This window comes from Adiantum capillus-veneris, chromosome 8 (genome assembly GCF_014529385.1).
Source record: "Adiantum capillus-veneris isolate H3 chromosome 8, ASM1452938v2, whole genome shotgun sequence".
NCBI classification, from domain to species: Eukaryota; Viridiplantae; Streptophyta; class Polypodiopsida; order Polypodiales; family Pteridaceae; genus Adiantum; species Adiantum capillus-veneris.
The window spans coordinates 53,279,815-53,351,903 of record NC_140938.1 but is presented as its reverse complement, the minus strand read 5'-3'; the positions used below and the strand labels follow the sequence as shown (position 1 = coordinate 53,351,903).

At 43.6% G+C, this 72,089-nt stretch overlaps 1 protein-coding gene across 1 annotated transcript; it reads right to left on the bottom strand.

Moving 5' to 3' along the window:
• Positions 1 to 20,229: 20,229 nt before the first annotated feature.
• LOC147452146 (uncharacterized) lies at positions 20,230 to 69,523 on the bottom strand. The gene is made up of 2 exons (XM_086517946.1): positions 68,476 to 69,523; positions 20,230 to 20,834 (listed from the first exon to the last, which is right to left on the bottom strand). Exons 1-2 carry the CDS (start codon positions 69,349 to 69,351, stop codon positions 20,619 to 20,621), a joined length of 1,092 nt encoding a protein of 363 aa, XP_086374072.1. The 5' UTR covers positions 69,352 to 69,523; the 3' UTR covers positions 20,230 to 20,618.
• Between the last annotated feature and the right edge of the window lie 2,566 nt (positions 69,524 to 72,089).

Sequence of the window (72,089 nt, the reverse complement as noted above, 5' to 3'; positions counted from 1 at the left end):
AAACTTAAAAATTTTAGGATAGTAGCTAATCGAATAATTATTAAGTACAGCATGGATTACAGTTGATGTTAGAAATAGGGTTTCAAGAAACACACACAACTTGGAGAAGATGAAGAAGCTCAAGGCACAACAAAACGTATATTGCTTAGTGCAAAATGGAAAGATTAGTTAGAGTGATGGGCATCTATATAATGCACGGGGAAAAACCTCCTAGTGAGGGAAAAATTGCCACATCACCACTATATATATCTATGGTAATAAATTCCCCCTCGGAGTGATGCAGTATACAAGAGCAGGCACATAGTGTACAAGTAAGTGCCAAGCCAAGTGCAATCCACAAACGGAAGCAAGCCCAAAACTTTGCAGAAAGCTTTGAGCTTCTCATGAGGCAATGCCTTTGTAAACAAATCTGCAACATTGTCGTGTGTTGGCACATGAGCCAAGTTGATCTCTCCTATTGAGAGTCTCTCTCTGACATAGTGATAACGCACCTCAATGTGCTTTGTGCGAGCATGAAAAACTAGGTTCCTCGTGCAACTGCCAACGCGCTCTAACTATCAATGTAGATGATGTTTGGCAGTGTCTTCTTGTCCAACACCAAAATCAGTCCCATAAGGCATCTAAGTCATATACACTCAACCGTAAGTTGCGAAGACTGCCATGTACTTAGCCTCACGATTAGAAGTGGCGCACCTCAATGTGCTTTGTGTGAGCATGAAAAACTGGGTTCCTCACAACTGCCAATGCGCTTTGACTAGCAATGTAGATGATGTTGGTAGTGTCTTGCCCAACACCCAAATCGGTTCCATAAGGCATCTAAGCCATATACACTCAGCCGTAGCTATGAAGGTTGCCATGTACTTAGCCTCACAACTATAAGTGGTCATAGTAGATTGCTTCTTGCTCAACCATGATATGCATGAACTGCCAAGCATGAAGCAAAAACCACTTGTGGACTTCACATGTCCTAATAACCATCCTAATCTGAGTCTAAAAAAGCATGTAAATCTAGCGGAAATGATTCCCCCTTGGGATAAAACAAGCCAAGATGTAAAGTGACACTTAAGTAGCCAAAAATCCTCTTGACAGCATGCCAATGCTTAGACCCTAGGCTATGCATAAATCTACTGCCCTGTGATATTGCAAACTAAATATCGGCCCTCATATTGCATACATAAATAAGGCATCCAAAAGCAGTCTGATAAAGTGTGATATTGGTAGGATCCCCAGTATCATGAAGACTCAATTTCAAACATGTTTCCATGGGAGTAACAATAGTTTTGTAGTCCTCATGTCCAAACTTACATAGTAATGTCTCTATGTAGCTTGTTTGACACAAGAAAATACCAAAATAATGATGCAAAAGCCCCAAGTCTTTCATCTTGAAAGTAACACTCAAATCGGCCTTAGATTCAGCAATGTGTGTCTCATTTGAGCTAGTAATCAGCAAATCATCGACATAAAGAACGACGATGAGAAATACACCGCCCTCACGCTTTACATACAAAGTGCTTTCTATTGGATTATTACGAAAGCCTCTTTTAACCAAATGAGGGTTAGCTTTCTCATACCAAGCACGAGGAGATTGCTTCAACCCATACAAAGCTTTCTTACATTTGCACACTTTATCTTCTTGTCCTTTCTTGACAAAACCGCGAGGTTGCGTTACATATATTTCCTCAAATATATCGCCATTCAAGAAAGCAGTAACAATGTATGATTGATGTACATCCCATCCAAAATGAGCTACCAATGCACACAAAAAACGCACAGGGGTGAAAGCATGTTAACCTGTCGCGCTTTTTGTGCTAGTTAGCAGTTTCAAGTTAGCACATCTTCGAAAAGTTGGGGGTCCGGTAAACTTTTTACAAATAATATCAAAATTTATCGGAGGTTGTACATTTGGATTCCTTGTTTCAAGTGCTTTCTATTGATATATCATATGTCATAGATCTTGGAGATGTAGCTCAAGTTATTGTACTAGTTAGCATATGTCAAAATTGTGCTAGTTAGCATTGTCCGGGACATGAAAAAGCATGACAGGTTAACATGCTTTCACCCACAGTAGTCATAGGACAAGTGGGAGCAAAAGTCTCTCCATAATCTATACCTTTCTGTTGTACAAAACCTTTTGCAACAAGTTGAGCCTTGTAGCACAATCAATATCACCATCCGTCTTACATTTCAACTTGTAAACCCGCTTCATACCAATGGTCTTAGGCAAATCACATAAAGTCCATGTGTCATTTTCTAGAAGTGCATCATATTCTGATTGCATGGCAGCCATCAAATTTTTTTAATTTTTTGTGCTTCATCAAAAGACAGAGCTTCCTCCACGTTACTAAACTAGAAACAGTCAAAGCATAAAAATCTAACACATAAGATGCATGGCAAGAAACTAAACTGGTATGACTAGACAAAGATGCATCCAATTTATGGTCACACAAAGTACACACTAGCTATTTTGGCAATACGTCTAGCCTCCCCATTCTTAGCCCTTTCCACATCAAGTACATCATGTACATAAACATCAGTAATAGGTTGATCCGTCGTGTTTTCTAAAACCCCCATAAGCTGTATATTTGTCTCATTGGAATTTACATTCAAATTTTCACCATTAAAATGAGGCAACAAAGTGTCATAAATGTCGTGTGAGGTTACATCATTGTCTCTTATACATTATAAAAAATCCTAAACAGAATCTTCCACAAACACGACATCTCGTGAAACTTTTTACATTTTATTTACGGGTGGTACAACCTGTAACTTTTGCTTTCAGTACTGTAACCAACAAAAATGCATTTAACAGCCTTATCATCGAATTTTATGAGTTGCGTTTGTGCCACCAAAGCATAATCTAAACAACTAAAAATACCCATGTGATCAATAGATGGCTTCTTACCATACCATGCTTCATAAGGAGTCATAGACTGCAAAGCATTTGAAGGACACCTGCTAAGTACATAAGGAACACGCATGATAGCCTCAACCCAAAACAAAAGTGGCAAAGCTTGACTCTTGACCATACATTGTGCCATCTCCATAAGCGACATATTTTTCCTTTCAACAACACCATTTTGATGAGGTGTATATGGCACTGCGCATTGGTGTTATATCCCATGACTAGCGAGAAATGTATCAAACTCATGAAACATATACGCCCCTTGATCTAAATGAAGGGTGCCCATAGTACATTTGGAGACATTTTCAGCCATAGCCAAAAATTTCTCGAAGCACATGAACACTTTGGACTTAGCTTTGAGCGGATACACCCATGCATGCATGGAGTAATCATCAATGAAAGTCATGTAGTATAGGTAATAGCTTAAGGGCGGAGTTTGCATAGGCCCAGAAACATCACTATGTACAAGTTGCAATCTACATGGAGCCCTTATTGAACCATCCTTTTGAAACTTCGAACGTTGCATCTTACCCAAAATATAGCCTTCACAAACATCCTTCAAAGGTGCTTCAAGAGGCATCAAAGAAGCAACCATATCATATTTCTGCAAACGCAGCAAATTGGCAAAATTCACATGCCCAAAACGTGCATGCCAAAGTTTTACATCTCAAACAACCTTTGAATCCACAATTGCATTTGCAAAAAATTTCTCACACTTGTCATACAAAGTGAGCTTATACAACCCACGGCACAAAATGCCAGATAACAATTTCATCACCAAAACTGAGATCATCCACAAATTTGACAACAAGACCAAGTCTAGCAAGTGCATATATAGAAAAAAGTTTCTTCTTGATCCCACGTACATAAAGTGCATCAACAAGTGTGAAAGAACTGTCATTCACAACAATCAACAATCTTTTCAACTCCCTTGACCAGATAAGAGGCATTGTTGGCACAAGTGACCGTATTCCCATGAGGGATAAACTCAAGAGAGATAAACAAGTCATGATGTGAGGTAATGTTCTTTGTAGCACCACTATCAAAGTACCATACATGTGAATTTGTAGTAACTGACATATATGCATCATGGACAAAAGGATCATAAGTGTATTTTGCACTAAATGCCCACTCTACATCTACATCAGCATCACAATCTCCTTTCACAGAAGGTTCTACAATAGCTCCACTTGTAGTGGAGCCAACCTCTTTCTTCTTGGCCTCTTTTGCCTTCAATTTAGAACAGTGCTTAATCAAGTGATCATTAGTCTTGCAATAATGGCAATGCATCTTCTTCTTGTCTTTTTCACTAGAATTCCCAGACGAGGTGCTTCCAGTAGAAACATCATGAGTAGGTGATTTGCCACTCATTGAAGGACCATCAGAAGTGGCTACATTGCTATTACCACCTTTTCTTTGAGCAACAATAAAATCATGTTCAATTGCACGTTGTTTAGCCCTGTTCTTTGTTGAAACTGACTCTTGTAATAGCAACGTGCATAATGCATCGAACTAGAAAACATTAGGATTTCCTTGGTTCATAAGTCTCCAAGTACTAGCAAAAGTCTAGTAAGAATCTAGCAATGCATCAAGAACAGTCTGCACAAGTAAATTGTCAAAAATGACTTTGCCTGCAGAAATGAGTTTCTCATTTATATCCTTGATACCAACAAGGAAAGTGTCCATGACATCTTTGTCATGCATAATCTTTGACTCCATCTCTTTACACAGCAATGCATTTTTAGCTTTATTACGACTTGCATAAAGACCAGTCACAATATCCCAAGCCTGTTCTGTTGATTTAGATGAGCGAATGTGAGGAGTAATATTGTGCTTCACACATAATGCAATCATTGCATGAGCATGCGCATCTCTAATTTCCCAACGAGACTGCTCATTCATAGGCAAAACAACTCTAGTAGCAATTGTCCTGCCACCAAAACCTGCAACATCCTCAACAGAGCATCCACACTAGGCAGACGTTCATCAATGCCCTGCACAACATTCCAAACGTCCTTTGACACAACAACATGTTGCATCATGTAAGCCCACATTGGGTGGTTGTCCCTATCGAGTTTATCCTCAGCGACAAACATTGTGTTGTTGTCAACCATGGCGACTATCCGAAAAAAGGTAAAATGAAGTAGGACCAACATGTGCTATATAGCACAACCCAAAAAAGACTGTAAGGGCCCTGTTCTGCCAAAAAATGCATTGACAGAAAATTTGCTTAAACGGACAAAATTGCCTCCGCACTATTGCATGTAGTGGAAATGAAGGTCAAAATGAGCCCAAATGGAAATTTTGAGCAGACCCAGCTCTAGGAGCTGACACGAAGTATTTTTTGACCTGTGAACCCTCACCAAAGCTGACCCAAATCAAAGAAAGGAAGTGGGTGGGTGATGGCGACTCTTGCCCGGAAGGACACAACCTACTCTAATACCAATTGTTGGAAATAGGGTTGCAAGAAAACACACACGGCTTGGAGAAGATGAAGAAGCTCAAGGCACACAACAAAGAGTATATTAGTTTAGTTCACAATGGAAAGATGAAGGCTTAATTCATCCATAGATTCATCTTTTGTTCTCATTTATAGATAACAGGAATGATTCCTCATTTTGATCATATTGTACAAAAAATTATTCGAATACAAAAAAGTTTTTGTACAAATATCTTCCTATTGTCTAAAGCAAGTTGTCTTTTGAGCACAGTGTTCTTTTGTGTATAAGTATTATCTTCAAAATAGCCACAATGCACACAAAGTTATTGATATTTATGAACCAAACTTAGGAGTTGTTTTTGTCACTATTGGAGCTTAGCATAGTGTTGCAATAGCTATGTCCACGACCAAATAACTCCACGATCGTTGCTGCAAGTACATCAAATTTTAAGTAAAGACCTATGAGGATGAAGCCCCTTCCACCATCTCCATATGGTTTAGAGAGTAGTAAATACCAAGAGGTTTCAGAAATCAGCATGACAACACACCCAAGTTCTCTTCCACTACTCTCTCACACACTTGGAAGATAAGAAAAAAGAAATCCAAAGGCTAATTGAGAGATAGAGATTCCTTACCTTTTATAGTAGTAGGGTCCTTATAAGAGTTGGCATCCACCTCCTTTCCATGCATAACATAAGCATGTCCAGCTATACTCCCAGCTACCATTAGGCGTAAAGAAAATTAAGCCACTAAAATAGTGCTAGTAGATAAGACCCTAAAATTTTGAGCCTTAAGTTTGTGCAAATAGTGTATTGGAGACAAAACAAGATAGCCATGCCACCATTAGAACAAGAGAGCAGATGTTCAAGGCATTACCATACCATCAATGCTCAGAAAAATCAATGTAGGATGAGGACAAGCCAGTGCTTAACACTAGGTTGGTAACCTAACAGGACATAAAAGGGTCCTTTCAGGGTTTTGAAAAAAACCTCCAAAACCAGAGTAGATCCACTCATTTTGTAAAATCCTTTCATGAGGTTATAGTTCAAGGCCTATTACACATGGAAAAAATAAGAAACTTGTAAAATTTCTCATCTTTTGGTCACACCAAGCCTCCAAATTTGATGGACCAGTGAATTTTCATCAAAACAATCATTTCTTACGTTTTGTTGCATAAAAATAATATTTGGGATTTTTGTAGGACTTGAGATAAATTCCCTAGTTAACTTCAATGGGTTGGCGATCAGAACATATGATTGCTTCTCACTCACTATTTTTTGTTTTTCCAAAATAAATAGGTACAAAACAGTTGAATTTTTACCATTCTACAAGCCTATCATCAAAGTTTCTATAGCCACGCTCAATACGAATAATATATGCATGTTTTCTTAGTTCCCTATTGTCCTTTATGTTCATAAGGAGCCATGGAGCATGTCAAAAGAATAATACATCTCTTACCAAGGGGAATCTTGGGGACAAAGATGAAGTGTTAAATACAGCAAACATGAAAAAACTGGGTTCAACATTATGAGTTGTAGAATCCCATAGAAACTATTCAATATCTAGTCAAATTTGATCCTTATGACTAGATATGGCTACTACCTACAAAATGCATGTAGTTGTCACAAGAAACTAACAATATTGAAAAAGCTATACTTGATATACTAGAATGTTTCATTTTCTTCTATAATTGAAAAAATCAACCATCGTTGTGTACTATGCAAAATAGGGTATTAGGTGCCCCAAAACTCAAGGAATATTAGCTTTATGTTACAATATGTGACATAGAAAATCAAAAATGCATTTGGATATCATGAAATCCACCAAAAAAATCATAGAAGAGCTAAAATTGGCTAAAAAACAGGATTTGACAATTTTTGTAATTTGGTCATAACTTACAACTTTACTATTTATTTCTCCCTAGAAGCATCAGGACATGTTGAGGACTACTAAAGATAGTTCTCTAGCATTATAGACCTCACAAACATGAATTCTAGAGTGGTACAGTTGCAAAAAGTTGAAAAAAGCCAAAAGTAGGACCCGTTTTTTCACACAGTTGAGGTTGTGAAATGTTGTGCAAGGACAATGTTAAAGATGGAATTGATATTCCAAAAATATGTCGAGTTTTTTTCAGCTCATGAGACAAATTTCTAGATAGATAGCACCTCAAAATCCATGTTGAAACTCTTGACATAATTCAAGGAAAATGATCACTTCCCAGGACATAAAAGTGTCCCAGGACATAAAAGTGTCCCATTACCAACCTAGTGTTAAGATGCTGAAAGCCATCAACAACACACAAAAAAATCATTCACCATACCTATTAGCCTTTAGGATTTCCATCATGGTGAGTAAGCAAATGAAGTTTATGTCAAATATGGTTTTGCAAGAGTATGTGACTTATGCAAACGGTGAGAAAAAATATGCCACAACCCTCTGGGTGAGAGCTTAATAAGAACATGCAGCAAAAATGAATTCACAAGAGAATAGGACCATACCATACATGCAAGCACAACCCTCCCTATAGGGAGTTGAAAAATTAGGGAATTACCCTCGACATAAAACATGAAGGGAATCCTAAGATAAGGAATAATCTTCATGGGGGCTTCCAAAGGGGGAAAGAGAAAGATTTAAAGCAACACCCAATCTAGGGTTATGATTTATCTATGTAATACGTAAAAGCCAATCCAAGGTTGGGATCCTTCATCATTAAAAAGCTACATAAGGATTTTACAATCATCCACCAAACTTTACAAAGCACACATGGTATCATTAGGAAAAGTTTGGACTCAAAAAAGGACTTTTTGGCGTTAAAGAGAGAATGTCGTTCGACCAATAGAGTTTGAGTCACCACAACGGTAGCTCCAATTTATTTGATTTTTATCTAAAATTTGTGCGTTTTCAAAAAAGATTTTTTTCTATTAAAAAGATATCAATAAGAAGATACGATGCGATTTGTGCAAAGGGCGACGAACACCGAATGTGCCATAACTCACATTCAATGAGGCACGCCTTTTGATGAACACTTTTCAAGCTACTACTTCTTGTGTAAACTAGTGAGCCTCTTTTCTTTTATCGTTTTTGCGTAGTGTCACTTTGCAGCTAATAGAAGCAGAGATGGAAGGAAGACGACCACGACGACCATCCGCCTCTGTTAAATCTGTGGAACTATTCAACAGCTTTGACTTAGACCATGGTCGTTGGATGTCTACCACAGTCACCATTGGTAGTTGGGTTCTGCTTCAAACAAGAAGAAGAAAACGGATGTCAAATGAATTCATCAACAGCTACAAAGGACGTGTGAAAGATTTTCGATTGTCTCAAACGGGAAAGACAATGAAAGAGGTGCTCATTGAGCATGCATATATGCACTCCGAACTACGACTACAACAGTCACCTTTGGGGTTTCCTGCTCATAGACCAAACTGTGTGACTACTATATTGCTAAAAAGTCTTTAAAGATCCTTCAAGTTATTTTATTGACTATTTCTTATGACCATTCTCTTATCTTTTGTTTTTGCAGATATTATCCTTCTAACAAAGAAGACTCGCAGCCAGTTGAGTGCATAATTGGTATTTTTGATGTTTTTCATGCTTCGGTGGGAGAACTTATGTACAGAACTAGTGCGAGAAGAGCTCTCGCAGAGAGGGGAGTTTTCTTTTACGACTACTTTTACAACGCCCCTTGCTCTGTCCATGGATTTGGCACTTTGAAACCTTTCCCTCTTCCCCAACAAGATTCCCCAAAGTGGCCAGTTCCAACTTCAGAAACCTTTGAGTGTTTTAAACTCGAGCTTCATCAAGAAATTTTGAAGTGTTTGCGACCAAACACTACAAGCAGGCAAGTACGAGTCAGTCTATTTATGCCATTACATGACTTTATAGATTTCTTCCACGATGAGGAGGTTAGAAAAACAGAAACCATGTTCATCTGCAAATCCCAAACTTGCCTTGATTTTTTGGATGATAATTGGGATGTCAGTGATTCTGAAGGCATTTTGTGCAAAGTTGACAAGCGCTCGGTTGTGTGCAAGTGTATGATAGCGTCACAGAATTTTATAGTTTCTTTCTACTACATGAGGTGGCATCGAGTGAATGGTCAGTTGGTAGCTATGGATCAAGATTTAAGTGACGATGCTTTTAATCCCTTGATGTCCACCATCGATATATGGTTTTCAAATTATTTGCTTACAGTTGTTGTGGTTAGATCAAATGTCACTTTAAGACAGATTCGAGAGGATCTGTTAAATGAGTCCGATCTCAATTTGCCTTCAAAATTTGTTTTCAAGTGTAACATGCGAAAGGTACTAAGCTACATGTATTACTTTTATACGTTGATGTCTCTATCGTGCTCATGTATCCCAATGTCTTATCGTGTACGTTGCATTGCAGGTACCTCACAGACAAGAAAAAACGACTCTTTGTGCACAGATTACCAGCGACAGACTTGAAATAGTGAACTAACTTTACACAATGATTCAAATACTATTCTCAAAGATTACTCGACAAAGGCAGCTCTCTACATTACCAAACACCATTGGATCCTCACTCTCCCCTTTTTTTGGAAAAAATGTACTCAACATTTTGTAAACTTTGAACCATAATCAAAACAAAAGTAAAATTTCGATCCACTGCTTGTAATCAATTTGTCAAAAGTACATTTCATAATCTCTTTCTAATCTTGTGTGTGCGGTGATGTGGGGGCTAATGGTTGAGGTTGAGGAGAGGTGGTGGCTTGGGGGTTTGGGGGCTCCGGAGCTGCTTCATGAGTAGGAGAGCTGCTGGGTGGGGGGTTTGGGGACTCTGGAGCTGCTTCATGAGCAGAAGAGGTGTTGGGTGGGGGGTTTGAGGGTTTTGGAGCTGTTTCTTCATGACGAAAGCTGGTGGGAGCTTGGGTTGGGGAGGCATCTGGGGAGATATTGATAAGTGCTTGTGTTGGTGTGGCAGACACAGGGTATCTTGTCGGCGGAGGCCTAGGCGTGGGCCTTGGTGCTGGCGGGATAAAAGCATCACGTGCTCCGTCTGGACGCATGGTCGTGCAATTGATCAAGTTTTCAATCATTCTGTTTCTAAACGAAGAAACATCAGCCTTTGAATAATCTGCCAAATTTCTTACCTGCGTTAAGAACATCATGTTTATTAACATAGCTACTAACTTATTAAGATACAAATCTGTAAACGAGTGTCAAATGCTTACACTTCTACGACTTCCATCAAGCATGACCCCTAACAAAATTTCTGCATTGAATAAGACCCTCCCCTCCATCCACAAGAGTAGGCATCGTCCTGCTTAGGGACTTGCAACTAATAATCGTAAGATTCTCATATATCTTCTCTTGCGTTAAATCTTCAAGAGCAGACACAAGCTTCTGAACAGATCTGCGCAAAATACAATTAAATTTCATAAGCGACTTTTAACAAAATTCTATGTGATGTCGAACAAAATACAAAACCTCTTACCTACGTACTTCACCATGAAATCCATGGGCTGAATTAGCAAGGTAGCATCGGTTTTGTTCAAGGTGTAAGAGAATAAGACTCCAATGAGATCTATTACAAATAAACATAAGCAAAACATATGTCATCACAATAAATAAGAGTTCAAGATAAAATAATTTCACTATTGAAAACATTGCGTACCCTTCATGATAAACCAGAACAAAAAAAAATTATGTATCCATGTTCACTGACTGGAACCAATCAACTACTTCCACTAAAGATGTATCCTCGGCCGTCAAAACGACCGAGAGGTTCGAGTCAAGGACGGCGACATCATCTTGCATATTCCAAGGCAAATTTGAAACTACAAAACTGTAAAGAAATTCGTGTCATACAAAATTGAATATATTAAAAGAATTTATTGTGAAAAAAGAATAGCACGCACCAAAGCAAGCAATTGATGATTGAGTCTGTGAGTTCCCTCGTCCGGTTCTGTAAAATTGCAATCTCGTGGGGGTGATAAGGAAATACAGAATGCGTCCCCACACAGGAAGGCCAACATGGAAATAGGGAAACAGCAATGACAAATCATCAGCGTTGGCGTAGCTGATGGCATCTGCCATTTGTTCCTCCATCATCTCAAGGCCTAACTGCTCCAATCTCTCACTGTCGTCTTATGTTGTGTCCCGCTCGGTGTTGAGACGGGTGCTATATCGATGCATTTGTGTAGACACTTCATGAACTTTGACCTTGTCAATAGGTGGTATTCTAAGAATATTGTCCATCTTTCGGTCTGAAATACCAGCAGGCAGTATTGTTTTGTCATACCTGAACCTGAGAAGGCGAAGTGTGTTGAGGTCTCGCGGCATCAATGTTGTCCTATGGGCGTGGGCCGAGAGAATGTAGCCGTCCTGAAAAAGCTCTTTAAAAAAATCCTCGGCGACCTCGTGCAAGCACCCCATTGCACTTTGAGACCACCGAAAATTCAGGTTGTGCTCCTCGCAAATCTCGCGAACAACTCTCTGGAATGGCAGTTTAGGTATTGCCAATGAAATGTGCTTTTGGAGCTTACGAAGTTAGAGTAGGACGCTCCTATTCTGCTCGTATCTTCTTCTTCGCATTGTTGCGCGTAACTGCGGCATGGTCTTGCCCGGAATCACATGCGATGTTGACGGTTGCACTGTAGACGAGCTAGCCTGGCCCTGTGGAACAGACTGGCCAGGATAAACCTTCCTTGTTGTTTGCTTTGGGCGGGCCATGACCTGAACGAGGAGAATGCGAGGAAATATGGAAATCTGGATGTGGGTAAAAAGGCTGAGTGACTAGAGACACTTCGGAATAAACGGTGAGAAAAAAAAAGGGGGGGGGGGGGGGGGGGGGGGGGGGGGGTTATATTAGCAGAATAAGTATAATGAGAAGAGGCGGCTGCATTAATTATGACATCGCGAGGTATGATGGGAAGCGTGCGAGCATAATGATTACGCCATGTGGCATGACGAGGAAAGAAGCGCCCCAATGGTTGCCCTAGCAACAATGGTATGTCGCGGCACAACGCGAGGAAGCGGGTCAAAATACTCTGCACTAAACGTATCGCGTTATGACGCGACAACAAGCTATCGCGCCAGAACGCGATAGCAGTGCTTTTGTGGAGCGGCGGCACCCATTTCGTGTTGTGGCGCGACCATTCCACGGGGGTCGGCTAACACGTGGCGTAATCATCACGGCGACTGCATGATGCACACGTGGCGCGAAAAAAAAGGCATTGCGGCACAACGCGACGAGGCAAACCGTAGTACTCTTGACTGGCCATATCGCGTTATGACGCGACAACAAGTTGTCACGCCAAAACGCGATAGCGGTGCTTTTCTGCTGTGGCGGCACCAGTTTCGCGTTGTGACGCGACCGTTCCACGGCGGCTGACACGTGGTGTAATCATCACGGCGACTGCATGATGCACGCCGGCCTCATGATGCACGTCAATCGATGTCATCATTGTCCTCGGGAGTCCTATAAATATGACTTACTCTCCCATTTTCCCTTTGTTTGGATGTTGTGCTCTCTCGTCTATCTTCGCTTTTGAATTTCCGTTATGGACCCCTTCAATGTTGAAGCAGAGGAGGAAGTGCCTTGCTCTGAGGATGCCCCCCAAGACAAACTATCTCATTTTCTATACTGCATTGGGCTTGAGCAGCGCGAGACAGAGATCATGCCGATGTTCAATCCAGATTTTTCTTTACATGAGTGGATTGTCTCCGTGCAACATTACCTATCAAGTTTTGAGCAGACCTACCAGCAGCAAACGTCTGGTGGCATTGTCGAGATACAAGGAGTTCGTTTTGTTCACATGAAGGATATCAATTCGGACTCCTCCAAGAAACACATATTTTCTAGGAGTTGCCTTAAGCTTCCAGTGCACTTGCGGATAACATACTACAAGTGTACACTTCATAACCGCAAGTGTCGAGTGGCTGAATATTATGCAGGTTTTATTTTATATTTGCATTTAATTTTGGATGAGCATGTTGATGATGCAGAGGCCTCGCTAGAGGATCAGACTGGAGAGGGTCAAGAGCTAAGTCTTGGGGAAGCCTTGCCTTGCAGGTTTCAAAGGGAGTACAGCTTCCGGAGGGTGCTTTGCCTACTAGTGTTCTACCTACCATACCTATTGGTGATTTGCAGTATGTCTTGCTTAACGACATTATGGAGCTTTTTGACCTTCGAGAGGACTATTGCCTTGCCATTGTGGCAAAGAATCTCGAAGAGGATGATGTTGTCATTAACCCTGAGCACAACAAGTATTCTGTTATAGATGCCCGTGTAAATGACGATGAGTTCGTTGACCCCGCAAGTGCACTTCTGATGATTTACAATGATGTTGCTAGGTATGAGCGCACGCTTCCAACAGAAAAGGAGTTCATGGAAGTGCAAAAAAAGCTAGGGATTGAAGAAATGGGTAAGGCAATTACTTCTTCATCATCTTTGGCCTCAACCTCCAATGCGCCCACTGGAGGTCAGGGCGGCATCAACCTATGGAATGAGGACTTACTTGAGGAAGATGAAAACCAGAAGGTAATCTTTTTTTATTTGCCTTAACTTTTTGGTTTCTACTTATCTCATTTCATAACTTTAATTTGTTGCAGTTGGTAGTCTATGATGATACCTTCATTCCTCGCCCTCATGGACGAGACATAGGAGATTTAGGGAAGAATTCCTCTCTCGGCCAATACTTAAAGAATCTTAAGTATCCGAGTTTTTTGGTCTTCCATTCGTCCTTCTCCAATGACAACGCGGAGCTACCCTTGATGACGTTGAAGACACTTTGAAGATATTTAGGAGGGGCCGTCATCAGTTGGAACGCAGATAAAATAATGCTTTTAGAAAAAAAGGCCGCATTGTATATGTTTGGCCAAGGGCCAGGAATGTATGGTTTGCGTAGTCGCTATTTTTTGACCCAAGCAGCATATGGTTTGGCATGCGGAATCACTAACCCTGCGCAATTACTAGAGTATGACAAGCATGCTATGTTTCGCAATAAAGAACCAATTGCGCATCTGCCTACTGAAGAAATGTCTCTTGTGGCTGTGGAGGTGGAGACAAATGTACTGTCGACAAACGAACCTGCAGGACTAGGTTGCAAAAGACCAAGGCAAGAAGAAGACGATAACACACAGCAGGCAAAAGGCCAGAATATTTGTAACTTTTCCTGACGAAGATGAAGAATAGAGAAGCTCCAATGTATATTGTCAATGCCAAAAAATAGTACATTTTCTATCAAAACAATGAGTACATTATGTTTCTCACTTTTGTGACTGGTTGTCTTCTCTTGGCACAAAAAATTATATTGTGTTACAATGTGCTATCTTTAAGAAGTCTCAAACAACTTGGGTCGGAGTTGTCCAAGTTTTTCCAATGCGTTCTTTTTGAAGTCGCCACTCTGCATGTCGCGATGCCGCAGAAGATGCCTCCCATATTTCCTTCTTCCGTCGTTTGCTTGCTAATCTCATTGCTTGGCCAATCTGACTGTCTTTGACACATTCCTTTTGGTGTGTTCTATGCATAAGTTTTCTATAAGTCCATTGATGTAGTTCCTCCAAACTATTGGCTTTGTTTGCACCACCTCCGTGACGAGTGTGGCTGAAATAGCCAGTACGGGCTTGGTAGTGAGTTTTCTCCATACCTTGTGTAGACCATATAGCCAGGCTACCATACTGCCTAGCAAACCAAAGCATGTGGTTGCATATGATATGCTGCAAAAAAAAACCAGCGTATTGTTTATATGTAAATATATAATCACAATTTTATCAAATAAAGTAATATACCATGTAATGAGTTATGTGTTGATTTGTCCATGCAGCTATGAAAGACCTATGGAAGGTCTCCAGAGCGTCTTGAAACAATGTATAGTCAGTATCTCTCCAAGTATTGAGCTCACAAAACTTGAATATGGAATCCAAACTTTTTCGCACGTTCGCTTTGCGAGTCCTTGCTGCACCATTGTCTGTGTGGTCAACCACTGCACTGTGCAGGTTTCTCCACCGGTTGTATCTCAATGTCAACCTTTCCTAAGCACTTTGGCTTTTGCGTTGTCTGCCACTTGTTGGCATCGACAAGAAGAGATGGGCTTTCACACCGCCAATAGACAACTTCTTTGGCACACCTCGACCATTCTTAGACCTCTTCTCGTCCTGCTCTATTTTCACATGTCCTCCATGCAAGCCCATATCTGAGAAAACTATTTCCAATGATAATATAGCCCTTTGTTTTGCTGATGCTGGTCGAGTGGTCCAAGCAAAACAAATGTACAGAAACATAAGTTTCTCAATGATTCTGCAGAGTGCATGCATCGTGCAAATATGTACTCTGGATAGTAGAATATCCAACACTGGGCGAAAGTTAAGGTCCTGCAAGTGCCTGTCCGGTGCTCTCCTCCAATTTCTTTTGTCAAGACCAATGACTCCTCCCATGCAATACAAACAAGGGCTTTTACTTGTTGCTCCTTTTGAGATGTTGTACATACACTTTAGGGTTTTGAGATCTCCATCCATATGCCACTCTACTGTGTATGAACCCATGCCTAATACATCGAGTGTCTTTCCATTTCTCTGTTCGCTTATGACTTCAGGAATACTTGTTTGATGGAAAACCCAATTAAGAATATCGAAATTCTCTGCATGCACCTGAAATGGAAAAACCAAACCAATCAAATGAAACATGTCTAACCATTTTTTAAAGCAAAAACTTGTTGATATCACACCTTGAATGTGGCTAATAAGAAAATATTGTTTTCGGATTGCACGCTAAAGTTTCTAGGGTCGTCTGAAGCAATGCTTTCAGCTAATGCTCTATTCATAAGTGTTATTGTGACACGCTCAACCTTTGTCTCTTTCACTAGCTCGCACCCATCCAATTTAAGCACAAACTTCAAGACTCCATTGCATTCCTCTTGAGAAACCTCGAACAATTGAACAATATATGTCTGCAAAGCTACTAAATCATAAAATATATTATTGTATTTGTCATAGACCACTTCCTCTGCTGATGGCGATTTGTACATTGCTTCAATGTGAAAAGGAGTGCCCAATGTCCGAAGCACTTCCTGGTTGACCTCCAGTCTTGTCTTTCGAATGGAGAAAGGATTTGGCAGCAACGTGTGCTTGAGATTGAACTTCTTACTTTGTTGTTGCATAGTTCTGTAAACAAAAAATTAAGTAAATGAACTATTTTCAAGTTTTCAAATGCTACACATATCCAATATACCTAAAAATTGCAGACATTTGATTTGACAGGTGAAGACAATTGATTCAAACACCAGACATACCTTAAAATTGCAGAATTGAATGAACATCACGTGTTTGGAGTTGATTCGGTTTCAAAAGAGTTTCAAGTTGCTAGCAACAATCTTGCAGTAGCGCTTATCGTCCAAAAGTCCGGCGACATCTTTGCATTTTAGTATGAACCATAAGGAATTGAAGAAGTTGGTGTGTTGCTGTCAATATTTGACTGAGGATGTAAGAACGATCTAAGCATAAATATGAAAAGTAAGATATAAAACTACAAATGTAAAGATGAATTAAACATGCTTGAATGATAATCTTACTTGATTGCTTTAACCCTCTTCTTCAAACCCCCAGAACCAACCTTCAGTTGTTCAATGTCTCGTAAGCGTCGTTCTCTTAACCGAGGACCCAAGACAGTATTTTTTTCTCTGAGATCCTGCGTGAGCTGCGTGATGCTTTCGTCCTTGCCTTTCAGTTGTTGAGCGCACTCTGTCACAGTTTGCTTCAAGCAAAAGTTTTCTTTGTGTGCAAGGTCTCTCTCAAGCTTAAGAATATCACTTTTGCCCGTCAAATGCTTGGTGTAGCCATATAAACCAGAATAACCGTTTTCTACATAGTTCAGCAATGACGTTATGTTTCTGAACGGTGGAGTTGAGTTGGTGATAGGATACTCAGGATATATCCTGCCATCCACCCAAAGATCGACGCTTTTTTTACCTTGAAATCTGAAGTTCTCTTATGAAGCTTCGGAAAGGATGCCTCGCTTATTCTTCTTGTGGAGCGGCTCGTATTCTTTGGACAGTTTGATATGCATATGATACACATCGTTTTGACTCCTCGTCTGAGTTCTGTGTGAAGATGATAATGACATTGAGATGACTTGGTGAATGAGAAAGCTCAAAACAGAGGAGAGCGCAAGAGTGGAGCAAATGGAAGAGAGCTCAAGGGAGGAGACTGCGCGCAGGCGGAAAGCAAGAGAGACGCGAAAATGATGAGAAGAATAACATTCAATGCACCTCGTTGAGCGTCAAATCTTAGTTTTGAAAAATCCAAAAGATTGAGACAATCGGCGTTCAATTCGCAGCCGTCGTATGTTATCATTGTCTGAACACTTTTTGAGAGTTTTATTAATAAACGTACCCCCAAAATCTGATATCCGAGTTTTTTTGAAAGTGGATATCAAAAATGAAATTAGGGACTTTTTATTATCTCTCTCTAAGCTGACCTGGCATTTCTTACAAGGCCCATTTTTTAGTCCAAACTTTTCCTAATGGCTATAAGGGCACTACAACTTGTGAACCAATTTTTAAACAAAATACCATCATAAGTTCTATTGAATTTCATATTTTTTGTTCCTTTCAATGTTTAATCTTACTAAAATCTATAGAAGATGGTGCAGTGTGGCTGATGAGAGTAATTACTTGGCCATAGTATATACCTCTACAAGATGGTGCAATGTGGCTTATGAGAGAAATTACTTGGCAAAGATATATACCAAGTTCCACTCTCAATATATCAGTAACACTAGGTTGGTAACAGGACACTTTTATATCCATAGACACTTTTGTTCTCTTAAGCAAGCAAGTTCCTAGAATTATTACAAGAGATACCAAATGAATTTTTAACCATTTTATAAGTTGTCTTATGAGTAGGAAACAAGAAACGTGATTTTTTTTTTGCTATGGATTTCACCTTTCATCTATGCAAAAGAGTTTTCAACTTAAACTGCTTCAAAAGACGAGTGTTATTTTTTGTCATATAACATTGGCACTAAACGCCTTTTTAAAACTCATCTCAGTGAACTTTAAAGTAATTTAAGATTGGCTATAACGCCTTGAACCAAAGATTGCCATTTATCAAGGTCATTCTGGTTTTAAGAGTGCCACATCTTGGCAACTTCAAATGGACAATGCCCGATTGAAGACTCCACATGGTTTATAAGTTTGAACCACCAAAATCCAACCATGTGGCTCACTCTAAGATCTAGAAAGTGGAAAGTCGTGCTAGGGTTACCAAGTAAACATATAATATTTGAACAATTAGTTACAAAATCTCAATCGAAGTGAGCACATATGCATATAATGCGCACAATGCTACTCGTAAGCACACATATGTTAGTCACATAATCTTTTATAGCTACACAACCTTTCTAAAGAACCAACTCAAAAGTCTCTACTTACACAATGTGTTATTCTTCATGTGTTGATGTGAATGAAATTAAAATGTAACATCATTAGGCATGTGCTTTAGAAACTCTTATTTGTTTCTTGCCATGCACCTACAATATACGACGACGAAAACAAGCATGCCAAATTTTAATCTCGACATATACCATCTGCTCTTCACCTTAGTACATATCACTTCAGTTGCAAAATTATTGCACATTGGAATCTACTTAGAACTTCCTAGGCTTTATGATCATTGTATGCATATCAAAGGCTTTTTTCCCAATGGATTTTTTCACTCTCATCATCTGCCTCCCGAGGCACTAACCTAGTAATTCTTTACTTTTTCTCTTTCTATCCATGATCTATAAGTGAGCATCTTTGCTTCCATCAATACTTAACACCTTGACCAAAAAGCAAGGGTGACTGCACACTTCAAAGACTGCTAATATTTATAAAGAACGATTGCAATTCAAGACAGCCTTTACCTTATTTGTAACTATCCTTTCAAGGTTTTGAGAGCAAGGAACCAGCAAGGCACATGCTTTTTATAGTATAGACAAAGGGCTCTGAATTGAGTTAACACAAGAATGCCTTGAAGGTTCATAACTAGCTTAGCCATCAATTCTCCTTGTCACATCATTGCATGCATATCGAAGGCATTTTTTGCCAATGGATTCTCACTCTCATCATCTGCCTCCCAAGACACTAGCCCTGTAGTTCTTTACCCTTTCTCTTTCTATCCATGATCCATAAGTGAGCATCTTTGCTTCCATCAATACTCCGCACCTTGGCCAAGAATGCAAGGGTACATGCACACTTCAAAGACTGCTAATATTTATAAAGAATGATTGCACTTCAAGACAGCCTTTGCTCTTTGCATTCAGACACCCACATGCCTCACTAAGATGACAGAACATGGAGAAAAGAAGAGGGGAAAGGTTTTAACATTAAAGGAATAATCCCAAGAGGGTTTAACACGAGGACTCAAAGATCTGATCGATGATTATTCAAGAGAGAACTGGGATAACCAATCTAGCGCACATGCGTGTGTGTGTGTGTGTGTGTGTGTGTGGGGGGGGGGGGGGGGGGGGGGGGTTCTTTTTTTGGACACGAGGAAGCGGGCGCGGCGAAAAGAAGGGGGGGGGTACCTTATTTGTAACTATCCTTCCAAGTTCTTGAGAGCAAGGAATCAGAGAGAGACCAAGCGCAAGAGCAGAAAGGAAACCAGAAGTGTTCCCAAAGGAATGTTCAGTTAGCAGGCCTGATTAAACTACTCTTTGTTTAGAAAGAGTACATAGCCCTTAGTTTGCACGTACTTGCACCACAACTGGCACATGCTTTTTATAATATAAACAAAAGGCTCTGAATTGAGTTTAACACAAGAATGCCTTGAAGGTTCATAACTAGCTTAGCCATCAATTCTCCTTGTACACTTCGGCCTCTATACGTACAATTCATCTTCTACATACAATTTTGCCACCAAAATAAAAACAGAGAGCCACCTGCTAAAAAAGCACCATTTCTTGCACACAAAAATACACAATATTGGTTCCTCTTTTCAGCAATATTCAATGGAGAAAAATTGGCCTCACCAGAAGGGACCAATAACTTGGAGAGAATACCTCTTTTCTTACAACAGCAAGGAACAAAATTCAACATTTTAAGCATTTGGGGGTGGGGTGTACCGTCCAGCTTCAGAAGACACTTCAATCCCGATGCCCAACCAGCTCAACTGGATAACAAAATAGCTGTTAAAACTCGCAACCATACAAGGCGACAGGCTCTCTTCAACAAACGAGCAGGCACCATAAACAACAAAAGGCGGCCTTTTTGGTCTTAAAAGATCATAGCAGCGAACCAGCGTCCAGGTCCCCTCTGATGCACAAGCAGAGCTACACGAGAGCACCTTCTCTTTTGCTTGTATTCAGTTGCTGCAAGAAGCTTTTGCTTGCTTCATAGGTTGACCAGCAGATCGCAGCAGCCGGGGTGTAGAATAGGACTCTAGGCTTCATACCCCTTAATAATGCTCTGGCACCCTCATTCTTTGTAATACTCCTGATGACCTCCCAGATTGAGTTGGTGCCATACCTTTCTGCACCATTAACTCCCTGCAACCAACAAAGTTACACCCAAGTTATTTAAATGTAAAAATCATGTGTGGACGACAGAAGCCTTGTATGCTGCAAGCAATGCCTTTGGTCAATCTTGGGCTGTGTAGTGGACAGCTTCAGTTGAAACCATGCTTTGTTGTTGCTTAGAAGTTTGTAGTCCCAAGAGTATGTCCCTAGTCAAGAAGGGGATATGTCACAATTAGGTGTATCTTGGTTTCTATTTTCTATGTTTTACTTCTTTTCGTTTTTAACTTCTTTCTTTGAAGCTCTTGAAACAAGCAAACGGATAGGACCTGAGAGAGCTGCCCGACCGTACTTGAGGTGTACTTGTTCACGGCCGTGCAATGTTGCTCACTCGGTAGGCTGGCATGAGGCAGGACCCTAGTTCCTAAGGTTTCCCGGGTCAGAATCTCAAGTCTTTTGTAGTTCTGCTACTAAATATGTTTGTCAGGTCACTTTGAGTGAGTTTACATATTTGTTAGCATTTTAGGCCATTTATGATTTTATCTAGGATCGTGGGGTTTTGCAGTCGGTAGGGCAAATATGGGATTTGCGTATATATGCAACCCCTCCCCTTGAAGTTTTGGCATGTGTTGATCAGTGCAAACATCCAGGGCTTGGGCACACTCTCTCTCTAGCGTTTTGTTGTTGCTAGCGTTTTGTGTGCGCCACATTCTCTCTCTAGCGTTCTCTCACCTCCATCGATCTCTCTCTCTGGCGTTTTCTCCCTCAGCGATCCCTCTTCCTACAGCTAGCGCTCCCTCATCCTTGCCGTGTGCACACCCTCTTGGTGTCGCATGGCATGCAGTGAGTTCCCGTGCCCGTTCGGTGGGCGGTACGCACTAGGAGCTTGACGACAAGGAGATTCATCGCGATTAATCCGAGATCTATTGGCTGCCCAATGCGGAGAGGAGGTTTGCTCACAATTGCAAAGCAGTTCATCACCCGATTCACCCTTTTCCGCTACACCTTTGACATGGTATCAGAGCCGTGGCATGCTTTTGAATCAGATCGCTGATTTGTGAGTTTTTGGTGCTGACAGTTTGCTGTTTTTTCTGCGTTTTTCACTCTCTTGGGGCTGATTTCGGCTGTAGTAGGCAGATTTGCAGATTTTCTCTTCTACCTCGACCTAGCCTTATCACATGCCTACGTTCTCCAGCATCGTGGAGATGAGTGATGACTCTGAAGAAGAAGAACGCTTGGGAGTTGGTTCTGCAGCCTGCCAAGCAGAAAGTGATTGGTGTCGAATGGGTCTACAGGACCAATAACAAATCTGATGGTTCTTTGGACAAGCACAAGGCAAGACTAGTTGCCAAGGGCTTCTCTCAAAAACCTAGTGTAGACTATGACGAGACCTTTGCACCGGCTGCAAGGATGGCAACCATTCGAATAGTTTTTCTTTTGTGCCTTTCTCGCTCGGGTGGCCGGTTTTCCAGATGTAAGTTGTTTCTGCATTCCTCAATGGTGATCAGGAGGAGGAGGCGTATGTGCAATAACCTCCAGTGTTCGAGAATCCAAACTTCACAGACATGGTTTGTAGGTTGCTGAAGGTTCTTCCTACGACACTCCTCTCGACGATCTTCTACAGACCCGATTAATACATTTACTGTGAGGGAGGATTAGTGACACTTACTATCATCTATGTGGACGACAATCTTGTGATTACGGGTAGCCATGTTGAACACATCCGCAATCCTATGGAGACCTTGGCTAAGGAGTTTGAGATGACGGATCTTGCCTTGCTTCATCACTTTCTTGGATTGGAGATATGGCAGACAGAGAGGGGCATCTTTCTCTCCCAGGAGAAAGATGCAAGAATTGTTGGAAGCATTTGGTATGACCAAATGCAAACATATCTAAACCACTGTAGATCCCAATCAGAAGTTGTCACAATATGATTCCCTAGATGAAGCAAACGCTACACATTATCAGAAACTTGTTGGTCTCATTTGGGTACTCAACACCTGATTTGATGTCAGTTTCCCAATGGGACTTACTAGTTCTTTCATGCAGAAACCCGCCAAGTCACAGTTGGAGAAGGCTCATCGGACTATGCGGTATAGGCGACCAATTGTCACAAAACGGTGACATGGCATGACCACCCGAGAGCAAAGGACAATACGGACGTTGGCTGACAGCTAGTAATACGAACGCCTGCAAATTTCGTTGAAAGACTGGCAGTACAGTAGTCCGCAAATTGCGCTGACATGCTGATGACGTGGCAGCTTGAAACGTACGAGGAGATAGGATCTCTCGACCACACAGACCGCCTACAGATGCGCGTCGGAAGAACCACCCGACCATAGCCACCATCCGGCAGCTCCCCCGTGCTGGGCGTGCACCTGTAAGACCGAGCGTCCCATACCACCCGGCCTCACCTCCTCGAGGTGACCTCGCGCACTCCTAGCCTCGCGGGCTAACCACTGGCTCTCTGCCAGTGGGGTCGATAACTGTAAATGAGGCCTTGACCTCCCTTTTATAATAATGGCCGGCCACACTGGCCGGGTTCACACTACGTCCGCCCGGACATTGGACACCCATCCCGACGGCATCTGGGCTAGATCCCCTCTCTTGTGAGCGGGACATAACATACTTCCCCCCTTAAGAACCATTGATGTCCTCATCAATGAAGTGGGGATATTGAGCCTTCAAAGCTCTAACAGGTTCCCAAGTAGCAAACCTTTCATATTGACCCTTCCATTTAATTAAGTACTCCTCATAAGCCTTTTGGCACGAATGACGGGTACGATGATCCAAAACTGCTTCTGGTTCTCGAGGAATATACTCAATTTGCATATCTTGCCATACATTTTCCTCGATAGGCACAACAACATCAGCTTCGCCCAATTTCACTTTAAGGCGGCTGACATGAAACATTGGATGTACACTAACATCCGAAGGAAGAGCCAATTTGTAGGCAGCTTGGCCAATTTTCTTTGTGATCAGGAACGGACCACAATTTCTAGCTGAAAGCTTATAATGCTTTCCTGTTCGCATAGTCTTGAAATCCTTGGGTATCTTCAGATAAACCCATTGTCCCACATCGAGAGTCCTTGGAGACCTCTTTTGATTAGCATAAGTAGTGACTCGATCACGAGCCGTTCTTATGCTATCCTTGGCCAATTCGAGCATTTCCTGCATGTCATACACGAAATCATGAGCTTGGCGTTCCTTGACTTTCTCTAAGCCAATGGCAATTGGGGATTTAGGCTCAAATCCATACATCAGCATGAACGGGCTAAATCTAGTAGCAGAATGCTTGCTACTATTATAGGCAAACTCTAACTGTGGAAGATACCTTTCCCAGTCAGACTGCCTATGAGAAACATAGGCTCTCAACATGTCCCTTCATCCTCTCAATTTGTCCGTCGGACTCGGGATGGTCAGAAGACGACATACTCAACTCCGTTTGAAGGTGAGCAAAGACATCTCGCCAAAATCGGCTAGTGAACTTAGTATCTCGATCACTGACGATATCTTCTGGGAGACCATACAGCTTATAAAGCTGATCGACAAATAAAACCGCCAACTCATGGCTTTTTACTGTCGACTTCGTTGATATGAACTTCGCCATTTTTGTGAGTCTATCGACCACAACCCAAATAACGTCATTGCCCCGACTAGTATTAGGCAAACCAACGATGAAGTCCATGGAAATACTCTGCCACTTGGCATCTGGGATTTCCAATGGGTGTAGCAGGCCAGCTTTCCTAAGGCGCTCTGCCTTATTGACCTGACACTGAGCGCATCTCTTCACATAGCTCTCTATGTAAGAGCGCATCCTTGGCCAATAGAAATATCGCTTGACCAAAGCCAAAGTTCTCTGGATGCCCGGGTGCCCAGCGCTAGGAACATCGTTGCATTCGCACAAAATCCTTTGGCGAATCTCATCGATTTCCGACACGCAGACTTTACCATTTCTAAACAATAGTCCACCTCTAATGGAATATTGTCGCTGTCTCGTCTCTCCAGCACAACTCACTTGGGACTCCGGACCACCGAAGCCTGTATGCGAGTCATGCCCCACTTCGACCTCGTTCCATATCTTGCCAAAATGGCCATCAGAACGACATAGCCCTCGGAGAGAGAGATAGAAATCCGTCGAGATTTCAGCCATAGACAAGGCATTGACCTCAGGAATCCTGCTGAGCGCATCGGCAACTCGATTGCTGGATCCTTTTCTATAACGGATCTCAAAGTCAAACTCTTGCATAAGCTCAATCCATCTAGCCTTCCGGCCTCTGAGATCACCCTAATCACAGATATAGCGCAAGGAATGATAATCTGTCCATGCAACAAACGTAGAGCTATACAAGTAGTGCCGCCATTTCCTCAAGGCGTGGACTACAGCATAAAGCTCCTCGTACGTTGGATAACGCATCTCGGTGTCAGAAAGCTTCTTACTTTCAAACGCGACAGGACATCCATCCTGATATAATGCCGCACCAATAGCATAATCACTAGCATCCGTTTCAACCACAAACGGTTTGCTAGGATCCACAATGTGCAATATTGGTGCAGTGGTCACCAAGTGCTTTAGTGTCCGAAAGCTCTCGTCGAGAGGCTCATTCCAAACAACAGGGGGATTACCTTTACGACGAGGACCCGAAGTCTTCGGCCCTTTCACCCCTCCTTTTAAAAGTTGCGTAAGCGGTGCAGCAACTTTGGAGTAATCCTTGATAAACTTGCGAAAGAATCCAGTAAAGCCTAAAAAGGACTTTACTTAGCGCACATTCTTCAGAATGGGCCAATTTCACACTTTATCCAACTTTTCAAGGTCGACGCGAATTCCATCGCAAGTAATGATGTGACTCAAGTGCAGAAGCTCTTTCTTAAAGAATTCACACTTCGAAGCCTTAGCGTAAAGCTTCTCAGTTCTCAGTACTTCGAGAACAGTGCGTATATGCACTAGGTGCTCAGGCAAACTTCGGTTGTAGATCAAGATATCATCGAGAAATACAACAACGAAGTTGCCTAAAAATGGTCGCAACAGATCGTTCATCATCTGCTAGAACGTAGCTGGAGCATTGGTCAAACCAAAAGGCAAGACCAAAAACTTGTAGTGACCATAACGCGTATGGAAGCCTGTCTTAGGAATATCTTCCACTTTGATTCGTATCTGATGATAGCCTGATCGCAGGTCTATCTTCGTAAAATACAACGCTCCATGGAGCCGATCTATCAGATCGTCCATGCGTGGGAGCGGATACTTGTTCTTGACAGTGAGTCTATTCAACCCCTTGTAATCCACGCAGAAGCGCATAGTGTTATCCTTCTTTCGAGAAAGTAGCACTGGCGCCCCCCACGGGGATTTGCTAGGGCGAACAAAACCCCTGTCGAGATAATCCTTCAGCTGTCGCCGAATCTCGTCCTCCTCGGTTTTACTAAACCGATAGGGTTGCTTTGAGAAGGGTTGACTACCAGCCACCAACTCAATGCCATGATCTACTCCTCTCGAAGGCGGTAAGCCAGGAGGTAGATCATCAAGAAAAACATCCTTGAAATCAGTCATGATTTCTTGGATAAGGTTGGATTCATTGGAATCCCCAAGTTCAACAGAAGAACATGAAACATTTTTACGAAATTCAGTGACAGAAGTACCAAGCACTAATGAATCAAACCAAGTAGACGGTACACATTGATAAAAGTCAACATCAGAAGACTTTATTTCTTTATACATTTCCAAAGCAGTAACAACTGATATTGCAAAACCATTATTTACAGACCTCTGATTACAAAGCGACACAAATACATAAGGCATGTTCTGCTTAACAAAAACAAGAGAGTGATGTACATAGTCTATATACAATGAGTCTTGTTTATCATAAAACCATGGAATTCCTAAAATAACATCTGCTCTGTCCAGGCGCATGATGTGGAAATCCATGTTCTCTTTGTAATCAACCAGCTTGAGCGACAAGTCTAGAACCATCCGATTCCATAAATCCGTATCCACGCCACGAGCCATCTTCACGCAATACTCATGGTCACCGTCCTGCGTCCGCAGGTTCGGTTTCTGCACCAATTTTGCATCCACAAAATTGTGTGAGCTTCCATTATCAAAGAGTACGGTCACGTCGTGGCCATTGATCTTCCCGAGGAAACAGAGAAGATCGTGCTTACCAAACACTTTGGTGCTAAAAGTACAATTTGTGCATGAATTGTGCGCTAAATGATGGATTTCAACTTGAACAACATCAGAGTTACCTGAGATCTCGTGAATCTGAACCGAAGAACGGCCTTGCGATTTCTACGTCTTCTTCTTCTTAGGGCAATCCTTGATTTGGTGACCTGTCTGGCCACATCCGAAGCAAGCCCCCTTCTTCAATGCATCAGCAACTGAAGCATTTCTGGCTTTCTTCTTTTCTTGAAAAGACCTCGGCGGTGATTTGGATTTACGCTGGAATCGGGGTCGCTTCCTCGAAGCACCCTCACCGGATTGATGGTCTGCAATTCTTTTCTTCTCATAATTCGCTCCATTTATCAAATGGAATGTCTTGGCCTTTGCCACTGCATCCTCGACATCAGTCGAGGCTTTGTCCTTGATTGAGGCCCAACGGTAATCTTCATGTAACCCAAGTAAGTAAATGTGCACGACGTGCGTGGAATCCACCTTGCAAAAGGTGAGCGCCTCCTTGAAAGCTGTTGTATATTTATCAAAAGACAGAGTTTTCATCAAAAGACTCTGCAGTTTGGCGTAAGCTTTCAAAGGGTACATTTTGGCGAAATCCTTCTTGAATTTCACGCAAAAGTCAGCCCACATTGTAGGCTTCTCTGTCATATCACGCCACCAGGTAAGCGCCTTGCTACGCAGATAGAGAGGAATCGTCTGAATCCTCCGTTCATCATGCTCCCCATGGAGATCAAAGTATGTGGTCCACTAGTGTAGCCAGTTATTTACAGCCAATTCCGTACACTCCTCTTCACCTTAGAAATTTCTAGTTTTATACGGAATTGTGGCAGTCGGACCACCCTGCGAACGCCCAAAAGCAGAAATCTACGTCCGCAAATGCTGGAGATGGGTTTCGCCCTCGGAAATACGCGCAGTCGTCGATTGAGCCATATTTTCAAGAGTAGAGAGGCGGGAACTGAGCCCCTGTACGACCCCTTCGAGAGAGGCCAAGCGAAGGTTCGTCGAAACATTCACGTTTTCCAGAGCGGTAACACGCTCGTCGAAGCTCTGGAAAGTGCTCGTAATCCATGTGTAGAGAGCATGTGTGAATGGAATTTGGATGTTACATGGCGCGTCGTCACGCTGCACATCTGAGCTGGAGGAATCCATGGCGAAGTGCGTGAAAAACTAGAAAATTCACACGAAACTGAGCCTTTTCTGCACTTTTCGGTCGCGAAAAGTTGAAGTTGCGAAGAGTTTCACGCGTCGGCGTGAGCGCCTGAAGGCGAGCATTTGATGGCAGGAGCGCAGGAGCGCGAGCAGGTGAGAGAGAGCATGTCTCAAAGTGATGACATGGCGGACAACAGAAACCCTAAAATTCCTGCAAACCCTAATTTCTGCCAAAAATCCTAATTTCCAAAAATCGCAGAGGTTGAACATTTTTCTATTTTGATTTTTGAATGATGAGTGACGCGAATTTCGCTTTTGAAGAGAATGCTTTTTTTTAACAAAAAAAAAGGAGAACTTGAGAGAGAAGAGCTGTTGAACTCTTATGCTTTTTATTTTAAAAGCTTTTGGGGCTCTGCTTTTGGGCATCCCTTGTACCTTTAAATATGTGGAGAGGGCTTCACTTCTGAGAGCATCTGGACGCAGAGTCTAAGAGTGAAACCCTAGCCACACTCTTGTACTTTGATCTGATTAGTGCAAATCTATTATGATCTGTGAATTGTTCTGAAGTGGTTATTTGGTGCTGTCGCGGTTGGTTCTTGACTTGGAGTGTCCAAGTCTGTTACAGTGGTATCAGAGCACGGCCGATTTCTCTTCTACGGGAAATCCGATCCCCGAAATTTTTTTCCGCGGCACCTATGGCTTCAGGCAATGATCAGTCGACTCCCTCTGCATCTGGAGATGCGGGCAGGGATCACAACGAAGATTCCGGCGGAGAGTATGGCCCGCCTTGGCCTACTTAGGCAGAGCGGCGAGAGATGGAGCGTCGCCAGTTGATCCGCGATGCAACAAAGATGATGCTCAATTTTGCCAAGGACCCGAAGATGGCAAAATATATGAACCAGACCTCTTTGGAAGAGGTACAGATGGAGTGATAGAGAACCACAACACCACTCCCGAAACCCGCTCTCAAGAAACCTTCTGCCTCCAAGAAAATATACGAAGAAGGAACTGGAGAACGTGGTTGATGCATGGATTGCTCAGCTTTTTGACGCGCAAAAGAAAGCCAAAAAGCACGGCAAAAAGCAGAAGAAAAGCACTGACTTTCCAGGTTATTTGGGTCGTCGGTCGACTTTTGACAAGGCAAAGAAACAGAAGAAGCGTGTTCGATTTGAAGGAGTACCCAGTTCTTCTTCTTCTTCTTCTGATAGTTCTTCTAGCTCCTCGGATTCGAGCGAAAAAGACAGAAAAGGTAAAAAGCGAAGCAAGAAACAATCTACTGAGGGCAAAGATTTTGGATGAGCTTGAGACTGTTCCTTCGCCCAGAGACTGAAAGTTCTATTGAGGACTCATCTACAGACAGCTCACATTCCGATGACGGAAAGTTTTATGCGAACAAGAAGAATTTTTACAAAGCCAACCAATATGACTTTCTCGAAGATAAAAGCAAGAAAGTCCGAGAGTTTTAAGAAAGTGGCCACTCGATCAAGTTTGATACTTTTCAGGATACTCAGATGCTTCGAAGGCTTTGTCTTTTATACAGCAGTTTGACATCGCTTTCGCGGGAGGACGCTATTCAGAGCACTCCAAGATTCGGAGAGCTACCTCTTACCTTAAGGGGAATGTTCGTACTTGGTGGTCCACGCTTCTTTTAACAACAGTGCGCCAGTTAAATGGCTGAAATTTAAGAAGCTTTTTATTTCTTCTTGGTTGACGCACGAATATGAACGAGATGTACGAGCTGCTTGGAACCATCTTCGGATGACCAAGAAAGATACAATCAATGCTTATTGTGAAAGATTCTCGAGCTCTTTTCTACCCGCCTCTTCATTCAAGAAGATCTCGTTCAGAGAACAGATTGAGCGGTTTACCTTGGGTCTACCTACAGAGATCCGAGATCACTGCTTGGAACAAAAGTCAGCTTCTATTCAGGAGTTGATGAGTCATGCGAAGCGGGGCTTTGCCATTCACTCTGGCAGTTTGACCTACCCCATAGATGAGGCCATGACACAACGAGCCGAACAGACTTCTGGGAATGAAAGTAGAAAGAAAAAGAGCAACCCAGAGAAAAATGATGCACGACCCAAGCTTACTCCTGAGGAGAGAGCTCGCTTCATCAGAGAGGGGAAGTGCTTTCGATGCGGGGAACAGGGACATATCTCCGCGAAGTGCCCTAATAAGGCACAGAAAGAACAGAATGATAAAGACGACGACAGGTCTAAGAGTTCGAGAGCAGCTGAGGAATGTGGTAGAAAAGGTAGATAGAAAAGCAGAACTGGTAGCATATGACGTGGAACCTGCACCGAATCTAATGAATGAAAGTACAAACTTTGCCGCTTCTCGGGCAAAGTGAAGGATCATGAAGCTCTTTTGAAGGAGCCAAGGCCAACTTCTTTTCACTTGGAATTTGCGGCTCGATTTGGAATTACGCCCGACAGACTGACGCCACAGGCAGAGCTAGTTCGACTGGCACCCGGATGGGATGTTGCTATTACATCGAGCATTGGCAAACTTTGTTTGCAATGACAGGGGCGTTCAGGGCACGAGAGTGACGTTCTACTCAGGATCCCTTGGTACGACAAGAACTACGACATGGTTGACTACCGGGCCGAGAAAGCGACTTTGATAAATGAAGAGCTTAGAGATTGTACTTGATGAACTTCAGTTTCTTACTCATTCTTTTGGGAGAGAACTGAACGTTGGATAAAGGTTGAATATGTTTTGACCTGATCAAAAGAACGCCAAGATTTTTCTCCACACTCATGCCGATTGCTTTTCAGAGGGCCTGAAGATCAAACCATTGATCTGATACCTCGAAGCACGCCACCGAATCGGCCACCTTATCGTGTGAGCCGAGTACAGTATGAAAAGATTATGAACTCATTGAAAGACCTCTTGGAAAAGGGTCTTGTCCAGCCTAGTACTTCACCGTATTGCTCTTTCAGTGTTGTTGGTTTTGAAGAAAGACGGATCTTGGAGAATGTGCATCGATTATAGCGCTCTCAACAAAATCACCATCAAGAACAGATTTCCGATTCCTAGGATCGATGATATACTTGACACGTTACAGGGATCCTCGTGCTTTAGCAGGATTGACTTGAAGAGTGGATATCATCAGATCAGGATAGCGCCAAGAGATGTCTACAAGACAGCTTTTCGGACGACTTTTGGGTTATTTGAGTTTTTGGTGATGCCTTTTGGCTTAACCAATGCTCCTGCGACATTTAACCGGATGACGGACTGAATTTTTCGAGAGTACATGCTATTTGTTGGCACGACATCATTGTTTTCTCCAAGAATGAGGCAGAACACAGAGATCATTTGCTTCAAGTCTTTCAGGCATTACGAGATCACACGTTAGTGATTAATGCAGAGAAAAGTGAATTTTTCCTACCAGAGATACACTTTTTGGGACACATTGTGTCAGCAACAGCAGCAGCGGGAGTGCAAATGGACCCAGCCACGATAGAGACTATCCGTGATTGGCCCGATTTGAGGAATGTCCATGAAGTTAGAAGCTTCTTGGGACTGTATTCGTACTACAGGCGGTTCATACCGAACGTTTGCAGAGGTTGCTTCCCCTTTGCATACCTTGACACAGAAAGGAGTACCTTTTTCGTGGGGATCCACAGAGGTGACTGCCTTTCGGACATTGAAAGAGAAATTGACTACGGGACCTATTTTGACTTTGCCGGACTTGCAGAAGTCATTTGAAGTATATTGTGATGCTTGTGGTCGTAGTCTGAGGGCGGTCTTGATGCAAAAGGCCATGTCATAGCTTACGAGAGCCGTTTGTTCTCTAGGCCGGAGATGAGAGCACAGATCTATGAGAAAGAGCTTTTGGCGGTTATCCATGCTCTTACTCAGTGGCGGCATTACCTACTCGGAGCGGATTTTACTGTCTTTACAGACCATCAGAGTTTGCGCTACTTCTTGTCACAGAAGCAGCTTTCGGAAAAGCAGATGCGGTGGGCGAACATCTTGTCAAAGTTCCACTTCCAGATTGTCCATGTGCAGGGACAGAAGAATGTGGTGGCAGATGCTTTGTCTCGAAAACCGTTGGTTCTGGCTGTTTCCGCGATACATCATAGGAGCTTCGAGGATATGGTCGATCAGTATGTCACAGATACAGATTTTGCAGATATTTTCACACGGATACGGGATGGGGAGACAGTAGCTGGATACTCCCTTCGGGAAGGCTACTTGATGAAAAAGACATGTTGTGCGTTACACAGCCGTTGAGGGATAAGGTTATGACTGAATGCCACTGTCCACCTTTTACGGGTCACCGCGGCATTGCTACCACCATGAAGGGGGTAGAGAGATACTTCTATGGGCCGACTCAAAAAGGATGTGGAAGAGTTTGTGCGCAGTTGCTTGGTATGCCAGAAGGTCAAGTTTGAAAGGCATAAAGCACAGGGATTGTTACAGCCTTTACCCATACCTACCCGCCCCTGGGAAAGTATTGCAATGGATTTCATTTTTGATCTCCCAAGAACACAGAATGATCACGATGATTTTCCGATTACATGGCACGTCTGAGACGATTGTCTCCGACAAAGACCCCAGATTTATGAGTTTGTTGTGGAAGGCAATTTGGGAGAACATTGGCACGCAGTTGCAGTTCTCGTCATCGTTCCACTTGCACACTGACGAGCAATTTGAGATTGCCAATTCAGTGATTTTAGATTTATGGAAGTCTTGTATCTCGGATCAGAAGACTCAATAGGAAAAGAACTTACCTTTGGTGGAATTTGCCTACAATAACATGATACACTCTTCGACAGGGAAGACGCCATGTGAGATTGTTGAAAGTGTTGCGAAGGTTCCATCCTTCCTGAGCACGAAAGATTAGTTGTTTGAAGCCGATGAATATTCGCGAGATTTGGATACGGCTTTTGCCAAGGTTCGCGAGACTTTGCAGGAGTCTCAAGAACGACAGAAAAAGGCAGCAGATCGCCATTGTCGCGACTTGAAATTGAAGGAGGATGATTGGGTGCTCTTACTTTTGAGAAGGCACGCCTACGAAAGAAAAAGGGAAAGGAGAGGCTTTTTCCAAAGCTTAGTATGCGATACTACGGACCTTTCCGGATCACTGACAAGATAAATGATGTCTCCTTCTGATTGAAACTGCCAGATACTTGGAGGATTCATAATGCATTGCATGTGAGTCTCTTAAACCCTGTTAAGGGTGATGTGCTTGATGACGGGGAGCCTAATGAGCAACCCGAAGTGGAAGAAAACGAGAAGATCCTTGTTCCTGAACAGATTTTGGCACACAACGATACGAAGAAAGGTAAAGTCCGAAGGCGGTTCTTGGTTTAGTTCAAGAACTTTCCTACATTTGATGCGAAGTGGATGGAGAAGGAGAACCTAGCAGATACTCCTCGGATTGTGAAACTTTACCTCGATGTTTTGGTTTAGCATAGTCTACTCCAAAAGGAACCCAGAAACTCAGCTTGGCCGAAGATCTGGTGCAGTGGGATGCACAAGAGGGGAGTTACTCCGCTCCCTTGTCAACAGATGCCTCGATTTTGATACTAAAGTCACTAATGTCTCTTTGAGCTTCAGGGATACTGAGAGCTGACAGTATTCTGCTGGATGACTTTATGAAATGGAATTCCTGATAATGATACTGATTTGTTCTTGACTTCTTGTGAGTGCAGGAATTGATAGCCGAAATGACTACAGCATTTTGGTCTGATTGATCTCGAATAGACATGGTTGCAATAGGGGTTAGTCAATCAGACATCGATGAGGTCCGATTGGACCTAGATGTGATTGCTAGCTACATTGCCGATAAACCATGGTCTAAGATCCGAATGAATGTTGAATGTCATGTGATGTCATGTGATGTCTGGTGATGTCGTGTGATGTGACTGTCGATTTTGTACATGTGCTAGATGTGTGTTCTTAGTACGTAGGTAATAACAGTCAGTGTCTGCTAAGACGGTTTATGGCTTTTGTCAGTTTTGCAAGCGTAATCGCGGTCACTTACAATGCTTTCAAGAGGGGGGTAGTGTCACAAAGTGATGACGTGCCGAACAGTAAAAACCCTAATTTTTGCCAGAAACCCTAAAATTCTTGCAAATCCTAATTTCTATCAAAAACCCTAATTTTCAGAAATCGCGGAGGTTGAACATTTTTTATTTTTTTTTAATGATGAGCGACGTGAATTTCGCTTTTGAAGAGAATGCTTTCTTTTAACAAAGAAAAGGAGAACTTGAGAGAGAAGAGCTTTTGAACTCTTATGCTTTTTATTTTAAAAGCTTTTGGGGCTCTGCTTTTGGGCATCCCTTGTACCTTTAAATATGTGGAGAGGGCTTCACTTCGGAGAGCATCTGGACACACAGTCTGAGAGTGAAACCCTAGCCACACTCTTGTACTTTGATCTGATTAATATAAAAAGAAATACCGAAAGGGGCGCCAGTCTTTGGGGCGAATATCTCTAGGCATGGAACTCCGCCGGGCCAGTGCAAATCTATTGTAATCTGTGAATTGTTTTGAAGTGGTTATTTGATGCTGTCGCGGTTGATTCTTGACTTGGAGTGTCCAAGTCTGTTATAGAGCAGGCTTTGGAGAGGAGCAGGAGAAGCAGATGGGAGGTTTCTGTAAAGTTGCAAGTCTCTGTAAGTGACCGTTACAAACGGGAGCGCATAACAATATAAAATACATTCGGATAAATAGACTTTATCACTTAGTTTTGAAGCCAAAGGATATAGAGAGAAATAGATAGAGAGAGAGAGAGAGTGAGAAGATCGACACAATACTGGGGACCAGAAGATGGACTGATCCCCCCCCGTAATAGTATCTTTATTACTGAGGAGAAGTCTATACAAGCACTTGAACCGAACGTACCTGCAACTTTTTTCCGACTCTGTTTCCAGAGTCCTGTTCCCGCAGAATAACTCTGCTTTCTTGGACACGAAGTCCTTCCCTTGGGAACTTCAACTTCCGGATCACATCTCGAGAGTCTACCCCTCTTCAATCCGTGGATCTGCTTCCCAAACTTGGGTACGAAACCCTTGGGCTGATCTAGCTCTAGTTCCTCAGAGCGCTTTTATCCTGCAGAGGCTCATGCCTTCCTCTGCTCCTACTCCCTCACGAAGAGGAAGTACACCTGCAATCAAATACTTAGAGATCATAACATTAAAAAAATTGTACCTTCAAAGTCGCGACGCTCATAACACAACTCGGTTCTCGAAAAAGCAATTCCCCGAAAGAGATCTCTACATAGAAAATCCTCTCTTCCAATCCTACACACAAAAGAGGTGTGTTCTCGGGTTCCTTCTCGTACATCAGCCCCGTCTACGACGTTTATGGGCTGAAAACAGAGAAAAACAGCAGCTTGTAGCGATGGGAACATGCTCCGTAGGCACTTCTTCGCGAGGGAATTGGCGCACTGAGTCTTGGCGACATCTGGTACACTTGGGGCAGCCATGGGCATCACCGGCATACGTCTTCTTTGCGGGTGAACTCTGCAGCAGCATCTCCTTCTTGCAAAAACTGATCCTCCCCTCTGAGTGAGGGCATGTGATGCTTTTATAGCTCCTATCCACGGGCACGAATAGCTGCTCACGTAGAGATTGCGGCCGGTTCTTTTTTTTTTTCACCTTTTTTTTTCGTTGTTCTGCTAGAAAAAGAGAGAGAGAAAACGCTGGCTGATCTGTTGCCTTATTTATCAGATGGCTGGCCACTTATTAAGTGGGCGGCCGGCGTATTTTAAAAATAGTCTGAGCCTGCCCAAAAACTCAATAAAACCTTATAAGTTAAAAACAATGCTTTCACAGCACTTCCCAGACGTCCATGGATGCAATCACATGCACAGTTGCAATGCAGACATAGACTTCCTCGCGGGAAAGCATCTGCTTTCCCGAAAAGCAATCCCGCTTTCTCAGAAAGCATCTGTTTTTCCTCAAAGTTTCCTTTGAACCCATCTTCATTCAAATAGTTGATTTTTCCTTGTGCACAATTCTAACACAGTTCGGAATTTCCTCCCGACTGTGGATATTCCCTTTTCCGATGCACCCGTCACCCACCTTGTGACGCATCAGGAATACCCATGACCTAGTCCTTTCCTACCGAACTTACGGTACAATCTCCTTCACGATGCTCTATGTCACCCATCCTATGACGCATCAGAGATGTCCGTTCCCGGATGGTCAGATACTTCTTTCCGATGCTCCCTGTCACCCATCCGATGTGACGCATCAGAAGTACCCGTTCCTGGTGCTCCCGTCATTACTTTGAATGACGCACTACGAATACTCTGTACTCGGATGTCTCCAGTGAGAAAAGCCCTCACTTAAAATTCCAATAATTCATTTAGAATTATTTTTCCTTGGTGTTCCAAGCGAGAAAACCCTCTCACTTATAAATCCAATAATTCATTTAGAATTATTTTTCTGTAAGATAAAGCCAATTTAGCAACATCCCTCTCACTTATGGACAGTTGTCCTCAATTGTAGAGGTCCAACTGAACTGCCGGGGAGAAACCGGAAAGATTCCAAATCTTGCTCAATGGTGAGTTGAGCTAGTCCTTTCTCAAAAGAGAACTTAAAAATTAAATTAAACAAAAATTCAAAAATTCAATAATCAATACTTAGCTTACCGGTTCATGTCCTTCTTCTAGTACCTCGAGGATATCCTTCACCAATCATCAAACTTACGAGCCGTGGAAGAACTCGTCATTCGCGTCTTTCCAACAGATCGAACGTTTCCTCATTCGAGAGTCTGTTAACTCAATTCCACCTTCTCAATCCGAGAAGAATAATCCTCCTAGAAATCAATCTAGGTATCTATCCTTGCACATAATCCTGCGCTGTTAGTTTAGAGGGTATTAAACCTCTTGTGTCCTCCCACATAGGGAATGCTCAAGTCATAGAGCATTAAGCTCGATGTCTTTCTTGCACAAACAAAGTTTGCAATCACCTTAAAGAAGGTTCTTGTTTCAGATTCTTTGTGCACGGCGGCACTTTCTTCCAATCTTTTCCTCCTGCAAGTTATTACCACCAGCAGTGTTTTCCCAACGCCCATTAGAATCTCTTTCTTACAAAATCATAAAAAATGATTCATCTTGCAAGCATCAATGACGCCTTGCAAAATCTCAGGCAGATAGGATTCTAGCCATAGCATTTTCTGAACGTACGTTCAAATCCGGTTCACAATAGAGCGAACCTTCTTTGATTCTCAGGGATGTTCTCCCATATGTAATTCTTAGCATTTTGAAACGGTTGGCGAGCTATATTCTTACGAACATAATAGTTCGAATTTATTCCAGCAGCAGCGTGTAAATGCTACTTGACCTGCTCATGGAGAAACATATACCGCAACCAAAAGTTGCTTCTGTAATGGTAAAAGCACATAGCGTACTCAATGATCAACGATCATCAGAAAACCTCTTCTCCGTGGAGAAACTCAAATTCCTTCTACCGAACACATCTCAAATAGAGATTCTCGTGTCGGAATATCCTTGCGCGCAAAAAGGCGCTCAAGAGAGTATAACAAACTCTCGTCCAGCTCCTGGCATAGGTCTGCATCTTCGTGTGTTATCCATGTACTCAAAAGTGTACATAATTCTTAAGCTGTGTTAGAGTTTCGGTGAACCTGGGAAATTTCCTTCCCTTCATAAGATCCTTAGAGCGAAGACGCTCAACTTGACAATCCCTTGGCTCGATCTTAGAGCAAAACCCGCTCATCAATAATTCTTGGATTCCTCGAGCACAGGCCGTAGTTGTCGCTGATTCCTTCCCTCGTAAAGAGAGTGTTCATTCACTTGTGCGAAAAGCACTACCATATCTTCCCTTACCGGGCAGGGGGTGTGGGCTTAAAGAGTACTCAAGCTTCATGAAAGCTTTTCTTTGCTTGGAAGTTCAGAATGGTTCCTTCATAATTTCCTACCCGCAGTAGGAATAGCAAGTAATCTGTTGGAGAACTACCGGATACCAGATCAATCATGGACCTTTTGGATGGTTAAGCAAAGCAGTTCATCGTATAAAACAATGTTCTGACTCAACCTTACTCTCATAAACACTCGAGAGTGATTGACCTGGTTAGACACGTGTATATCTCGTGCATAAAAGCAATACGCAATTGATGAGTTCCTCAAAGATTTAACTTTGATCAAAGACCTGCCCTCTCACTTAAAGTTTGAGGGTCTTCTACTCAAAAAACTTAGGAGTTAGATTTAATTCCCTTACTCCAAACTTTCTCCGGATAGCAATGTATCCTTCGAGGAGAGGTAACAAAAATTCATTGTTTCTGTGTTCAATGGTTCTTGTCCCACTGCGGGGATTGTATTCTATGTACACTAAGGTGTACACTTTCAGCTTTTATTGTTGACTCCACTATCTCTGCAAAGTATCTTGCAGATGCGTTTACAAAATTCGGGTAAGAGTCCTTCATTAAATTTGTTCACTTTCCTTCTTCAGAGAGGATCAATAATCAGGGTACCTTGGCAAAAGTGAACCACTACTTGCTTTGACTCCCTCGTGTTCCTATTGGGCAAAACAATCCCAATCTTCTTGAATGCCTTTCTCAAAGCATAGAGCAAAAAAAATTGTCGGAAAATTCAGCCTTGAACTGTTGTTGTAAGTTCCTTGCAGAGCTTTGGTATACCACCAAGTATAACCGGCCTATACAACGTAGAGGGCGGTACTAATTCAATTACATGTTAACTTTACACAGAGCACTGAGAAGGGAAGAGAACACAGTTGCATCCAACGACTAGAATGTCACTGCGCACACGAGACAGACACCCTGTAGGCCCCAAAGACTGGCGCCCCTTTCGGTATTTCTTTATTGAAATTAAGGAAGACGATCCGACCACTTCGCACAAGCTTTCACAAAGCTGTCCAAACCTGGCGAGGGCTGAAAACGCAGGTTTTTGACCTGATTTTGGCAACATAACGGCGCAAAAACCCCTGTAGGTCAAAAGCACCTGTCTAGGACGGATTCCCTCGCTATCTAGAAGCTTTCTGGTGAGCTGTCACAGAATTTCAGCGGGCTGTAATTCCCTGTTTTTCACTGTCGGGTGCCCAAAAGCCGGTACACGCATCCCAAGGCTCTCACGAGGCTCCCCCGATGTTCCCTTGCAGTTTGGGTGCGAAACCCTAAACCTGCAGAAAAACACAGCAGGCTGTAATTCGCTGTTTCGGATCGTTTTTTAGCGGAGCGAACACGCCTACGCGTGTCCCAAGGGCTCCCGCACGCAATGGGACAGTTCCCCTGTGAATTGGACGAGGTTTCGCCTGAGAAAACTCTCCGAACTCGCAATCTTTCGCGATGGAACTGTGCGTACCTGTGGGGGATTAGCAATTAGCTAATCCGGTTCCTGTTCAGAAGGCTCTTGCCTTGGCAAACGCGCATAAACCCTCATAACTGTACATGTTCAACTGAGTAGCCCAACTAGTGGGGCATTACCATATGTGCCAAAGGGGGGAGAGAGATGCACGAGAGCAAATCATCGCGCTACATGAGACAGAGGAGAAGGCAAGCTTTCCATTAAAGCTGTAGACCTGCACCCACTACTCACACACACTGTAGGTCACTCAATGCAAAAATCAGCCTCCTCTCTCAAATTGGGCGCCCCTTCTTGCTAAGGTGTCCTGCAGATGGCTCTATAACTGCCAAGTGTCCAGTTTGCCCCTTTGAGTTAATTCTCTAGTTCCCACTGACCTATAAAGTTATAAGTGACTTTCTGAGTGGCCCAAACTTCATTCGGCGCACACAGGCTTCCATACTCATCAGAATTCAGTGCTAACTGGCTCGACCAGTCCCAGACTGACCGACCAAGACTCCCGCTGTGAGAAACCTATTCGGCCACAGCCGTTTCACATTGGCCATGCAATGTCCACTTGCACCTTTTCAAGGGTTCCGGGGAAAACAAGTAAAAATAAAATAAATAAAAACATCTAGTACTTATTTACGGAAGGCAACAGGAAAAATACACCTCCTGGTGACACACCCCACCCTTGAAATACTACAAGCGACCTCGCTTGCATGCCAATAATACATGCAATATCTCCTGATATCACATATATTCTATGATGGGAATCCAAGATATACATGCTTCCGGAAATGTAGCGTTGGACGATTAAACAATTCCACCAACCTGGCTACGACACATATATCAAGCATAGAAGTCTTCTAGTGTACTCTTGAGCACAAACTTCTCTAGCTAAATTCTGTATGGAAAGAGTAGATACAATTGCTTAACTACTCTCTTGAGCATTACGAACCATGCTCTTGCCTTGCTCCAAAAAGTCTACATCAAGTCACTGTGGATTCCATCTGAAAGGCTTCAAGATACAATTGCAATAGCTGAGGTGAATCAACCAATTCAGACTCTCCATCCATTTGGCGTCCAACGATGGATAGTTCTTGAACTTCACCAAATAGCGTCTTGCAACCTTTCCTCTAACCTTTCTTTCTTTATGTGCCAATATCTGTTCAGGAACAAGGATTTCATCCAATTCTTCCACTTCGGGTTATTCCTCATCAAGCATATTCTCTGGCACATCACCAACAAAGGGCCTTAGAAGGCTGACATGAAAAGCATTATGTATTTTCCAGCCTTCTGGTAGCTTTAACCTGTAAGCTACATCGCTGATCTTTTCTGAAATCTGAAAAGGACCATAATATCGCATACTAAGCTTAGGAAACAAGCGTTCCTTGCCTTTCCTTTTCCTTAACCTGGCCTTTTCGAAGCGCAGAAGCACCCAATCACCAAGTGAAAATACAAGTTCACGACGGTGACGATCAGCAGCTTTCTTTTGCTTAGCCTGAGTCTTCTCAAGAGCAATCTTTATCTTCTTGTATGTTTCATCCATATCTTGCACATACTTGTCTGCCTCAAAAATCTTGTCCTTAGGCTACAAAATGGGCAGGACTTTCTTCCCTCCTTCCACTATCTCAAATGGTGCCTTACCTATTGACGTATGCACAGTGTTATTGTAAGCATATTCAACCAATGGAAGATGGTGTTCCCAAGTTGCCTTTTGCTCTGACACATAACATTTGAGCAGGTCCAGAACAGTAGAATTTGCCTCTTCTGACTGTCCATCAGTTTGCGGATGAAACGAAGAAGAGAACTTGAGCGTAGTGCCCATGTTCTCAAACAATGCCTTCAAGAAAAGACTCGTCATACGTGGATCCCTGTCACTGACAATTGACTGAGGCATCCCATGATATTTAAAGATATTGCTCATGAATATCTTGACCATGTGTTCTGGCTTTATCTTCTTCCTAACAGGAATGAAATGGGCCTGCTTACTGAACCTACAAATGATAGTCCAAATCCCATCATTTCCTGTTTGCGTCCTTGGAAGATCAAAGATAAAGTCCATTGCTATACTTTCCCATGGCCTATCAAGGATCGGCAATGGCTGCAACAATCTCGGTTGCTTTTGTCTGTCAAATTTGACTTTTTGGCATACTAAGCATGATCTTACAAATGTGTCAACATCTTGACGTAAAGTTAGCCAATAGAAGAATGCCTCAACCCCTTTCACTGTCGCATCAATTCCACGATGCCCAGCATAGGGTGGAGCATGACTTTCCATCAAAATCTTTGGCCGTAACTATTTAGTAACGCATAACTTTCCATGCATCATGAGAAAGTCATTCTTAAGCATATAGTGCTCATGATGTTGCCCATCAACAAGCTGGTCATAGATCCTTGCAAAATCTGAATCTTCAGCATATTGTGTCTTCATTTCGTCTAGTTCACAATGGTACGGAATTGACACTGCTGAAATTAGGGTCTTTCGTGACAACGCATCAGCCACCACATTCTTTTTCCCTTGCACATGCACAATCTGAAAATGGAACATTGACAAGATGTTTGCCCATCGCATGTGCTTCTCAGACAACTTCGTCTGTGTGAGAAAATATCGCAAGATTTGATGATCCGTTTGGACAACAAAATCAGCCCCTAGCAGATAATGTTTCCAACTAGTGAGAGCATGAATTACTGCCAGCAATTCTTTCTCATAGACTTGCAAGTTTCTTTCAGTCTTCAAAAGAATTCTGCTCTCATATGCGACTACTCGACCATTCTGCATTAGAACTGCACCAAGACTATGGCCACACGCATCACACAGAACCACAAAAGGTTTAGAAAGATCTGGCAAAATAATTACCGGATCTGAAGTCAGCTTCTCTTTCAAGTGTTTGAACGCTAAAATTTCCTTGGCTGTCCACTTGAAAGTAACTCCTTTTCTTTGGAGTGCATGGAGTGGAGAAGCAATCTCAGCAAAATTTCGGATGAACCTCCGGTAGTAGGAACATAAGCCTAGAAAGCTTCGAATGTCATGTACGGACTTCAAGTCTGGCCATGACCTAATTGCTTCCACTTTAGCGGGATCCATGCGTACCCCATCCTTTGAAACAATGTGCCCAAGGAAGTGAATCTCTTGCAAAAAGAATTCACTCTTCTTCGCATTAATGAGTAGCCTGTTTTTACGTAACTCATTGAAAACTGCAGTCAAGTGATCCCTATGCTCCTCTTCAGACTTCAAATAGACAATCATGTCATCAAAGAAGGTACCCACGAAGTTTCTATGTGGTCTAAAAATTCTGCCCATCATTCTATTAAACGTGGCAGGAGCATTTGTGAGACCAAATGGCATGACAAGAAACTCATAGAGACCAAATGTTGTCCTGAACGCAGTCTTATGGACATCTTCTGGTCTAATGCGTATCTGATGATACCCGCTCTTTAGGTCTATTCTTCTTGTAAACAATGACGCTCCCTCAAGCCGATCAAGAATGTCATCTATCCTCGGTACGGGGAACCTATTCTTGATGGTATTCTTATTCAAGGCGCGATAGTCAATGCACATGCGCCATGAACCATCCTTCTTCTGCACTAAGAGTACAGGCGAACAAAAAGGGGATGAACTGGGCTGAATCAGCCCCTTCTCTAAAAGCTCGTTGACCTGACCCATAATCTCTTTCTGCTGGGCTGCACTAACCCTGTATGGTGGTCTATTCGGTGGACTAGAACCTGGCACAAGATCTATAGTATGATCCTCAGGTCTCTCAGAAGGTAACTCCCCTGGCAAAGAGTCCGAAAAACAATCACTGAAACCACTCAAAAAAGTTGACATGTCTTTATCTAAGGTAGACAAATTAGATACAACTTGAGGTACTTCTTTTGCAAAGATCAAGTACGCAGAAAGATGATTCTTTATTACAGATGAAATAGCAGAAGCAGAAACAACTGGAACAGACTCGCCTTTAAGCTTTACATCAAGGACATGAGTCTTTCCTCTATGTACAAGGGTAATCTTTTTGTTGTAAGTATCCACCATAGCATGCAACCTGTAACACCATGGGATACCCAATAACACATCACAGTCCTCAAGCGGCATAATATGAAATTCTTCCGCATCCACATAGCTCTGAATGTGCAGACGAAGCTTTCCCAAAATGGGAGTAACAGGCTCTGAATGTCCTGGGCATGCCAAACCTGCTTCGCCTGTCATACCCATCTCCTCTGCACGAATGTCCAACTTTGATGCCAATTCTGGTGATATGAAATTTGCACGGGCTCCTAGATCAAAGAAAACAAGCACTGTCTAGTCTCTAACTTTGCCCCAAGCTCTGCACTGCTCCGTGGCATCTATAACAGACTTGGACACTCCAAGTCAAGAATCAACCACGACAGCACCAAATAACCACTTCAAAACAATTCACAGATCACAATAGATTTGCACTGGCCCGGCAGAGTTCCGTGCCTAGAGATATTGGCCCCAAAGACTGGCGCCCCTTTCGGTATTTCTTTTTGTATTAATCAATCATCAAAGTACAAGAGAGCGGTTAGGGTTTCACTCTCAGACTCTGCGTCCAGATGCTCTGAGAAGTGAGGCCCTCACCACTAATTTAAAGGTTACAAGGGATGCCCAAAAGCAGAGCCCCAAAAGCTTTTAAAATCAAAAGCATCAGTTCTCTCTCTCTCTTAGAGACTCTTTTCTTTTTTTTTACAAAAACAAGCAAAAGCAAAATTCGCGTCGCTCATCATTTTCCACAAAAAATAATAATAATAATAATAATAATCCGCCTCCGCGATTTTCGGAATTTAGGGTTTTTGGCCAAAATTAGGGTTTGCAAGAATTTTAGGGTTTCTGGCAAAAATTAGGGTTTTTGTTGTCCGCCACGTCATCACTTTGTGACATACCCCCCTCTTGAAAGCATTGTAATCGATCGCGATTACGCCTGCAAAACCGACAAAAGCCATAAACCGTCTTAGCAGACACTGACTGTTAGTACCTACGTACTAGGAACGCACATGTACAAAATCGACAGTCACATCACACGACATCACAGGACATCACCAAACATCACAGGACATCACATGACATTCAACATTCATTCGGATCTTAGACCATGATTTATCGGCAATGTAGCTAGCAATCACATCTAGGTCCAATCGGGACCTCATCGATGTCCGATTGACTAACCCCTATTGCAACCTTGTCTATTCGAGATCAATCAGACCAAAATGCTGCAGTCATTTCAGCTATCAGTTCCTGCACTCACAAGAAGTCAAGAACAAATCAGTATCATAATCAGGAATTCCATTTCATAAAGTCATCCAGCAGAATACTGTCAGCTCTCAGTATCCCTGAAGCTCAAAGAGACATCAGTGACTTTAGTATCAAAATCGAGACATCTGTTGACAAGGGAGCGGAGTAACTCCACTCTTGTGCATCCCACTGCACCAGATCTTCGACCAAGCTGAGTTCTGGGTTCCGTTTGGAGTAGACTATGCTAAACCAAAACATCGAGGTAAAGTTTCACAATCCGAGGAGTATCTGCTAGGTCCTCCTCCTCCATCCACTTCGCATCAAATGCAGGAAAGTTCTTGAACTTAACCAAGAACCGCCTTCGGACTTTACCTTTCTTCGTATCATTATGTGCCAAAATCTGTTCAGGAACAAGGATCTCCTCGTTTTCTTCCACTTCGGGTTGCTCATCAGGCTCCCCATCATCAGGCACATCACCCTTAACAGGGTTCAAGAGACTCACATGCAATGCATTATGAATCCTCCAAGTATCGGGCAGTTCCAATCGGAAGGAGACATCATTTATCTTGTCAGTAATCTGGAAAGGTCCGTAGTATCACATACTAAGCTTTGGAAAAAGCCTCTCCTTTCCCTTTTTCTTTCTTAGGCGTGCCTTCTCAAAAGTAAGAGCACCCAATCATCCTCCTTCAGTTTCCAATCGCGACGATGGCGATCCGCTGTCTTTTTCTGTCGTTCTTGAGACTTCTGTAAAGTCTCGCGAACCTTGGCAAAAGCCGTATCCAAATCTCGCGAATATTCATCCGCTTCAAATTTCTAATCTTTCGTGCTCAGGAAGGATGGAACCTTCGCAGCAGTTTCAACAATCTCTCATGGCGTCTTCCCCGTCGAAGAGTGTATCGTGTTATTGTAGGCAAATTTCACCAAAGGTAAGTTCTTTTCCCATTGAGTCTTCTGATGCGAGATACAAGACTTCAATAAATCTAAAATCACTGAATTGGCAATCTCAAATTACCCGTCAGTCTGCAAGTGGAACGATGACGAGAACTGCAACTACGTGCCAATGTTCTCCCAAATTGCCTTCCACAACAAACTCATAAATCTGGGGTCTATGTCGGAGAGAATCGTCTCAGACGTGCCATGTAATCGGAAAATCATCGTGATCATTCTGTATTCTCGGGAGATCAAAAAAATGATATCCATTTCAATATTTTCCCAGGGGCGGGTGGATATGGGTAAAGGCTGTAACAATCCCTGTGCCTTATGCCTGTCAAACTTGACCTTCTGGCATACCAAGCAACTGCGCACAAACTCTTCCACATCCTTCTTCAGTCTCCGCCAAAAGAAATCTCTCTCTACCCCTTTCATGGTGGTAGCAATGCCGCGGTGACCCGTAAAAGGTGGACAGTGGCAATCAGTCATAACCTTTTCCCTCAACGGCTGTGTAACGCACAACATAGTCTTTTTCATCAAGTAGCCTTCCTGAAGGGAGTATCCAGTTACTGTCTCCCCATCCCGTATCTGTGTGAAAATATCTGCAAAATCTGTATCTGTGGCACACTGATCGACCATATCCTCGAAGCTCCTATGATGTATCGCGGAAATAGCCAGAACCAACGGTTTTCGAGACAAAGCATCTGCCACCACATTCTTCTGTCCCTGCACATGGACAATTTGGAAGTGGAACTGTGACAAGATGTTCACCCACCGCATCTGCTTTTCCGAAAGCTGCTTCTGTGACAAGAAGTAGCGCAAACTCTGATGGTCTGTAAAGACAGTAAAATCCGCTCCGAGTAGGTAATGCCGCCACTGAGTAAGAGCATGGATAACCGCCAAAAGCTCTTTCTCATAGATCTGTGCTCTCATCTCCGGCCTAGAGAACAAACGGCTCTCGTAAGCTATGACATGGCCTTCTTGCATCAAGACCGCACCCAGACTACGACCACAAGCATCACAAAATACTTCAAATGACTTCTGCAAGTCCGGCAAAGTCAAAATAGGTCCCGTAGTCAATTTCTCTTTCAACGTCTGAAAGGCAGTCACCTCTGGGGGTCCCCACGAAAAAGGTACTCCTTTCTGTGTCAAGATATGCAAAGGGGAAGCAACCTCTGCAAACTTTCGTATGAACCGCCTGTAGTACAAACACAGTCCCAAGAAGCTTCTAACTTAAAGGACATTCCTCAAATCGGGCCAATCACGGATAGTCTCTATCTTGGCCGCGTCCATTTGCACTCCTGCTGCTGACACAATGTGTCCCAAAAAGTGTATCTCTGGTAGGAAAAATTCACTTTTCTTTGCATTAATCACTAGCGTGTGATCTCGTAATGCCTGAAAGACTTGAAGCAGATGATCTCTGTGTTCTGCCTCATTCTTGGAGAAAACAATGATGTCGTCAAAGAAAGTGCCAACAAATAGCCTGTACTCTCGAAAAATCCTGTTCATCATCCGGTTAAATGTCGCAGGAGCATTGGTTAAGCCAAAAGGCATCACCAAAAACTCAAATAACCCAAAAGTCGTCCGAATAGTTGTCTTGTAGACATTTCCTGACGCTATCCTGATCTGATGATATCCACTCTTCAAGTCAATCCTGCTAAAGCACGAGGATCCCTGTAACCTGTCGAGTATATCATCGATCCTAGGAATCGGGAATCTGTTCTTGATGGTGATTTCGTTGAGAGTGCTATAATCGATGCACATTCTCCAACATCCGTCTTTCTTCAAAACCAACAACACTGGAGAGCAATACGGTGAAGTACTAGGCTGGACAAGACTCTTTTCCAAGAGGTCTTTCACTGAGTTCATAATCTTTTCATTCTTTACTCGGCTCACACGATAAGGTGGCCGATTTGGTGGCGTGCTTCCAGATATCAGATCAATGGTATGATCTTCAGGCCCTCTCAAAAGCAATCGGCATGAGCATGGAGAAAAAAAATCTTGGCGTTCTTTTCTTCAGGTCAAAACATATTCAACTTTTATCCATCGTTCAGTTCTCCCAAAAGAATGAGTAAGAAAACTGAAGTTCATCAAGTACAATCTCTAAGCCCTTTATTTATCAAAGTCGCTTTCTCGGCCCGATAGTCAACCACGGCGTAGTTCTTGTGGTACCAAGGGATCCCGAGTAGAACGTCACTCGCGTGCCCTGAACACCCCTGTCATTGCAAACGAAGTTTGCTAATGCTCGGTGTAATGGCAACATCCCATCCGGGTGCCAGTCGAACTACCTCCGCCTGTGGCGTCAGTCTGTCGGGCGTAGTTCCAAATCAAGACGCCAATTCCAAGTGAAAAGAAGTTGGCCTTGGCTCCTTCAAAAGAGCTTCCTGATCCTTCGCTTTGCCCCGAAAGCGGCAAAGTTTGTACTTTCATTCATTAGATTCGGTGCAGGTCCCACGCCATGCGGTACCAGTTCTGCTTTTCTATCTGCCTTTTCTACCACATTCCTCAGCTGCTCTCGAACTCTCAGACCTGTCGTCGTTTTTATCATGCTGTTCTTTCTGTGCCTTATCACGGCACTCTGCGGAGATATGTTCATGTTCCCCGCATCCAAAGCACTTCCCCTCTCTGATGAAGCGAGCTCTCTCCTCAGGAGTAAGCTTGGGTCGTGCATCCTTTTTTTTTTCCTCTGGGTTGCTCTTTTTCATTCTACTTTCATTCCCAGAAGTCTGTTCGGCTCGTTGTGTCATGGCCTCATCTGTGCGGTAGGTCAGACTGCCAGAGTGAATGGCAAAGCCCCGCTTCGCATGACTCATCAACTCTTGAATAGAAGCTGACTTTTGTTCCAAGCAGTGATTTCGGATCTCTGTAGGTAGACCCAAGGTAAACCGCTCAATCTGTTCTCTGAACGAGATCTTCTTGAATGAAGAGGCGGGTAGAAAAGAGCTCCAGAATCTTTCACAATAAGAATTCACTGTATCGCTCTTGGTCATCCGGAGATGGTTCCAAGCAGCTCGTATATCTCGCTCAAACTCTTGAGTCAACCAAGAAGAAATAAAAAGCCTCTTGAATTTCAGCCATGTAACTCGCACAGTCTTGCTTAATAGAAGCGTGGACCACCAAGTATGAGCATTCCCCTTAGAGTAAGAGGCAGCTCTCCGAATCTTGGAGTGCTCTGAATAGCGTCCTCCCGCGAAAGCGATGTCAAACTGCTGTATAAAAGACAAAGCCTTTGAAGCATCTGAGTATCCTGAAAAGTATCAAACTTGATCGAGTGGCCACCTTCCTTAAACTCTCAGACTTTCTTGCTTTTATCTTCGAGAAAGTCATACTGGTTGGCTTTGTAAAAATTCTTCTTGTTCGCATAAAACTTTCCGTCATCGGAATCTGAGCTGTCTGTAGACGAGTCCTCAGTAGAACTGTCAGTCGCTAGGCGAGATGTAGCCTTCTTTGCCTTTCTCTTGCCCTTTCCAAAGCGTTGCTTCTTGCTTCGCTTTTTACCTTTTCTGTCGTCTTCGCTCGAATCCGAGAAGCTAGAAGAACTGTCAGAAGAAGAAGAAGAAGAAGAACTGGATAGGTCTTCAAACTTGACGCGCTTCTTCAATTTCTTTGCCTTGTCAAATGTCGACCGACGACCCAAATATCCCGGGAAGTCAGTGCCTTTCTTCTGCTTTTTGCCGTGCTTTTTGGCTTTCTTTTGCGTGTCAAAAAGCTGAGCAATCCGTGCATCAACCACGTTCTCCAGTTCCTTCTCCGTATATTTCTTGGAGGCAGAAGGTTTCTTGAGAGCGGGTTTCGGGAGTGGTGTTGTGGTTCTCTGCCACTCCATCGGTACCTCTTCCAAAGAGGTCTGGTTCATATATTTTGCCATCTTCGGGTCCTTGGCAAAATTGAGCATCATCATTGTTGCATCGCTGATCAACTGGCGACGCTCTCTCTCTCGCCGCTCCGCCTAAGTAGGCCAAGGCGGGCCATACTCTCTGCCTGAATCTTCGTTGTGATCCCAGCCCGCATCTCCAGATGCAGAGGGAGTCGACTGATCATTGCCTGAAGCCATAGGTGCCGCGGAAAAAAAATTCGGAGATCGGATTTCCCGTAGAAGAGAAATCGGCCGTGCTCTGATACCACTGTAACAGACTTGGACACTCCAAGTCAAGAATCAACCGCGACAGCACCAAATAACCACTTCAAAACAATTCACAGATCACAATAGATTTGCACTGGCCCGGCGGAGTTCCGTGCCTAGAGATATTGGCCCCAAAGACTGGCGCCCCTTTCGGTATTTCTTTTTGTATTAATCAATCATCAAAGTACAAGAGAGCGGTTAGGGTTTCACTCTCAGACTCTGCGTCCAGATGCTCTGAGAAGTGAGGCCCTCACCACTAATTTAAAGGTTACAAGGGATGCCCAAAAGCAGAGCCCCAAAAGCTTTTAAAATCAAAAGCATCAGTTCTCTCTCTCTCTCTTAGAGAGTCTTTTCTTTTTTTTTACAAAAACAAGCAAAAGCAAAATTCGCGTCGCTCATCATTTTCCACAAAAAATATAATAATAATAATAATAATAATCCGCCTCCACGATTTCCGAAATTTAGGGTTTTTGGCAAAAATTAGGGTTTGCAAGAATTTTAGGGTTTCTGGCAGAAATTAGGGTTTCTGTTGTCCGCCACGTCATCACTTTGTGACAGCATCTGTGTTTGGCTGATCTCCAACCAAATTTGGAACAAGTCCTGCACTCGGCTTTGGCTTCTTCCCTTTATGGTCGGACTTGTCATCCTTATCCTGTGACTTCTTCTATGGGCACTCATTTGCAAAGTGTCCTTCCTGTTCACAAATGTAGCATTTCTTGGCCTCCCTAAGAGCTTTCCTTTCTTGAAAAGTTTTGCCAGAAAAATGCCTTTTTTGTCCTTGTCCTCGTTCCGAAGAAGATTTAGACTGCTTCTTGGACGTATCAGCTTCTTCAGTGGAGGGCTTCTTTGCAGGAGACTCAGAAGGCTTTGCTGCAACATTGCCCTTGGCTGAAAACTGTTTGCCCTGGGCCCCTTTCTTGTGGCTATTAAATCCATCGGAATCTCCCTTCGACAGATTGTTGGCCACTCTTGCATTCTCTATCAACTGAAACATATTCATGACAGTAGTCTTTGTGCAGTAGTCCCTGATTTTCTTGGGCAATCCGCAACAGTACTTCTCAATCTGTTCTGACAAAGGCACAAACCTGTAAGAGGCGACTGGCAACAGTGCGGCCCAAAACCGTTTATTGTACTCTTCCAGATTCGCACACTGTTTAGCATTCAACTCGTGCCATTCCGTCATCACATCCACTTCAAAAGTGTTTGTCAACCATGCAGGCGCAAAAAGTTGTTTGAATTGGACCCACGTTGTTGGGGCTTGACCTTGGTTCAACAATGCGGTCCACCATTGAAGCGCATTCCCTTTCAAGAAAGTGGCAGCCTTGCGTATCTTTGAAGATTCCGTGAAGTTTCCTCCAGCATAAGCTGCATCGAACTACTGTATGAAGGTCAAAGCCTTCAATTGATCCTCAGTTCCTCTGAAAGTTTCAAACTTCACTCCCTGCCCACCTTCCTTGTAATCCTTAAGCTGACTCAAAGGAGCCACATTATCATAAACAGGTGCCTGTAACAGTGGTGCTCCATGAGTGTTCATTCCAGCACTCGCATCAACTGTTTTCCCTGTCATATCTGCATTTTGTACGTATGGCTGCGAAAAACCAGCCATACCAAATTGTGTTCCAGGCACTCGAAACTGGCCGTAGGCACCCTGAAAACCTGGTTGGACACCCATGTTCGCGTACATACGGTTACCCATGCCTGTTTGCATTGTCCTGAACACATTCCCTGGCATATAACCTGTGGAAGGTCCAGCCATAGCTTGAAACATTGAACCACCTCCAAAATAACCAGGATAAGTATTAGGTAATGGAAGGGTCTGACGCATAGCGTGTTCATTACTCCCTTGACCATTCACAAACGGTTCCTGTCCAGCTAAAACAAGCTACTTTGGATCATTGGACACCGCTAGTTTCTCAACCACATGGGCTTTCCCTCGAGCATCATGAGTCCTCTGCGCATTGGAAATCTCCTTTTCCTGCAACGGCTCAGTCGTGCCCTGTGTAGGAGGCTGAAAACCCTGTGTCGGAGCCTGTAAGAACTCCTGCATCCTTGGGTTGTTAGCCAACTGCTGAAACATGTCCATGCAGCAACGCAGTTGAGTTCTAAACAACCTGTCCTCTTCTTGAAGAGTTGAAGGAACTTTCTCCGTGCCATGTGAGGAAGATCCCTCTTCAGGTACTTGGTCTCTCTTCTCTGCCATAACGACAAGCTCTGTGTTGCTTTCACCCACAACAATCCACGCTGCACGTTTTGAAGAAAAAGTGACTATCCCGTCGATGGAACCATATAACCGGCCTATACAACGTAGAGGGCAGTACTAATTCAATTACCTGTTAACTTTACACAGAGCACTGAGAAAGGAAGAGAACACAGTTGCGTCCAGCGACTAGAATGTCACTGCGCACACGAGACAGACACCCTGTAGGCCCCAAAGATTGGCGCCCCTTTCGATATTTCTTTATTCAAATTAAGGAAGACGATCCGAGCACTTCGCACAAGCTTTCACAAAGCTGTCCAAACCTGGCGAGGGCTGAAAACGCAGGTTTTCGACCTAATTTTGGCAACATAACGGCGCAAAAACCCCTGTAGGTCAAAAGCACCTGTCTAGGACGGATTCCCTCGCTATCTGGAAGCTTTCTGGTGAGCTGTCACAGAATTTCAGCGGGGTGTAATTCCCTGCTTTTCACTGTCGGGTGCCCAAAAGCCGGTACACGCATCCCAAGGCTCTCACGAGGCTCCCCCGGTGTTCCCTTGCAGTTTGGGTGCGAAACCCTAAACCTGCAGAAAAACACAGCAGGTTGTAATTCGCTGTTTCGGATCGTTTTTTAGCGGAGCGAACACGCCTACGCGTGTCCCAAGGGCTCCCGCACGCAATGGGACAGTTCCCTTGTGAATTGGACGAGGTTTCGCCTGAGAAAACTCTCCGAACTCGCAATCTTTCGCGATGGAACTGTGCGTATCTGTGGGGGATTAGCAATTAGCTAATCCGGTTCCTGTTCAAAAGGCTCTTGCCTTGGCAAACGCGCATAAACCCCCATAACTGTACATGTTCAACTGAGTAGCCCAACTAGTGGGGCATTACCATATGTGTCAAAGGGGAGAGAGAGATGCACGAGAGCAAATCATCGCGCTACATGAGACAAAGGAGAAGGCAAGCTTTCCATTAGAGCTGTAGACCTGCACCCACTACTCACACACACACTGTAGGTCACTTAATGCAAAAATCAGCCTCCTCTCTCAAATTGGGCGCCCCCTCTTGCTGAGGTGTCCTGCAGATGGCTCTATAACTGCCAAGTGTCCAGTTTGCCCCTTTGAGTTAATTCTCTAGTTCCCACTGACTTATAAAGTTATAAGTGACTTTCCGAGTGGCCCAAACTTCATTTGGCGCACACAGGCTTCCATACTCATCAGAATTCAGTGCTAACTGGCTCGACCAGTCCCAGACTGACCGACCAAGACTCCCGCTGTGAGAAACCTATTCGGCCACAGCCGTTTCACACTGGCCATGCAATGTCCACTTGCACCTTTTCAAGGGTTCCGGGGAAAACAAGTAAAAATAAAATAAATAAAAATATCTAGTACTTATTTACGGAAGGCAACAGGAAAAATACACCTCCTGGTGACACCAGGTACTTGCAATCCCCCTTGAGGTGTTTGGTCACATACTTCACCTTCGACACTTCTCAGAAATTGCCGTTTGCAAAGGCAACTTTAAATAATCGAATGAAAGCAGTAGCTTTCAAGACATCTTCCCTTCCATCAAAAGTATCAAACTTGACTGGAGTGTTCCTAGGTCTAGAGACCTTCTTCATACCCTTCCCGAGATGATGGGATTTCTTGGCTATGGTTCTGGATTGATGTTCATGGATATCTTCTGGGTTCTGAACGATCTTGAGAATTCCGCTCCTTGGATTCTCTACGTTCTTGAGCATCATGCTCGTCGCCTTCTCAAAGAATCCCTAGTCTTGTGTTGACTTCTTGCAAAGAGAAGAAAGGGAAAAAAAAAATCCAACTCTGCGAGCTTTTTCCTGCAGGACTTAGGTTTCCGCCTGCTTACTTCTCTCTTGGCTTGTCATGGCTTCTTCCCGTATCTTCCCAGAGTCGTCCTCCTTTACAGAGAAAGAGAGGAGACCATGCTCTGATACCACTGTCACAAACCAGAGCGCATAACAATATAAAATACATTCGGATAAATAGACTATCACTTAGTTTTGAAGCCAAAGGATATAGAGAGAAATAGATAGAGAGAGAGAGAGATAGAGAGTGAGAAGATCGGCACAATACTGTGGACCAGAAGATGGGCTGATCCCCCCCCCCCCCCCCCGTAATAGTATCTTTATTACTGAGGAGAAGTCTATACAAGCACTTGAACCGAACGTATTACCACATTCGTTCTAGAATAAGACTTGATGGTTCCCGGAAGCCTCGGCTTCCGATTCCTAGGGCAAAACCCTATTCCAAGGAACTTCCATTCCTTATTCCAAATCCTTGAGAACCAAGGTTCTCGCCTCTAGATCACACCTTCCAGACTCAGGGCATGGCATCCCTGCAACTCTTTTCCGACTCTGTTTCTAGAGTCCTGTTCCTGCAGAATAACTCCGCTTTCTTGGACACGAAGTCCTTCCCTTGGGAATTTCGACTCTGTTTCCAGAGTCCTGTTCCTAACTCCGCTTTCTTGGACACGAAGTACTTTCCTTGGGAATTTCAACTTCCGGATCACATCTCGAGAGTCTACCTCTCTTCAATCCGTGGATCTGCTTCCCAAACTTGGGTACGAAACCCTTGGGCTGATCTAGCTCTAGTTCCTCGAAGCGCTTTTATCCTGCAGAGGCTCATGCCTTCCTCTGCTCCTACTCCCTCACAAAGAGGAAGTACACCTGCAATCAAATACTTAGAGATCATAACATTAAAAAAATCGTACCTTCAAAGTCGCGACGCTCATAACGCAACTCAGTTCTCGAAAAAGCAATTCCCCGAAAGAGATCTTGCATAGAAAATCCTCTCTTCCAATCCTACACACAAAAGAGGTGTGTTCTCGGGTTCCTTCTCGTACATCAGCCCCGTCTACGACGTTTATGGGCTGAAAACAGAGAAAAACAGCAGCTTGTCGCGAAGGAAACATGCTTCGTAGGCACTTCTTCGCGAGGGAACTCGCGCACTGAGTCTTGGCGACATCTGGTACACTTGGGGCAGCCATGGGCATCACCGGCAAACGTCTTCTTTGTGGGTGAACTCTGCAGCAGCATCTCCTTCTTGCAAAAACTGATCCTCCCCTCTGAGTGAGGGCATGTGATGCTCTTATAGCTCCTATCCACGGGCACAAATAGCTGCTCGCGTAGAGATTGCAGCCGTTTTTTTTTTTTTTTTTCAAAAATTTTTTCTCACTTTTTTTTTTTCGTTGTTCTGCCAGAAAAAGAGAGAGAGAAAACGTTGGCTGATCTATTGCCTTATTTATCAGATGGCTGCCCACTTAATAAGTGGGCAGCCGGCGTATTTTAAAAATAGTCTGAACCTGCCCAAAAACTCAATAAAACCTTATAAGTTAAAAACAATGCTTTCACCGCACTTCCTAGGCGTCCCTGGATGCAATCACATGCACAGTTGCAATGCAGAAATAGACTTCCTCGTGGGAAAGCATCTGCTTTCCCGAAAAGCAATCCCACTTTCTCAGAAAGCATCTGTTTTTCCTCAAAGTTTCCTTTGAACCCATCTTCATTCTAGTAGTTGCTTTTTCCTTGTGCACAATTCTAACACAGTTCGGAATTTCCTCCCGACTATGGATATTCCCTTTCCGATGCACCCGTCACCCACCTTGTGACGCATCAGGAATACTCATCACCTAGTCCTTTCCTACCGAACTTACGGTACAATCTCCTTCACGATGCTCTGTCACCCATCCTATGACGCATCAGAGATGTCCGTTCCCGAATGGTCAGATACTTCTCTCCGATGCTCCCTGTCACCCATCCGATGTGACGCATCAGAAGTACCCATTCCTGGTGGCCTTACAGATATTCCCGTTCTCAGTGCTCCCGTCATTACTTTGAATGACGCACTAGGAATACTCTGTACTCGGATGTCTCCAGTGAGAAAAGCCCTCTCACTTACAATTCCAATAATTCATTTAGAATTATTTTTCCTTGGTGTTCCAAGCGAGAAAACCCTCTCACTTATAAATCCAATAATTCATTTAGAATTATTTTTCTGTAAGATAAAGCCTATTTAGCAACAGTGACTTTTTGTAATAAACTGCAGGGTTCACACTTTAATTTAAAGAAATTAAAGTGACCACTAGAGTTTTTGTTTAAAAAATTCAAGTGACCAAGTGACTTTTAAAAAAAAGTCCTTGGCCAAAAAATAACTATCGTAAAACTCCAACGCTGCCAAGGAAAACTCCAGCGCTGTCAGGCAAAAAATCGCACGCAGAGAGAGAGAGAGAGAGAGAGAGAGAGAGAGAGAGAGAGAAGGTAAATACATCGATTTTCATCGAAAACCAGTAAATTCAAGAAAAAGCCTCCGATTTTCAGCACTCCCACTGTTAATTTGCTGATTTTTATCAAAAATCAGCAACCGAACTTCATTATTTTCCTGCAAACCTTTCAAGAAGAAAAGTATATAACTTCAGCAATTTAATCACTAAAAAAAATTACGCGAACACAAGGTTTTCCGACCCGAACCGTTCCGTAGGTGTGCACACGGTCCTTCATGCAGTCAAACCTGGCTCTGATTGAAACCGGCCTGTTCAATCCAAAAAGGGCGGTAGACTTTACTTTAAACCTTGATTTAGCTTTCACCCATTATTAGTCGTCTATTTTACCTGTACTTTCAAGACACAACAAAGGGGAGAGGGATACAGGCTGCTAGATTGCACCTGTATGAGTGGACAGACACCAGATTGGCCCCTAACTTAGGCGCCCCTTTCGGTATTTCTTTATTGTTCAAAAGAGGGAATAAACGCTGTGGTTCCTACAAGCTGCCCCGCACAAACTCGGCTGAATTTCCACTGTTCCAGCTCGATTTCGGCAGCATAACTGTACTAGAACCCTTCACGGTCAGTATTCCCACGCATTGACTGACTTTCCCGACGCATACGGGCACTTTGCAAAACCTGGCGAGAATCTGCAGCACGCTGAATTCTCTGTTTTCAGCCCTGAAAATACGCCAGATCGCCTGTACAGCGGTCCCCTTGCGTCCCCGAACCTCCTGGGGGTATTAGGGTCCGTTTAGGGCCAAAACCCTAAACCTGCAAAAATACACAGCAGGCTGTAATTCACTGTTTCGGGCTCCGTTCCGCGTGCCGGTCGCATCCGTAGCAAGTCCTCGAGCTCCCGCACCTGTAGGGCTACTTGCCCTTTGAATCGGACGAGATTTCTGGCGTGAAACCTCTCCGAATTCACCTGTACCTGCGGGAGGATTAGCCGCTAGCTAATCCAGTACCTGTGCAAGAGGCTCTTGCCTCGGCAATCGCGCATGAACCCACACAACTGTACATTGGTCAAATGAAGAGCCCACTAGAGGGGCATAACATACTGCCAAAGGGGAGAGAGAGGGCAGTGCGTAGCGTGCAGGGCATCACTCCTGGCACCGCACTGTGCATAAGAGGGAAAGCAAGCACTCCATAGCTCTTAACCTGTGACAGAGACTTGCAAAATGAGCCTCCCAACTATAAATCACGTTTTTGCCTTCTCTATAAGTAGTAAACTGGCCTCAGAGTGCCAAGTGTCACTCATTTGTGCATTTTCCCGCTTTAGACCCTCGGGTCTAAAAATATCTCACCTGCAGCCTCTGTTGACTTGGCCACAGAGTAACAAAATGATCCCCATGTCAAACTGCACGTAATGACGCGAAGACATTTTCAGGTCCCAAAATAGCAGTTCCCTAAATTTTAGGAGATGCTGCCATTATATCTTTCTAGGTCATCCGACCCTCTTTGTACACTGTGGCCACATCCAAAACTGAAATGTAGCCTCTGTAGCAAAGGATTCCACTTTGGCTAGTCAATGACCCCACTTGGCTAACCATAGTCCTTGTCCAACCTTAGTGCTCTCTTGCCCTCAGGCCTGGACTCCCTCTGGACAGTTCCACACTAGCTATGCAATGCAGGGCAGTTAGATTTCCCGAGGGGTGTTTCCAAAAAGTGAAAGTAAATAGATAATAAGAAAGAAATCAACAAAAAGGATAGATAGTAGTCACACGCTGGTGACATACCCCCCTCTTGAAATCTCAAACGTCCTCGTTTGCATCTATGTCGTCCATGCTTACTGTCAACACTGATGTATTCAACACCTGTCGACACATATACGACACATACATGCTCATTGTCAACCCTGGTGTATTCAACACCTCGTCGACTCATGTATTGCCTGCGTGTGAACCCTGTCCCAATGACATAGTGGTAGCTTCGCACTCTGCCATTGTTTTGAGTCACTAACTTTCCAATGACAAAATGGTAGCTGCACATTTTGCCACTGTCTTATAGTACACGTTGGATCCCGTAACACTTTCGAGCATACCCAAACCGACAGTTTAAGAATGCAGTTACACATGTACTCCTGAATAGAAGCAATCATTGTATCCTTGACAAACTGACAAGAAATACTCACTTCTATAGCACTAACCAAACTTTTGGACATTCCATAAGAGCAATTGCCAAACTGACAATCTGTACAGCTCTAACATTCATGTAACAGGTATTTCATTTGAGCTCACTTTAAATACCATGTACATCATTTGTTTCAGAAGCCATTGTCACACTGACAATCCATTTAGCTTTGAAACTCAAGGGGTCAAGGTAGGTTGCAAATCGAAGGCTTCCAGGTAAAGTGATAACACAGTTGGTGACTCTGCAAGTTCACCTTCTTCCATCCACTTAGCATCCATTGGTGGATAGTTTCTGAACTTTACCAAGTAACGCCTAGTAACCTTGCCTTTCACTTTTCTTTCTTTGTGTGCCAAAATCTGTTCAGGGACCAAGATCTCGTCAAGTTCCTCGACTTCCGGCTGATCTTCAGCTGGCATATCTTCTGGCACATCACCCACATAGGGTCTGAGAAGACTCACATGAAACGCATTGTGAATCTTCCAACTGTCAGGCAATTTCAGCCTATATGCAACATCACTGATTATGTCGCACACTTGAAAAGGCCCATAGTAACGCATGCTGAGCTTTGGAAACACTCTTTCCTTGCCCTTCATCTTCTTTAACCTTGCCTTTTCAAAGCGTAAAAGCACCCAATCACCAAGTGAATATACTACTTCACGACGGTGACGATCAGCTGCTTTCTTTTGCTTTGCCTGAGTCCTTTCTAAGGCCACTTTGACCTTCTTGTACATTTCATCCATGTCTTGAACATACTTATCTGCTTCAAATATCTTGTCCTTTGTATGCAGTATGGGAGGAACTTTCTTGCCACCTTCAACTATCTCAAAAGGTGCCTTGCCAGTTGATGAATGCACTGTATTATTGTATGCATACTCCACCAATGGCAAATACTGCTCCCACTTTCCTTTATGTTCTGACACATAGCACTTCAGCAGATCTAGGACAGTAGAATTTGCCTCTTCCGACTGCCCATCTGTTTGAGGATGAAATGACGAAGAGAATTTGAGCGTGGTGCCCATATTCTCAAACAAGCCTTTCCAGAACAAACTAGTCATGCGTGGATCACGGTCGCTAATAATCGACTGTGGCATGCCATGATACTTGAAAATATTGCTCATAAACAAGCGTGCCATCTGATCTGGCTTTATCTTCTTCCTGACAGGAATAAAATGAGCCTGTTTGCTGAATCTGCAAATAATGGTCCAAATACCATCATTTCCTGTCTGCGTTCTTGGAAGATCAAAGATAAAATCCATAGCAATACTTTCCCATGGTTTATCTGGAATAGGTAGTGGTTGCAATAACCCTGGTGCCTTTTGCCTGTCAAACTTGACCTTTTGGCATATTAGGCATTCTCGCACAAAGGCATCCACATCCCTTCTCAATGTAGGCCAATAGAAGAATGTCTCAACCGCTTTCAGTGTAGCATCGATACCACGATGCCCTGCATACGGTGGGACATGACTCTCTTCCATAACTTTGCGTCGCAATGGCTTTGTGACACACAATCTGCCATGCATCATCATGAACCCGTCTTTAAGAAGATAGTGTTCATGACGTTGTCCATCCATTAGTTGCTCGAAGACCCTTGCAAAATCTTCATCATTTGCATACTGTTCTCTCATATCATCAAGTTCATGATGATAAGGAATTGACACAGCTGAAATTTGTGGCTTCCTAGACAAGGCATCAGCCACAACGTTCTTCTTGCCTTCCACATGCACAATCTGAAAATGGAACATGGACAAGATATTTGCCCATCGCATATGCTTTTCAGATAACTTTGTCTGTGTCAAGAAGTATCGCAAGGTCTGATGGTCCGTTTGGACAACAAAGTCTGCACCTAGCAGGTAGTGTTTCCAACTTAAGAGCGCATGAATCACAGCCAGTAACTCTTTCTCATAGACCTGCATGGTCATCTCTGGCCCTTGCAAAATTCTGCTCTCATAGGCTACTACCCTGCCATCTTGCATTAGCACAGCACCAATGCTACTACCGCAGGCATCACACTGGACCACAAATGACTTCCTAAGATCTGGCAACACAATGACTGGATCCGAAGTCATCTTTTCCTTTAAGAGATTAAAAGCTGAAATCTCTTTTTGTGTCCATCTAAAGGTGACTGCCTTCTTTTGAAGAGCATGTAAAGGTGAAGCAATCTCAGCGAAATTTCGGATAAACCTTCTGTAGTAGGAGCATAGTCCCAAGAAGCTTCGGACATCATGCACCGTCTTCAAATTTGGCCATGACTTGATCGCTTCAACTTTTGCAGGATCCATTCTGACACCATCCTTTGAGACAATGTGTCCCAGAAAGTGAATCTCTTCCAGAAAAAACTCACTTTTCTTTGCATTGATGAGCAACCTATGACTGCGTAGCTCTTTGAACACAATGGCCAAGTGATGCCTATGCTCCTCTTCATTCTTTGAGTAGACTATCATGTCATCAAAGAATGTACCAACAAACTGCTGGTGTGGACGGAAAATTCTGTCCATCATCCTATTGAACGTAGCAGGAGCATTTGTGAGACCAAAGGGCATCACTAAAAATTCGTAAAGGCCAAACGTTGTTCTAAAAGCAGTCTTGTGCACATCCTCTGATCTAATGCGGATCTGATGATACCCACTCTTTAGATCTATCCTGCTAAACATAGCTGCTCCTTCTAATTTGTCCATAATATCATCAATTCTAGGTATAGGGAACCTATTCTTGATGGTATTCTTGTTCAGTGCACGGTAGTCGATGCACATACGCCATGAGCCATCCTTTTTCTGCACCAACAACACTGGAGAACAGAATGGAGATGAACTGGGCTGAATCAGCCCCTTTTCTAACAACTCCTGTACTTGGCCCATTATCTCTTTCTGCTGAGCCGCACTAACCCTGTACGGAGGCTTATTTGGTGGGCTATTGCCTGGCACCAAATCTATCGCATGGTCCTCGGGTCTCTCTGGCGGTAATTGAGACGGTAATGAATCGGAAAAACAGTCACTATACTGTTGTAAAAACATTGACCTTTCTTTATCTAGCACAGATAAATTTGATTCATCACAATCTGACACTTCACGTGCAAAAACCAAGTACGCAGAAAGATGCTTTTTCATTACAGAAGTAATAGCAGAAGCTGATACAGTAGGAATAGACTCCCCTTTAAGCTTTACATCCAGAATATGAGTCTTTCCCCTGCTCTGTACAGTGATCTTTTTGTTGTAGGCATCCATGATTCCCTGTACACGAAACAACCAAGGAATACCTAACAACACATCACATCCGTCCAGTGGCATGATGTAAAATTCTTCAGCATCTACATAGGACTGGATATGTAGACGCAACTTTCCAATGATGGGTGTCACAGCCTCTGTATGGCCAGGACATGCCAAACCTGCCTCTGCTGTATACCCCATCTCTTCAGGTCTGATTCCCAACTTTGAAGCCAATTCTGGGGAAATAAAGTTGGCTTTGGCACCTGGATCAAAGAAGATAAGCACTGTTTGATCCCTAACCTTTCCCCATGCTCTGCAAAGCTCACTTGCATCTGAATTTGGCTTGTCGCCCACCATATCTGGCACTAGACCAGCCATGGGCTTCTTTCCCTTCCTGTCCTCCTTGTCTTCAGAATCAGCTGGCCTTTTCTTTGTAGGACAGTTGTAAGCAATGTGGCCAGGCTGCTCACATATAAAGCATTTGTTCTCTGTCCTCAGGACCTTCTTTTGCTCTTCTGACTTGCGAGGAAAACGTCTTTTCCATTTCTTTGCGGGTCCTTTTTCTGATTCAGCCGTAGCTTTGTCTTTCCCTACGTTGGCCGACTCCTGAGTCCCTTTAGGAGCCTCATTGGGAACGTGCTTCTTGGCTGAATTTTTCTTGCCTGATCCTGCCTTGACGCCAGTGTTAAATTCACAATCTTCTCCCTTGAGCAAACCATTGCCAGTGTTTGCTACCTCGATGAGCTGCGTCAAAGTAGTGACTTTGGTCTTTGTGCAGTATTTTCTCAATCCTTTGGGTAGGCCACAACAGTATTTTTCTATCTGTTCTGTCAATGGCACAAATCTATAGGAAGTTACTGGAAGTAGAGCTTTCCAAAACTTCCGATTGTAATCATCCAGATTTCTGCAAGTGGCAGCATTAAGCTGGTGCCATTCTGTCATGACATCTGCTTCGAAATCATCAGATAACCATGCTGCTGCAAAAATCTGCTTAAAGTAAATCCATGTGGACGGAGCTTGCCCTTGAAGCAATAAAGTTGTCCACCATTGTCCCGCATTCCCTGTCAAGAAAGTGGCTGCCTTGCGGACCTTTGAAGCCTCTGTAAAGTTTCCCCCTGCATAGGCCTTGTCAAACTGCTGGAGGAATGAAAGAGCCTTCTTCCTGTCATCAAACCCTGTAAAGGTCGTGAATGTCACACCTTTGCCACCTTCTTTGTACGGAGTTGGCCTCTCCAGCGGCGTTAAATTGTCATATGGAAGTGACTGAAACATGGGAACACTATTAGGGTTCATTTGTGTTCCTTGGCCGCTATTAACTTGACCTGGAAATGCCATATTTGGCTGCTGATTTGTAATTCCAGCCATACCAAAATTTGCTTGTGGCATCCCAAATTGTCCCTGAGTGCTTTGAAACCCTGGTTGCATACCCATGACACTGTACATGGGGTTAGGCATCATCGTTTGAGCACCCCCAAACACTGTTCCTGGCGTATAAAACTGATTTCCAGGTGCATGACCAGCCATGCTTTGGAATACGGATCCACCTCCAAAATAGCCAGGGTGTACTGAAGGTGGTGGGAAGACCTGTTGCATAGCCTGTAAGTTGCTTCCCTGCCCATTAGAACCAGCTATAGGCTGCTGAAAGGTGGCGGGCTGAACTGGTACAGTTTGAAAGACTGGCATCTCAGCCACCTGTTCTTGCACCTTAGGCATAAGTTGTGGAGACTGCATATTCTCCGTCAAGTGTACAGGTGTTTCCATTGACTGTGCGGTATGAATCACCTGTGCTCGAGCCTTAACAGGCTTTTGAATATGATCCAGTGACCCAACTTGCTGAGACGGAACCGGAGGTTGCAGAAAGGCTAAAAACCTCGGATTCTGCATTACTTGTGTGAACATAGCCACAGCAGTAACCAACTGGGTCCTGAATATATCATCATCAGTCTGTGGTGGTCTTGACGACTCACCCACTTCATGTGTCTGTTGACCCTGTGAAGAGGAAACCTCTTCAGTCACATCATCTGGTCTGTCAGCCATAATTACAATTCCCTGTGTCTGGTCTATGATCCCCTGTGTCTTCAAGCCCAAAACTGACCAAGGCTCACTTCTATGGGAAAAAGTGATTTAATCCCGTCGATGGAACCATGAAACCGGCCTGTTCAATCCAAAAAGGGCGGTAGACTTTACTTTAAACCTTGATTTAGCTTTCACCCATTATTAGTCGTCTATTTTACCTGTACTTTCAAGACACAACAAAGGGGAGAGGGATACAGGCTGCTAGATTGCACCTGTATGAGTGGACAGACACCAGATTGGCCCCTAACTTAGGCGCCCCTTTCGGTATTTCTTTATTGTTCAAAAGAGGGAATAAACGCTGTGGTTCCTACAAGCTGCCCCGCACAAACTCGGCTGAATTTCCACTGTTCCAGCTCGATTTCGGCAGCATAACTGTACTAGAACCCTTCACGGTCAGTATTCCCACGCATTGACTGACTTTCCCGACGCATACGGGCACTTTGCAAAACCTGGCGAGAATCTGCAGCACGCTGAATTCTCTGTTTTCAGCCCTGAAAATACGCCAGATCGCCTGTACAGCGGTCCCCTTGCGTCCCCGAACCTCCTGGGGGTATTAGGGTCCGTTTAGGGCCAAAACCCTAAACCTGCAAAAATACACAGCAGGCTGTAATTCACTGTTTCGGGCTCCGTTCCGCGTGCCGGTCGCATCCGTAGCAAGTCCTCGAGCTCCCGCACCTGTAGGGCTACTTGCCCTTTGAATCGGACGAGATTTCTGGCGTGAAACCTCTCCGAATTCACCTGTACCTGCGGGAGGATTAGCCGCTAGCTAATCCAGTACCTGTGCAAGAGGCTCTTGCCTCGGCAATCGCGCATGAACCCACACAACTGTACATTGGTCAAATGAAGAGCCCACTAGAGGGGCATAACATACTGCCAAAGGGGAGAGAGAGGGCAGTGCGTAGCGTGCAGGGCATCACTCCTGGCACCGCACTGTGCATAAGAGGGAAAGCAAGCACTCCATAGCTCTTAACCTGTGACAGAGACTTGCAAAATGAGCCTCCCAACTATAAATCACGTTTTTGCCTTCTCTATAAGTAGTAAACTGGCCTCAGAGTGCCAAGTGTCACTCATTTGTGCATTTTCCCGCTTTAGACCCTCGGGTCTAAAAATATCTCACCTGCAGCCTCTGTTGACTTGGCCACAGAGTAACAAAATGATCCCCATGTCAAACTGCACGTAATGACGCGAAGACATTTTCAGGTCCCAAAATAGCAGTTCCCTAAATTTTAGGAGATGCTGCCATTATATCTTTCTAGGTCATCCGACCCTCTTTGTACACTGTGGCCACATCCAAAACTGAAATGTAGCCTCTGTAGCAAAGGATTCCACTTTGGCTAGTCAATGACCCCACTTGGCTAACCATAGTCCTTGTCCAACCTTAGTGCTCTCTTGCCCTCAGGCCTGGACTCCCTCTGGACAGTTCCACACTAGCTATGCAATGCAGGGCAGTTAGATTTCCCGAGGGGTGTTTCCAAAAAGTGAAAGTAAATAGATAATAAGAAAGAAATCAACAAAAAGGATAGATAGTAGTCACACGCTGGTGACACTGATACCATGAAACGTACAAGGAGATAGGATCTCCCGGACACACAGACCGACTACAGATGCGCGTCAGACGAACCACCCGACCATAGCCACCATCCGACAGCTCCCCCGTGCTGGGGCCAACGTCCGAGGACGTAGGCGTGCACATGGAAGACCGAGCGTCCCATACCACCCGGCCTCACCTCCGCGAGGTGACCTCGCGCACTCCTAGCCTCGCGGGCTAACCACTAGCACTCTGCTAATGGGGTCGATAACTGTAAATGAGGCCTTGGCCTCCCTATTATAATAATGGTCGGCCACACTGGCCGGGTTCACACTACGTCCGCCCGGACACTGGACGCCCATCCCGACGGCATCTGGGCTAGATCCCCTCTCCTGTGAGCGGGACATAACACAGCCCGTAAAACGCACTGACAACATACTGACGTGACAAAACTGTACGGAATTCTGCTTTTTGCGCAAGTTGCTTTTTCTGGCAGCTTTTGAAGCTAGTTGTTTTTGAAATAAATTGCTTTTGGGATCATTGCTTTAGGAACCAAATGCTTTTGAGTTTAATTGATTTTGGGACTCTGCTTTTGACATCCCTTGTAAGAATAAAAGGAGCTCAGTAGTGATCAAGAGGAGGAGGCGCATGTGCAATAACCTCCAGGGTTCGAGAATCCAGACTTCCTAAAGAGATTCGAGACTACTGTCTTGAAAAGAAGTCTGAGTCTATACAACAGTTGATGGGACATGCGAAGCGGGGATTTGCTATAAATTTGGGTAACTTGACTTACCCACCAAATGAACCTTCGACAAGTAAGAACAGAAACAAGCAACAAAGAGATACACGCTCTTGATTGACAAACGGGAAGCATGCAAGAGAATGAGCCCTTAGCACATATTTAAAGGCCCTTGGCCTATGAAAAGCAGTTTACATGAAAAGCCTTCAAACTCAAAAGCTTCTGGTCCAAAAGCAATGCCAAAAAGCTACCAACGTAAATCACGGATATCCGTACAGCCTGCCACATCATCAGCCATCACAAAACACGGAAATCCATACAGCCTGCACGTCATCAGGCAGCATATTTTTCGAAAATCTACCACGTCACCAACAGCTACGCAATTTGTGTGTGTGTGGGTCCTGATTTATTTCCTTTATGTCACTAGGGGCCCCATCGAACGGGGTCCCCATAAGTTGGTAGACGACTTCTATTACTTGTTCTTCTTAGGGTTTAGGCCCCTCGGCCAACATCTGCAAGTTGGCTCCATTCTTTAGGCTTTGACACGTCAACAGTTTGTGACATTTGTGACAACTTATGCCTGATTTTTTAGGCATAATCCAAGGTGACTACAATTCTTTCAAGAGGGGGGTGTCACAAAACGGTGACGTGGCATGACCACCCAACAACAGAGGAGAGTACGCACGTTGGCTGACAGTTGGCAGTACGAACGCCCACAAATTCCGCTAACAGGTTGACGTACGAACGTCCGCAAGTTGCGCTGGCAGGCTGATGACGTGGCAACCCGTAAAACGCGCTGACATCATGCCGACGTAGCAAAACTGTACGGAATTTTGCTTTTTGCACAAGTTGCTTTTTTTGGCAGCTATTGAAGCTAGTTGTTTTTGAAACAAATTGGTTTTGGGATCATTGCTTTAGGAACCAATCTCTTAGGGCTCTGCTTTTGGCATCCCTTGTAAGAATAGAAGGAGCCCAAGGGGCCTCACTCTTCAAAGCATCTAGACACAGAGTTTGAGAGCAGAGGACCCCTTCAAGAGTTGCACTTTGCTCGAGCATTAATATAATAAAGAAATACCAAAAGGGACGCCAGGTTTTAAGGCCAATACCTCTCACGGAACTACGCCGGGCCTTGTCGACCAAATTGAACTGTGATTTTAAAGTTGTGAAGTATTTTTAGTGACATTTGGTCCAACTGTGATTTTAAAGTTGTGAAGTATTTTAAGTGACTCGTATGTCATGTCGGATTCTCGACTTGGGGTGCCCAAGTCTGTGACGCCAAGTCATGAGGCATTCACTATGCGGCTCGAGGTACACACTCCCGGATCATTCTACAAGGATAGAGTGATTCGGATTGGGGTGGAGATCCAGATGAACAATAGTCAACTGCAAGTTACACCTTTTCTTTTGCCTCAGGAGCAATTTCATGGCGCAGCAAGAAACAGCCAACAGTTATCTTATCCTCCACAAAGGCAGAGTACCGAGCTGGTTGCAGTCCTACATGTTAGTCAATGTAGATTCGGAGGTTACTTTGGAGATGGGCTTTCCCTAGCAGACGACCATCATGCACTCTGACAACCATAGTTGCATAGCCATTGCAAGGAACCAGCTGCTCCATGCCCGGACCAAGTATATAGAGATACAGTACCATTTTGTTCGTCAAAAGACAAAGAATGGCTCTATCCGACTAGAGTACATCCCGACTTCGGATAACCTTGCTATATCTTCACCAAACCTATTCCACAGGCCACATTATCCTCTCATGCCAGCTTCCTTGGACTTCTTTTCCGTCCAAGAGTGGGGTGTTAAGAGTTCAGATTCCTGTCTGGTGGTAGCTCCAAAATCTCTAGGAGTAGATTAGGGAGTGAGTGTTGTTTTGTGGTTGTGACCGGTTGTACTTGAGGTAGATGTATCTGTTATTGCTCACCCGGTAGGCTGGCATGAGGCGGGACCCGTTCTTGGGGTTTTCCAGGCATAGTTCCAGGGAATGGCCATTTTCAGGTCCCCGTTCCCCGTTCCCATTCCAATCTCCCGTTCCGGATTCCCGTTCCGTGTTTCAAGCGTAAGTATCCGAAACAAGGAATGGCCTTTCATGCATGTTGCCGTTCCCCGTTCCGATTTTCCGTTCCGAGTAACTATGTTCCCAGGGTCAGAATCTGGAGTCTTCTGCAAACTTAAGTAGCGCCTAGATGCTTTGAGCGTTTTGTTTCAACAGCTTGCTACTCCAAATGAGCTCCCAGACACTCCATCCTAGAGCCACACCTCAAGGACTTGGCATCCCATACCAGCCAGGCCACACCCAACAAGGGTGTCACTGCCGAGGGTCTAGAAGTATAGTCCTAGTGTGGTGATCACACAAAATAGATCACAACTGAGCCGTCCTATTTAACGGACTTTAGAAATTTCCTAGGTAAATTCTTGGAGGGTTGCTTGTGTCCCCCTCCCGCCCCCCACTCCAAAGAAAAAAGAGAGAAAACCCAACAGCAGAAACGTGCAATTGACTCTTATTCACAACTCAAGGTGCCAAGTATACAAACAAAAATCATGACACACGTTTGATTTAAAGGCTAGTCAACAACAATGCGCAGACGAGCAGCTCTAGCAAAATGAAATCACACAAAATTTTGCAAACCTGGCATTGCAGGCGTGTCTTTACTACATCCAGGGGTGTTGTAATAATGCTCGCTAGTGCTCCTGCTGCACCACCAGCTGTAAGGTGCACAAACAAATTCTCCTCCTTTGTTCTCTCTGGCCAAATTTCCTTCAAGCTTGCCTTAATAGCCTCATAGGTTGCAAAGTGTGTAGCTGTATATGGTGCATTCATAACAACTGTGGTCCTATATGAGGCATAAAATGCCTTTGGCCCCTCTGTTTGCAAAATTCTCTGTATGCAATCCACAACACCCTTGTAAGACTTGCCAGGCAATTGTAACCGCTGTTTCACCACATCCATGGGAGTAAATACTGCATCACTTGCAACAGTAGCAACAATACCAGCTGTGCCATGTGCTAATGGATGATGTCCTTTCTCATTCCCACCAAATCTTTCCTTGCATAGCTCATACACAGAAAAGTACACAGCATGTGCAGGACCCGCACCCAATGCCATGGCTCCAATGCCTCTATAAAGACCTGCCGGACCCTCAACCCTGATGATTGAAGAGAAAGTTTTGACAAGTGAGGAGTTTACAGATCCGCGAGCATCTCTTGCCATTTGCATACGGGTTTTTAGTGTGTCAACAGGAAACATGGCTGTGTGCTCAACCATGCCTGCAATGGAGCCTGCTAGCATATACTCTGCAAAACCTAACCCATCATGGATATTTTCTGTGTCAATAGGCATGACCTTTGATTTAAGGGGTATGGAATCAACATCCCGTTCAACACAACCAACGGGAGGAGAAGTCCGGAGATGAGCCTCCTCTGTAGCGCCATATCTGGACGCAATTGAGTTTTGGCTATTCTTGAGCAAGATCCGGTCCCGCAACTCTGATGCAGTTTCGCCCATATAAAACCCTTCAAACGACTCTCAAAGATAACAAGTAACTACCTTTTAGCAGCAAAACCTGGTTTCACAAGTACAGAGCCCGGAAGCTGCAATCATCGTTGGCGGGGGACGGGGGCGGTACAGTGCCCCTCCCTCGCTAGAGCAAGTTTGAGAGAGACTAAAACACCTCCGGAAACACGTGACCAATAGAAGGACTCTTTTTGTGGTCAATTGAAAGTTAGGGCTGCTACCATTACACGCACAAAGTGAGTGTCATGCTTTTTCTTGCCATGGGCATCCTGTTCGTTGTCAGTCATGGGCATCAGACTCCACATGGAAGCCTTAGGCGGGGTTCAAACGAGCCCGAGGCAATATTGTTCTACATTGCTCCACCACCATGGTGCCTTCTTGTTCACATGGAGAAGTGCAGGGCGACCATATGATTGGTGGGATAGAAAAATCTCGAGTGCAGCACCCAATCGTTGTGCAGGTCCATAAAAGAATATAGCGAGAAGTCTCTCTTGAGAAACACGTGACCATTAGAAGGACTCTTTTTGTGGTCAATTGAAATTTAGAGCTGCTACCATTACACGCACAAAGTAAGTTTCATGCTTTTTCTTGCCATGGGCATCATGTGCGTTGTCATGGGCATCAGACTCCACATGGAAGCCTTAGGCGGGATTCAAACGAGCCCAGGGCAATATTGTTCTACCTTGCTCCACCACCAGCTTTCTTGTTCACATGGAAAAGGGCACGGCGACCATATGATTGGTGGGATAGAAAAATCTCAAGTGTGGTAGCCCATCGTTGTGCAAGTCGAGGAGGAAGCCTTCTTCTTCCACGAGGGAGAGTCACTAGAAGTGTGGATGGCCCAAAAATTGAAGAGTTTTCTTTTTGCAAATACAATGCTAAAGAACATCAGACGAGCATTTGCATGCGTTTTTGTTGTGTTTGCCTCTGCCTCATCTAAACCCAGCCTAATTTCATTTCATTTTTTGGGCCCCTAGAATTCACAATTGATGTGAGACTCCAAGGCCTTAGTCAAAGCTATGCACACCGACTTTGCTCATGCAATATGCTTAACATGTCTATATGGCCCAAAAATTAATAATTTTTCATGTGGATGCTCTTATGCGCCCAAAATTCTCTCAAAATCAAAGCATGAAGCATGTGATTCATGAGAGTTTTAAGTTTCCACACTAAACGATAAGCTAGAAATCATGTTAATTGAAGTTATATGAGCTTAATTATGTGTGTATATGCATTCATCATGTGTGTGTACACTAAATTTAATGCTAATTCCATAAGTGTGTTCACTTACATAACGAATTTTAATCGAAAGTAAAGGTTGGATTATGCCTATTTGCCAAACTGTATGTGCGTGTGCTGGCATGTCATTAGGGAATGACACTTCATTTTTGAAGTGTATATACTTTCATAACTGGATTACACACTATATTTTATCATGTTTCTATACTAATTTTTAGAAGCAACATCAAAGGCAGTGATCCATTATAAGGCTAGAGAGTATTGGGAAATTGCCTCCTCCACCCAACCTACCCTTACCTTTTTATAGGCTAATCGAGCCTCCATTCTCATTTCCCACTAGGGCCCTGCCCATCGTGGTTTACCCTAGGCCTTACATTACTCCTCCCTTGGAGAAGTGTTTTCGTCCTCGAAAATAAAAGTGGGGTATTTCTTCGTAACCACACTAATGTTTTCCTAAGTGGCACCTTCTTCAGGTCAATCTTTCCACTTAAATAATGCTTGATGACACACATGATGGCGAGTTCGTAAATCATGATAATCAAGAATGTGTTTGGGTTCATGCAGCTGGGTTGGAGGCTCAATAAAATGGACCAAAATTATGAAGGTTACTTGCCAACATTTCTCATCAATGTACTTTTTATATCCATGAAGGTTACTTGCCAATGTTTCTCATCTATCTTGTGCTTGTCAAACATTTTGACGAGCAATTTTCAGCATATCCATATAATATTCTTGGATTGCTAAATTTTCTCATTAGTCAACCCCAATGTAATTGACAATCTAGGTTGAAAACCTTACATAAGCATGAAAGGACTAAAGTGTATTGTAACATGCTTAGCACTATTATAAGCAAACTTTAAAAGAGGAAGGTAATCTTCCCAATTGGATTGCTTCTTGCTAATGTATGCTCGTAGCATATCCTCTAGCACTTGGTTAACTCGTTCAATCTGCTTATCTGTCTCTGAATGATGTGCAATATTGATATTGAGTTGTGTTCATCACAGGCGTTTAAAGATAGCCCTCCATAAGTGACGATTAAATTTGGGATCACAATCATTGACAATATTGTTGGGAAATCCATATAACTTGTACAGATTGTCAGCAACAGTTTGGCTAACTCTCGAGTTTTAATAGTGGACTTGTTCATAATGAACTTACAAAGTTTAGTTAACCTATCTACAACCACCCATATTGAGTCATGACCTTGGATAGTGGTTGGTAGACCCACAATAAATCCATAGAGACGCTCTCCAAGTTACCATTGGGAATCTCCAAAGGATGTAAGAGACCTCGTGCCTTTAGATGCTCTGCTTTATTAACTTGACATTTTTGCAATGCAAGACATAGTCTTGAACATACCCATGTAAACCTGGCCAGTAAAGTTGTCGTTGTACAAGTGCATAAGTTTTATTTTTGACGGGTGCCCTCAACTAGGACTGTCATGACGTTCATAAAGAGTTTGGCATTGAATGTCTGCATTCTTTGGTACA

Excerpts from the sequence above, each read along its gene's own strand:
- LOC147452146 (XM_086517946.1), bottom strand. The coding sequence starts at position 69,351 with ATGGGCGAAACTGCATCAGAGTTGCGGGACCGGATCTTGCTCAAGAAT. Across the intron at positions 20,835-68,475 it reads AGACACGCCTGCAATGCCAG|GGAGTTAATGGTGCAGAAAG; the intron begins GTTTGCAAAATT and ends TGTTGGTTGCAG.